At 48.4% G+C, this 72089-nt stretch overlaps 1 protein-coding gene across 3 annotated transcripts; it reads right to left on the reverse strand.

Moving 5' to 3' along the window:
* Positions 1-12762: 12762 nt before the first annotated feature.
* On the reverse strand, positions 12763-36020 carry LOC103636860 (mechanosensitive ion channel protein 2, chloroplastic). 3 transcript variants are annotated; one of them, XM_008659179.3, is made up of 15 exons: positions 35567-36020; positions 35281-35322; positions 31589-31757; positions 31446-31505; positions 30511-30668; positions 29280-29400; positions 29060-29154; positions 28572-28685; positions 26269-26329; positions 23544-23693; positions 23362-23472; positions 23035-23202; positions 22805-22918; positions 14466-14522; positions 12763-13749 (listed from the first exon to the last, which is right to left on the reverse strand). In XM_008659179.3, the coding sequence occupies exons 3-15, from the start codon at positions 31664-31666 to the stop codon at positions 13081-13083; spliced, it is 1956 nt and encodes a 651-aa protein (XP_008657401.1). In that variant the 5' UTR covers positions 31667-31757; positions 35281-35322; positions 35567-36020; the 3' UTR covers positions 12763-13080. The 3 variants fall into 3 exon arrangements, with proteins under 3 accessions (XP_008657401.1, XP_035819926.1, XP_008657405.1); XM_035964033.1 differs by having other exon boundaries at positions 35196-35322; positions 35567-35972; XM_008659183.3 differs by lacking the exon at positions 35281-35322 and having other exon boundaries at positions 35567-36006.
* Between the last annotated feature and the right edge of the window lie 36069 nt (positions 36021-72089).

Consider the following 72089-nt stretch of genomic DNA (forward strand, 5'->3'; position numbering starts at 1 on the left):
ACACTTGAAAAGTAAATAGCAAGAATCAAACTTAATTGAGAATACATGGTTTGCCTTGTTCTTGCAATATTGCTCAAGTACCCAACTTATTTGCACTTTTGTTGCAAAACCAACCATTACCCCTCATAAAGTGTGTCATGTAAATAACAAAGACCACCTTACCTTTCTTAGAGTATAACCTAATCTCTCCTTATTAGGATAGAATCTTTGGCTAACAAAGCATTTTTTAAAGCAACTTCACCACCATAGGCCTTGACTAGAGCATGAGTGAGCTCATTAACCTCCTTCTTGAGGGTTTCATTTTCTACCATGAGAGAGGCATCCTAAGTGAAACCATCACTCATATGAGTTGTAGTTGTGCTGAAGGGTTAGTAGGAGCGACAACAATATAGCCATAGAATGACACATCAAGAATATCATAATTGATCCTATGCTTGTTATGTCAATAAACTCCTTTTGAGCGAGAAGAGAGAAGTGAGCTTCCTTCAACTTCTCCTGAGTATCAATAAGAGCCTCATGAGTAGTCAAATGATCCTCAACAGATTACTCAAGAGCTTTGTGCTTGTTGTGCAATTCTTTGAATTCTTCTATCTTGTTCATGAGAGAATAAGCCTTTTGCAATATCCTTGATTATCACAAACATCCTATTAAACTGCATATGACCATTAATCTTCTTACAACCAATCGCCACTGTCCTTCCTAGGCTTGTTTTCTCTAGTTCAGCTTTTAAACACCACAACATTTTAAAACTACTCTCCAAGTGACAAGGAGTCCATGCTTTGCGTGTTGCATTCCTTCCCATACCTTGCAATATGGCATTTCTATCATAAATTGTTGATGAAGTTGAACATGCAACTTCTTTACCCCAATGCTAGGATTTGTCTTTAAAAACCTCAGTTGCCTTATTTTCTATCCAACCTTTTGTAGCCTCATTCCATAACACCCTGCTAGTGCTAGCATAATTATGTCCTTATAAAATAGAAACATTCTACAACAACAACAAGAAGGATTAGAACCAACCGATAAAGTAGGATTAGAATCATATTCTGGACAACTGATAATGTAGGACAACCAAGTTTGTAAACATTAATAAACAATATAATGGTCACCATGAATGTAGGACAATCAAGAAGCTTCATTACATAAATCTTCCAATCACATTCTGAATCTACACATTTTGCCTTGTACCGACTTATATCACTATGCACTACAATTGTTTCCAATTCCCTTTTGACTTCATATTGTCTTAAGTAGCATAAACTCATCCTTGTCGACAAATGTGGAGCCAACTTTTATATTTGGATTGTCTCGATCATATGTTGTTTGTGCAGCAACTGCATCACCAATCATGGTAGCTCCATCGCTTGGTACAACATTAGGATCAAAATATTCTTGACCTACCTCCTTCCTTTTCTCCTTTGCTTGTTCCACTTTCTCAATCTCCTCTTTTTTAACATTGCTTTCTATAGAGTTTGGTTGCTTCTTAAAATATCTCATTCTTCATCTACGCTAGCTATGTCATATTTTATGAATGACTCTAGCAATCCATTTAGATGAAGAGGTATATCATTGATACCTTTTATGTACTTACTCATAGTGCGAGGACAGGAAGGTGAAAGTGAAATGGTCTAATAAGCCATTTCTATAAGTTTTGGTGATTGAATGTCCAACGCAACGTCATGAACTAACCTAGTTGCTAAGAATATTAGTGCAGGTTCAAATTAGTAAAAATTGAAGAATTCAAGTCCAAATGAGCTAAATGGAGGCATAGAAATGCAACTATGAGTAAAATGGTAAAACTATGAGGTTTGACCACTTAGATAAGTTTCATATGCCTATTACAATGTTTCTAGCACTTGTGTTTGCACTCTAACTCCTTTTGTAGAGAAAAAAACTTTTTGGACTTAGTTTGGGCCTTAACACAAATCCTAGAGAAACTATGAGAAAAAGGTGAGTTTCCTAGGCTTAGTCAATTTGATTATGTGCTAACAATGTTAGAAAACTCACAAGAAAGGCTGAGTCAAAAGGAACAAGTTTTCAAAGAAATGGACTTAAAGGGCTCACTAGACCGATCTAGTGGTGCACTGGACCAGTTTTCCAGAGAGCCCAAACTTGGGCCCTCGGCGGCCTGCCGCACCGGGTCGGGTCCGTGTAGGGCTAGATATTGAGCCAACTCGGCTCAACTCAGCCGAGCTCGAGCTGGCTCGTTATAGTAACGAGCTAGCTTGGCTCGGTTCGTTAAGGAACCAAGCCAGAGAATGAGCTCGACTCGACTCGTTGGCGAGCTTGAGCTGGCTCGTTTAGCTCGCGGGCCACAACAAAAAACAATATACACATATATACAACAATATAATCAATTTCTACCTAGCAATTTAACACTAGAAAAGAGTATTAATGCTCATAATTTCATATATCACATCAATTCAACACCATATTGACATAGTTCACCATATATTAGTTCATTTAATACAACTGTAGGTTTTGTTTTGCTAATAAATACTAGCGAATTCGAGCTAATGAGCTGGCTTCAGCTCGGCTCGAGCTGGCTTCAACTCGGCTCGAGCTGGCTTGTTAATAAACCGAGCTGAGATGCTAGCTCAGCTCGTGAAAAAATTGAAACGAGTCGAGTCGAGTCGAGCCGAGCTAACCACGAGTCAAGCCAAGCTAACCCCGAGTCGAGCGAGCTGACAAGATATGAGTATTTTGTCTAGCCCTAGGTCCATGTGCACTGGATCACCTGTACGGGCGAACCTTGAAGTCTTGGGGATTATTTTTATAATTCACCGGACCATATGTAGTGGGGGCCCGTTGGGTCACTGGACCGCAAAGTAACAACTACTTTCAGACTTCGCATGAGGGCCAACGAGTAGCTGACGTGGTGGATGGTTCGGAGGAGCACCGGACTGATCTAAGACCATCAGAGTTGCAAGGTGCCAGTGAGACTCCCGGGGGAGCCATTCCTGTTCCTAGTCCGGTGGTGCACCGGACCGGTCTGTTGTGCACCGGACCGGTCCGTTGTGCCAGCCAGGAGCGATTTTTTGCAGCTATTTGGAGGAAAGTGCAACAGCTATGGGCTGCCTTGGGGTTATAAATAGGCCCCCATTTTGACCTCTAAGGACACCTAAGCATACCAATTCAAGAGCACATACATCACTCCTATGCATTAGTGAGACTCCTTGAAGCGATTTTAGCGTCGCCTGTTATGAGATTGTATTGTTCTTTTGTTGTGCGTTCGTTTTATGACTTTGTGGGTTGTGCTTTGCTCGTGTGTGTTCTACATCTCCCTTATGTTGTTCTAAGTTGTAACTCATTCATCTTGTGTACAGCTGCAAGATACTCCAACTTGTGGAGATCCTTACAAGTTGATCTTTGGATCACTTGAGAGGGGTTGAGTGTAACCCTTGTCCATTGGTACACCATAATATGGAGTAGGCAAACATTTTAAGCTTGACCGAACCACGGGATAAAAATCATTTGGTTTAAGCGTGCTTGGCCTAAAGCAATCTTGGGATGGGTGATCGACCGGGAAGTTTTCTCGGTGCGCATGAGTGAGGACAAAGTACGCACAAAAGACTCATGTTGGTATGTAGGGATGGTCTATGATCATAAAGGGCTGCCAGCCCGGGGGTGGATGGGGTGTTACATCAAGTTAAATCCACATTCTTGTGAGAGCAATCAAGTGGAAGAATCTCCCCTCCTCTTCATTTTGACTTGATCTAGTTTTGTACTAACATCTAATTAGGATCAAGTTTTGGTTAAGTTTTGATATTTCAGGCATCATCTATTCACTCCCATCTAGGTGACTATTAGAAGAAGGTAACACTGCCGATGTCGAACGCGACTGTGTCATCAATGAGGAGCATGGGGAGGTCGGTGAGCACCTTGCGCACGCGGTAGAGCTAGCCCTTGTGGACCTCCTAGTGCCCCTAGCGCAAAAGCAATGATGTCGGCGAGGCACTCCCAGCGACGCACCTGGTCAACGTCGTCGCATGGTGTTGCATACATCGAGCGCCTTAACGACGCGCTCGTGGAACATGGCGGCACGCCTGTGCAACAAAGATGCAAAACTCCTCCTGGCACAGTATGAAGGCCTCAAGCATGCGGTGGATCCATGCGGCACAGCACCTCCTCGCTTGCCCTCTGGCGATCCTTCTCGTCGCTGGCCAGGAGCGGATCTCGTCTCTATTGCTTGGTCGAACGGGGAACGAGCAGGCCTTAAGAGTTATCGGGTGCACGCTCGCTAGACGCGTGAAGTGGCTCGTTGGCGATGGGGATGTGCGTGTGGTGAGCTGCTTTCATATGAGCTCGCGAGATTAAGGGGTGATTAGTTAAATTAAGGGAGGCGAGTTCGGTACAAAGAAATATAAGGGGGTTTTCAAAGTGTTGACGCGCGACGATGGTGGAACCGTGAAAACTGGTGAGTTATAGTAGTAGAGATTACCGTTTGCCGCCAGAGGATTTTGATTTATAGTAGTAGAGATTATCGTTTGCCGCCAGAGGATTTTGGAGAGGTAAACTCAATTTAGAAGTTCAAAAATTAATGTGTTCCAATGCTGATATGTCTTGGATACGACTTGGATGGCTCTAAATGTATGGTTGCACAAGTTGACATAAATATACGGATATGTTGACAACGAGGTCATAATACCGTTAGTATGTCTCCAGTAGATCGTGCAAAACACTACTTTATGTTATAGAGTGTATTGTTTACATATTTGTCAGAGAGGAAATCTCCCCGGCCGGGTGGCGGATTGCACTCGCCCTAAATCCTAAAGAGAGGAGGGGCCTAAGCGTTTTGCTTGCTACGAGACTGGTGGATCAACACACGAGAGCTCGCGAGGGTTTAGAGTGGTTCGGGCCGCCGGAGCATAATACCCTACTCCACTGTGAGATGTATTGCTTGAGGGCTTGTATGAGCTAGCGAGTCTGAGATTGTGTGTGTGTGTGTAACGTCGCATGCCTCCCCTTTTATAGCTGAAGGGGGCATGCACAAAGGGACTGGGCCCCGACATGTGGGCCCAGGTACATAAAGAATATAGTGCTTGGATCCTTTGATATTTGTTGTCGAGAGAATCTTCTCTGCCCGAGATCTACGTATCCCAGGTGTACCGAGGAGGCTTCTTGCGGAAGAGAGGATGAGTATAGCGTGCTGCTCAGCACAGGTGTACTGTTCACCAGCAGACCCAGCAGGCACGCTGTCCGCTAGATGACCTTGACGCCGCCTGCCAGCGGATGGGACGGGTCGCATTAAATGTTGAGGGGGCACGTCGCCTGTCAGCGCAGTGGCAGGCGGCGTGTCTTTTCTTCAATAAATGCAGGGGCTGCACGACTTCTCGTCAGGTTTGGCCCGGTGGCTTATGCCATGGGCCACAAGCAGCGGGTCTCCACCTGAGCGGGAAGTGGAGGGCAAGGCCCGCACACATGTCAGTACCGGACCCCTGCACACACCAGGGTCCTCCTCGTTCTAGGACCCTGTTGGAGTTTGGACCTACCCGGAGGCTCCGGACTTATATGTATATAGGGGTCCGGTGTCCTTCTATGGGGGTTCGGACTTACTGAGATGTGGTGTCTCTCCTTGCCATGTGGCGCCCTTTGGCCCGCCTCACCCAGTGGGGTCAGGCGTCGTCCTCAGCGTGGCTAGGAGACGTCGCATGGGTGTGGCGTCTTCATGCTGTAGGAGAGGGTACCCTTGATTTAGGGTACCGACAGTGGCCCCCGGTCCCGCCTCAGGGGAGGATGCGAGCCTGCAGGTGGGACCAGAGTCTGATTGGCGGTTGGACCGCTGCTTCCGCGCGTCTGTTGCTGCAATTACTACCGGCCCGCCTATGGCCATGCCAACTCTCGTGCCTATTCCCACGGCTGACTGACCCGTGACCGTCGTACTTGACGGCACTGTTGGGCCATGCGTGGGGCTGCCTCAAGTCGCTGCACTGGTTCTGAAAAATTTACCTTTTCAGAATCCTGTGACAGTCCCGAGAAGACGTGGCATTAGCGCAAGCGGCGGTGCGGTTTCTTTGCACACGGTAACCGGTGCGCCGGTTACATGACATGTGGGCCTGGGCCCCTAAGTTGGACCGCCAGTTGCGGTGGAGCTGAGGGAGCGCACAGCCGTGGAACGGTTGTACGCTTCTTGCGTGGCGGTTCGCCTCTTTGACCGCTGGATACGGCGAAGATGAAGGGGCGCTTAATCGTGGGGCGGTTGCATGCCCCTTACGCGGCGGTTCGCCTTCCTGACCACTGGTTGCCCCAAAATTGAAGAGGCGCGTAAAAGCAGGGCAGTCGCATGCTCCTTCTTAGGGTTAGTTTGCATGACATGTGGGGCCTGCCCCCCCGTGTCATAAGGTGAGATCCTTGGTGCACGCCGGGGGAGACTTCACCCGTGGCGCTTCAGGGGCGCGAGCGGGGAGATCTGCCTTTAAAAAGGGGTCGATCTCCCGGGCAGTAGTCATGCCTCGCTCCTCTTGCGACAACCGCGCCCTTTCGCCTTCCGGGCCTCCAGATGGGGTGCGCCGGTGTTCTCTGGAGGGATCCGCGTCAAGGCCATCTCTTCACTCGTGGTGGTGTCGCCGATCTTGTCTTCTTCCTGCTGCTGTTGGAGGGGTGCAACCCCATGGGAGTTGGCATCCTTCCACCACCATTTGGCTTCAAGGATTTTCATCATGCAGCCCGGCTGCAGTCCCCCGCCGGTGGTCATCCAGAAGGATGACTACCAGCCTTGTGGTGGGGAGAAGCAAACCGGGCTGCGGCCTCCCTCCTGCCCTTAGCTTCAAGGATGTTCATCATCTGTGCTGGGGAGGAGGGTGCGCCGAGTTGGGACCCGCCTCCACGTGGGTAGCGGCCCGCTTCTTCCCTCAGTGTTCGGGGGAGAAGGGCGTTCGCCGTCTGTGGCGCTGTCAGCTGCAGCGTGTCTGGCTCCCCGGCCTGGGTAGCTCTGGTGCCGCCTCCGGCGCCGCCTCCTACCGCTGGGGCGGAGCGTGGCTGCCCATCCACCGCACGGGCGACGGTCGCACCGTGCGCGGGTTGGCCACATCCACGGCTTCTCCTGCGGTACCAGTCGTACTGGGAGGTCGTACAAGACGTCATACACCGTGCGGGTGGGGGCGGCGTTCTTGGATGGTCTTGTCCTCACTCCCGTAGTGAGGACGGGAGCGAATACCTCTTCGTGCGAGCTGGCGCGGCCGCCGTTCGCTGGTATGGTACTGGTGCGCAGGTGGCCGCTGTCGTCGGTGTTGAGGTGGTCGTCGCCGCTGGTGAGGCTCCCCACTGCAGAGGTGGTTGCCTCCACCGGCGAGACTGTTAGTGCCACCTGCTGCCGGACCTCCGGCTCTTTGGCTTTAATGGCTTGTTGTCGTCCCCCGTAGGGAGACGGGGGCGAGGTCCTTCCTGCATCGGCGCACATGCCGGGATGATTGCTGCTGCTGGCGAGTCATCGGTGCAGAGGCGGCCGTCGCCGTTGGTGCTGATGCGGTTGCCTCTGGTGGCGAGCCGCTTGGAGTTTGTTATCCTGTGGCCCTTCTGGTGTGGAGGTAGTTCATTCCTGTAGAAATGGAGCTAGGGTCCCGCTTGTAAGGGAATGTAATGACATTTGCTTGAGAGCAAAATGTAATAACATATGTATGCAGGATTTTAGCCTGGGAAGCCTAGTTGCGCGTCTGAACCTCCTAGATGGTGGCTTCAAGTACTAAGACACCTGCCGCAGGGCGGTGGAGTATGCAGGCTCACGGTACGGGATCAGGTTGAGTGGCTACATGGCTTCCGGACACCCCCAGGAGACAAGTGCATGTTCTTCAAAACCGGACCACCAGTTCGTTGGACGCACAGGACTATAGTTTTAAATACTAGGACACCTGTCATGGAGTGGTGGAGTGTGCAGGGTTTTGGGTACGGGACCAGGCTAACCGGCCACACAGGCTCCCGACCACCCTATGGAACGGGCATCCGTTCCTTAGAACCGGCCCCCAGGCCTTCCCCTATTTTTGTAAAGTAATAGATATTATCTATTAAGCAGTATTTAACACTTATCTGTGTGTTGCTCGATCCTGTTGTTAACTTCCCTTGGTACCTGGCCCCCCCCGCCTGGGGTGCAGGCTCGATGTGTCGAGGCTGGACACCAGCGTGTATAAAAGAGTTGTCAACGGCCTTCGGGAAGCAGCCTCACCGAGACCTGGATCTGTATACAGCTTTAGCTAAAGAGCGTTAGTGATACACCCGTAGACCTCGTCATCTGGCATTTTTCATCCTTTGATACATGCTCGGGATTTGCAGTGTTTTGGCTAGGGGAAGCAAGTTGTGTGTCCGGACCCCCTGGATGGTGGTTCTAGATACTAGGACGCCTGTCACAGAGTGGTGGAACATGCAGGCCCACGGTACGGGACCAGGCTGAGCGGCTACATGGTTCCGGACCACCCCAGGAGACAAGCGTCTCTTCTCTAGTTCTGGACCCCAAGTTGTCGGACCCACAGGACTTATAGCTCTAAGTACTAGGGCGCTCGTCACGGAGTGGAGTGTGCAGGGTTATGGGTACGGAACCAGGCTAACCGGCCGCACAGGCTCCGAACCACCCCATGGAACGAGCACTCGTTCCTCAGAGCCGGCCCCCAGGCTATCGGGTCCCCCTGCTTTCGCATAGAGGTCCTAAACTGCAACCCTGGCTGTTCAATCCAGATGTCATTATGCCTGGTGGGATGGGAGCTGGGCGGGTGGGTTATATAAAACACAATCAGAAACTGCAGGGTGAGACCGTGGAGCAGTAGGATATTGCTATCATAGAGGCATATCTTGAGAGGGTAGTTTTCCTTTATAGCTAATCATGCATGGGTGCGGGCCAATAGGCCGGGTTTATGGGGGCAGACCCCACCGGGTTGGCGTACCCATATGCACTACCTAGTTACAAAAGGGAAAAACTTCGACCCCTCAGACTTGCTCTATAGATAAAACTTACAGAGATATTTTGACACTGGGGGAGGCATTCCTTCGGTCGTAGCTAGACAGTTGCCCTTGGGTCGGGGTACTCCCATTACCATCAAGGGTCCTTCCCAGCTGGGGGAGTGTTACGGAGCCCTAATTTGGTATGGTACTCTTGTAAGATTAGGTCCCGACCCTGGGTTCCCATCTACATTTGACGAAGGAGGCCCCGCCTTTGGCTGTGGTCATTCCTGGATGAACCTGTCAGAAAGCTGGACCCGTGGGGAATCCAGATGGGTTTCCGGAGGAAGGCAGGCTTTAGCTCCGTAGGCCGGGGGACATGGGGTCCCACCGGTGGTCCGCCTAGTCGTCGTCGGAGTGGGAGTCTTTTGCGAAGACGTCCTTCAGGTCCCCCTCGGGTGACTGATACCCGAGGTCCTGTTCAGCCGCAGCCACCTCGCCGTCGTCGACCTTTTTTTTGCCAGGACGGCGGCGAGGTGGGGAGCCGTCTCTGGAAGACTGCTCACGTCGCTCGTTGGCGCATTCGCTGACGCGTTTTGCGAGATCAATGATCTCGCGACACTCCACGGTGTTGTGGCGACCGTTGGGATGTACAGGGCACGAGCCGCCGTTACCCCTTTGTGGTCGTGGGCCGAGTGCCATGCCCGGCCTTCAGCAGCTCTGGCACACTTGTCCGCCAGGGTGAAGAGCATGGGGACAGTCTCCACATCATGTGTGGCCAGTTTCTCCAACATTTTCTTATCACGTACCCCCTGTCGGAAGGTCGTGATGATGGAGGCATCGGAAATATGAGGTATCGTACCTCGCACCTTGGTGAAGCGGGAGATGAACTTCCGGAGGGTCTCCCCTGGCTCCTGCCTCACTGCATGGAGGTGGGCCTCCACACCGTGCTGTTGATAAGCACTGGCAAAGTTCGCCACGAACCGCGCACAGAGCTCTTCCCAGGAGTAGATTGATCCTGGGGCGAGGTTCATGAGCCAAGTCCGGGCAGGTCCAGACAGGGCGACATGAAAATATGTCGCCATTACAGCGGTGTTTCCACCTGTTGCCGTGATGGCGGTGACATATATTTGCAGGAACTCCGATGGGTTCGTTGTCCCATCGTATTTTTCCGGCAGGTGTGGCCGGAACTTGGGCGGCCACGACGCCGTGCGAAGATGGTCTGCAAGGGCGGCGCAGCCCACGCCGGCCAAGGGGACACCCGTTTGGGATCGGGCGCCCACTGGTGTCTGCGGTGCCTCCGCAGCGAAATCTCGGTCGAGGTTGCGACCCTCAATGTTCTCTCGGCGCTCACGCGCCCTTTCCAAAGAGACCCAGGCGTCTTCTCCCGTACGCCTACGGTTGAGCTCCGCCCGGAGGTTGTCGGTCTGTGCACCCCTTACGGAAGGCGAGCGCACAGATGTCGTCGCCTCGCGTTGGCGCCGGGATGACAGAGGCCTCGACCTGGTCGAAGTAGAATGTGCCATGCCGAGCAGCCGGTCGACATCGTCGCGCCACTGCTTCATGGCCCCCGGTGATGTCGTGGAGCTAGGGGGTGGCGTAGCAACTCTCTGGCCGCAGACAGCGCCGTAGGCGCTGCCCTCGACGGAGTTCGGGACACCTGCGCTGGCGTGTGCTGCTGCACGGCGTGCACGGCAGCAGTCCCAGAGTCGGGGCGGTCGGGCACTCGTGGCGCGGAGGATGCAACCTCTTGCTCCATCACAAAATCCTCCGAAGTTTCGGCGCGGTGCTCGATGATTCGCACCATCATGCTGAGCGAGGAAACAAGCAAAAACTTGAAGCTTGGCCCCTACCTGGCGAGACAAATGTCGGAGAGGAAATCTCCCCAGCCGGGTGGCGGATTGCACCCACCCTAAATCCTAAAGAGAGGAGGGGCCTAAGCGTTTTGCTTGCTACGAGACTGGTGGATCAACACACGAGAGCTCGCGAGGGTTTAGAGTGGTTCGGGCCGCCGGAGCGTAATACCTTACTCTACTGTGAGATGTATTGCTTGAGGGCTTGTAAGAGCTAGCGAGTCTGAGATTGCGTGTGTGTAACGTCGCATGCCTCCCCTTTTATAGCTGAAGGGGGGCATGCACAAAGGGACTGGGCCCCGACATGTGGGCCCAGGTACATAAAGAATATAGTGCTTGGATCCTCTGATATCTGTTGTCGAGACAATCTTCTCTGCCCGAGATCTGCGTATCCTAGGCGTACCGAGGAGGCTTCTTGCGGAAGAGAGGATGAGTATAGCGCGCCGCTCAGCACAGGTGTACTGTTCACCAGTAGACCCAGCAGGCGCGCTGTCCGCTGGATGACCTTGACGCCGCCTGCCAGCGGATGGGACGGGTCGCATTAAATGTTGAGGGGGCACGTCGCCTGTCAGCGCAGTGGCAGGCGGCACGTCTTTTCTTCAATAAATGCAGGGGCTGCACGACTTCTCGTCAGGTTCTGCCCGGTGGCTTATGCCATGGGCCACAAGCAGCGGGTCTCCACCTGAGCGGGAAGTGGAGAGCAAAGCCCGCATACGTGTCAGTACCGGACCCCTGCACACACCAGAGTCCTCCTCGTTCTGGGACCCTGCTGGAGTTCGGACCTACCCGGAGGCTCCGGACTTATATGTATATAAGGGTCCGGTGTCTTTCTATGGGGGTCCGGACTTACTGAGATGTGGTGTCTCTCCTCGCTTTCCCTCTGGCGATCCTTCTCGTCGCTGGCCAGGAGCGGATCTCGTCTCTATTGCCTAGTCGAACGGGGGACGAGCAGGCCTTAAGAGTTGTCGGGTGCACGTTCGCTAGACGCGTGAAGTGGCTCGTTGGCGATGAGGATGTGCGTGCGGTGGGTTGCTTTCATATAAGCCCGCGAGATTAAGGGGGCGATTAGTTAAATTAAGGGAGACGAGTTCGGTACAAAGAAATATAAGGGGTTTTTAAAGTGTTGACGCGCGACGACGGTGGAACCGTGAAAACTGGTGAGTTATAGTAGTAGAGATTATTGTTTGCCGCCAGAGGATTTTGATTTATAATAGTAGAGATTATCGTTTGCGGCCAGAGGATTTTGGAGAGGTAAACTCAATTTAGAAGTTTAAAAATCAATGTGTTCCAATGCTGATACGTCTTGGATACGACTTGGATGGCTCTAAATGTATGGTTGCATAAGTTGACATAAATATACAGATATGTTGACAACGAGGTTATAATACCGTTAGTCTGTCTCCAGTAGATCGTGCAAAACACTACTTTATGTTATAAAGTGCACTGTTTATATATTAGAGTTTAAAATATGTGGGATACAAAAACTGCTGGAGACAACCTTATAGCAGTTGAAAGTTGACAATCTCCCTTTCCTTCGCTACTCTACTCACCGCGGTTGTTGTGCTGTCACCCCTTCCCCTTTTCTTCGTTTCATCATCTCTTCATGCTCTCCACATTTAAATAATAAAAAATTAAAATTATACATAAATGATGATTCAAACCATATTTATTAGTTCTAGACCCGCATTCACATCATCTAGCCAGTAGAATGTATGTACCTTTATATTTTATACTCTATATTTAAGCATAAATGAAAACCTACGAGCGTCTCACCTATAAGCTTTTGCGTCATTTTTATTGATGTTATTCTCATCGCAACGATAGGTACATTCAGCGCCGCGCGGTATTCCGTTTCCTTTTCGATAATCGCGGTATTCCGTTTTAGTCGTCTGCAAGATGAGACGCCATCCGGAAGAATTCACCGTCTCCACGACTTAGCGTGTCTTTTGTAAAAAAAAAAAAAGGAAAAGAGACGATGATATTTCAGCTCGCAGCAGATGGCATTGGAAACAAAACTAACGTAAGCCAAACCTGGAAACCGAGATGACAGTTGCAACGGCGCATGCTGAATTGCCGATGCATATGCAAGAAGCCACTTAAATGAGCAATAATATAATCTTTACAAAATGCCTATTGAAGCACTTGCTTCTTTACAAGCCTGTAGCAATACGACTGACAGGTAATGTTCCCTGAATAATCGTCAGTGTGAATTTACCCCTTAAGCATACAACACTGATGTGTGGTGGCATTGTATTTGCACAAGCGCACAAAAAAGGTAGGCTTGGTGACAAATCTTCACAAGGATACAGTTTGAACTCGGATGACCTATCGAGATTCCTCTGAACGGCTTTTTTTCTGGACCTCAAAGTTTTGGGCTTTGGCCTATCTTATCCTTCGGTGATGAAGCCGCCTCTTCGGTGTCCACCTCAGTCTCAGATAGTGATAGATGAGGATTTCCTTCTTCAATAGGCAGTGTCCTCCTGGAACCCTCAAGGGCTACGCCCAGAACAATGTTATCTTCAAAAACTGGTCTAGATTCTTTCTTTGGATTAGCCACCGAGACTGACCCATCTCCTTGCCGCTCAGTGGGCTCTGGTTCCCGTGTCTTCCCTTTACCAGCCTTGGAAGTTGACGTAGCAGGATCTAAAGATGGTGTTACTGGCATCACATTATCACCCTTAATGTTCTTCACCCGAGTATCTTCAGGCACCATTTTTTTCGGTTCCTGCTTTTCAGAGTTGCTTGAACTAGCATTTTCAGGGGAACTGGACTTAATATCTACCGAGCCATTTGTCTTGACTTTCTGCTCCTCACGTGATGATACAGGTCGAGGCCTGGGTTTGTCATCACTGATCCTTGCAGATGTATCAATCAGAAGTGGCCGGCCACGGACTCGACTATACATGTCCTCTCCAAAAGGAATGTTATCGAAGTCTGCATTGCCATATGATTTCTGAACTGTTCGAATTTGGGTAGCAAGCCTTGCTTTGTGATGCCCAACTATTCTAAGAAGGTCCAACATAACAGCTTCCTGTGTAATTTGGAACACAGAAAACCCATGTTAATTATTTTTTAGCATGGTGTGATGCTTCCTAGTTTATATAAAATGCAGCCTAAAATCAAGCTGGAATTCTTCGATTTAAATGGATGTCATGCCAAAATGGCACCCTAAGCTTTTCCAATGAAAATTTGAATAGTTTTACCATGCAAGTCCCAAGCTATTAATGCACAACAGGTCAAAAGCAACCAGATTAGTTCAGAAACCCTTGTTACATAATGAAGGTTCGATGGCAGACGTCAAGTAAAACTACATGTACTGGGGCGAAGATTCAAATATTAGGAGTTTGGGACATGCTAAAGTAGTCATACAGTTCTATGCCCATTTATTTAAAATTTTCTTTTCTTTGAAAGGAATTATGTACGGTTGAATGGCTAGATTTAATTTGCTTTTTTTTCAATCATCCTGGCAACTGCTCAGAACAGTAACACCATAATGGAAGGAAACTCTAAACTGAAATACTCATAGTTCTGGACATAGTGAAATCCAATGGGTGAAAGTGTCAAAATGCTCTACTCTATAAGCACTCCTACTGACCTGAGTAATTTATTTGAAGAACACAAGCTAGAAAACTAGGGTCCAAAGTGACAGACCATATATTTTCAGCAGACACCATAGGCGAATGCCAGCATAATATGTTCCAAGGCTTTCTTGCACAACAAATATCTATCAATGTAAAGGCACATTACCTGGACATTGAGATACTCCTCAAAATGTGATGTCTTTACAAAGCAGGATATGAAAATCTACACACAAAAAACACAACAAAAAGGAATGAACTGAGTTGGTGGCCAATATAAAACTCTAAAGCAATAGAAGGGAAGATAGTCGTATATTCCAAAAAAATGCATAAAAATAGGTAAATATGCATGAAAGCAGGATATTGACACAGGTCAAACGCAAACAAGTGTTCAGCTCAGTGTTTAAAAAAGTGTTATAGGCCCTAGGCAGGCAGACGGGATCTGGCTAGCACCCAGGAATTGCTAAACGTTTATAATTTATACATTTTATGGACAGTCAGATTCATTACATGCTAAATTAAGGAAATTTAGCATATCAAAACAAAAAAAATGTTGTTACCAGTATATGATTAATATCACCATAGTTCATTTTTTCCAAATAGAGGTATTTCTCACCGCGCTCCTTAGGAGTGTGTGGATATGTGTTGTAAAGGTTTCTTTATACCCTTTTTTCTTCTTAATATAACTATACACTCATGCGTGTTTGAGGGGAAAAACTCCTTCCATCTCAATTTGCCCCATTTTCATGCATACATCAAGCCCAAAACATGTCTATGTGGAAAAGGCCTAGACAAAATGCTCAGGTGCTAGGCGAGGCAGTGTAGCACTGCTTAGCACGTAGGCACCATGCCTAGACAAAATACTAGGTGTTAGGCGAGGCGTTGATTTTTTTAGAAATCAGAAGATTTTTATGGTTAACAAAACCAAAAAAATAGGTTGGTGGCTTTACTGCCAGCATTTCATAAAGCAGTCCAACTTAAATATAAGCACAGCGCAGCCTGGATTTCATGCTGAAACTGAGAATGCAAAATATTCTATGAAAAAGCTAATGACCTATTTGGACTAGGAAACAACTTAAACATCAAAACATAAGGATTTCGTGCTGAAATTTTGACAAATTAAATTATTCTCTGAAAATGCAAGACCTTCTTGGTGGATCCAAATCCTTAGGATTCAATTTTAACATGCAATAAACACCAATTATTCATAAAGAAATCCCCCTCATCTAAACAATCCTTAAGTACTGTTTGGATGACACGTTTTAGAGCTAAAACACTGGTAAATCAAATTCCTGTTTTTTCACTTGTAAGCCTGAAAATTTGTTTGGATGAATGGTTACAGCAACAACAACAGTCTTTTGGCCCCAAGCAAGTTAAGGTAAGCTAGAGTTGAAACCCAACAAAGACAACAAGTCAAGGTTCAGGCATATGGATAGTTGGTTTTCATGCACTCTTATTTAGAGCTAAAAACTTGTCTTTTAGCTTATGTGGTATTCTCTTGTTATATAGAACGCTAGATGCTTGACGCCACTTTTGCATAATCTAGCTCAGATTTTTTTTTCTTCTAAGCTGATTGTTTAGTTTCCTTTCCTAACTAATTGATAGCTGATTGGTTAGTTTCCGTTCTTAGCTAATTGATAGCTCATTACATAGTTTTCTTTCTTAGCTAATTGATTTTTGATTGGTAGCTAATTGGTGCTATGATTTGTGACTGAGCTTTTGTAATTGTATATATGTACAGATCATTAGAATACGACTAAGCAGCGGTGTAGTTTGGCAGCGCCAAAAACTTGTTCCTCTAGTGTTCGTGTTGAGTTTTTGTGAGCGTTTGAGTGTTCCAGGGATCATATTTGTCATCTCCGACAAGGCACGCCAACGATTAGGAGTCTACAGCTGGTATCGAGCCGCTATCATTGTTGAGGTCGTGCTTGCAACCATGCAGCGTGGACGAACTACCTCGCCACTGTGACTGTGTCGCGTTAGGAGACAGGGAGTGGCTCTAGCAATAGCGATCGCGGCTTGGTGATCCAACAAGGCATGAGGGAGTAGCAGCTCTCATTCATCGAGCAGGAAGAGCTACCTTGGTCAAAGCGGTCCTCACTGCTATTCCTATTTATCATCTCATTGCTATGCAGTGTCCTAAGTGGGTTATTAAAGCCATTGACAAAAGCAGAAGGGGGTTCTTATGGAAAGGGAGAAAAGATGTAAAAGGGGGTCATTGTATGGTTGGATGGCAACGTGTTTGCAGATCTCATAAGTTTGGTGGGCTCGGTATCCATAACCTGGAGGTGTTGGGTTGGCCATTAAACTTAAGATGGCTTTGGCTCAAGAAAATGCAACCGGATCGTCCATGGGCTGGTTTTGACATACAAGTACATCCCTGCGCAGCTGCTATGTTTACTGCATCGGTATGCTCTGTGGTTGGTGATGGGGCTGCAACCCTGTTCTGGCTTGATCGATGGCTGCAGGGCTATTCGGTGGCAGATCTGGCTCCTAATTTGGCTAAAATGGTGCCTAAGCGTATTTCCAAAACAAGAGAAGTGATGGATGCTCTGCCAAATAATTCATGGGATAATGACATGAGGGGACCTGTCTCATGACGCTTTTTATGAGTTCTTTTTTGCTGGGATTTGTTGCACACCTTTCAGCTCACCCCAGGAGTTAGAGGTCAGTTCATTTGGTCCCCTATGCAGTTGGGTATCTACTCTTCCAAGTCGGCTTACGAGCGTTTCTTTGTGAGATTGATGGAGTTTGAGCCAGCCAAGCAAATATGGAAGATATGGGCACCACCCAGGTGTATATTCTTCGTATGGTTGGCCGCCCTTGACCGTTGCTGGACTGCTGACCGCCTTGCACGCAGGGGCATGGATCATCCAGCGTGCTGTCCTATTTGTGGGCAGGAGAACGAAAGTGTTCAACACCTCTTGGTTGGATGCGTCTTTGCAAGGTAAGTCTGGTTCAATGTGTTTCTTTGTTAGGATTGCAGCAGCTCACACCTGAACCTGGATCTGTAGTTTTCCAAGAATGATGGAGTTTGGCTGTTCCTAAAGTTCCAAAGGAATTTAGAGGAGGTATAAATTCGGTGATTGCATTAGTTGCCTGGTGGTTGTGGAAGCATCGCAATGCATGTGTCTTCGAGGGGGCCTCGCCTTGCGACCACAATATCCTCACGTGCATCAAGGAGGATGTGGGGCTGTGGTGCTCAGCTAGGCCATCAGGGCTTAGAAAGATTTGGCGTTAATCTGTTGGCGGGTCAGGTTTTGTTTGATGTCATGTAATTGCGGATTATAACCTTTCGCCTCTTAAGGAGGTTTGTACTGACCTATTTTTGGTCTTCTTTCTTAATATAATGATGTGCAGCTCTACTGCACGTTCGAGAAAAAGGGAGAGTGGCAGCAACGGGTAGTACCGTTGCTAACCAAGACCAACTACTCATCGGTGGCAGTCATGAAATTGAAGTTGCAGGCGAGTGGCCTATGGATGGCGGTGAACATCGGCCCCACCGACTACATCAACGATCACAATGCTCTGGAGGTCATCGCCCTCGAGGTACCTCCAAAGATGCAAGGGGTGACCACGAGCAAGGCGGCCACCAAGATCACGTGGGACGCACTCAAGAAAACGCACCTCGACATGGACCGAGTGCGCCAAGCAAAGGCAAACACGCTACGACACGAGTTTGACTCACTTCGGTTCAAGGACAGTGAGCCTATTGACGAATTTAGCATGTGCATCATCAACTTGGTCAACCAGCTAGAGGTCCTCGATGTCGGCTACTAGGAGCTAGAGATCGTGTACAAATTCCTAAAGGCAACTCCACCAAGGCACTCGTAGATCATGATGGCAATCGAAACCCATCTCGATCTCGATATACTAACTAAAGAGTTGATCGGGAGGCTCAAGACAGCAAAAGAATGGTACAATCTCTATGGCAGCAGCAGTGGCGGAGCCTTAGCTGGTCTGAACCTAACCGAGGATGAGTTGGCGGCATTGTTTTCAGATCGCCTGGTCGTTTGATCGACCCATTAGTCGCCCCTGATCGAGCCTAATCGTCCCCCTGGTCGACGTGTGTATTTGCAGGACATATATATGTATATATAGACATATAGTCATATATAACACTATATATATTATATAGATATATAGTCTAAACTGAAGTCTGAACTAAACTAAACTGAACTCAAGACAGGAGCTTCAGAGCTTCAGAAGTCTTAACTAAACTGAAGTCTGAACCGAACAAAAAAATGAGATAAGTTCAGACATCAGAGTTCAGTCTTAACTGGAGACTTCAGAGTTCAATCTAAAATGAGAAAAGTCCAGTCTTAACTGGAGACTTCGGAGTTCAGAGTTCAGTCTAAAATGGGAAAAGTTCAGTCTTAACTGGAGAGTTCAGAGTTCAGACATATACCTTCAGATGAGGAGCTCATCTCCAGTCCCTGTGTTTTCTCCCAGCTGGTGTAGAGAGAAGGGAGTTGGAGCCTTGGAGGGAGAGAGAAGGGTGTTGGAGCCTTGGAGGGAGAGAGAAGGGTGAAGAAGGGAGAGGGAAGGGAGCTGGGAAGAGAGAAATGAGAAGGGTGTTTTCTCCCAGACGGTAGGGAAGATGGCAGTCGAGCATGAGACATGAACGTGGTGGCGGGCACAACAGAAACAGTGGCAGCTCGAGGCCACCCCAGAACACCGACGACAACGAAAAGAGAAAGCGGATTGATGCCGACGAATGTAAGTATGTGGCAAAACAGGTCACTGGGCTCACGAATGTCACAAGGAGAGGGACGAGCAAGTCCATGCTTCAAGGCCCAAACTGAAGAAGAGGCGAGCAAGAGGGCACCTTCAAGTACAATGATTTTGCATGTAACCTAGAAGGTCTTCAAAGTCTATTATCTACAAACAAACTAGAAGGATTTGTTGAATATCGATTATATAAATAATTCTAATGTAGTTGTCTTCCCTCAAATCCATCATTGCCAGGAGCTAGAAATGGGCACATCGACCAGATCGAGGGTGAATGCAAAACACGATGGCACTTGCCGAGGAACCAGAGCCTATGTCGCTCGTGACTCTAACGTCCGCCGGTGCCACCATACCGCCTCCCGTGAAGGCGACCCCAACCCCAACGCCGGAGATCCACGTCGATGAGAACTGGTTGTTCGTCCAGCTCAAGAAGGGCGGTGGTGGAAGAACACGTTGGATCCTCGACACTGGCGTGACGAACCACATGACGGGGGATTGCATGGCCTTCTCTGAACTTGACACCAGCGTTTGTGGGATGTTCGATTCGGCGATAGCTCCATGGTCACCATCGAGGGCTGCGGCACTATCCTCTTTAAGGCAAGGTCAGCGAGCACTAGGTGTTGACTAGCATCTACTTCATCCCCTAGTCGTCAGTAAACATCGTCGGCCTGGGTCAGCTTGACGAGGATGGCCAAAGGTCCTAATCGAGAATGACATTCCTAGGATCTGAGACCAGCATTGACGGTTGCTGGTCAAGGTGGAGCGTTCGGCGAGCCGCCACTACGACCTTGACATCAACATCACTCGGCATGTGTGCCTCGCCGCCCGAACTCGAAAGTGGGCTGGCAATGGCATGGTGCATGTACTACTGCCAATCGACCACGTCGACCGGGCTCAGGGAATTGTTGAAGGGTGGCATGGTGCACGTACTACTGCCAATCGACCACGTCGACCAGGTCTTCGAGAGCTGCTTGGTCGAGAAGCAGTGACGACATTCGTTCCCTACAAGGCCAACAAGTACCATGCGCCTCATTTGCTCGACCTAGTGCACGCGGACTTGTGTGGTTCGGTCACCTCAAAGACACTTGGAGGGAAGTTGTTCCTCCTCGTCGACGACAAGAGTCGTTTCATGTTGCTCGTGTTACTGGCGTCAAAGTACCAGGCTGCAACGGCCATCATCCAACTCTAGGTGCATGGCTAGGTGGAGGCGAGACAAAAGATGGGGCGAGACAATAGATGGGCACTCTTTGCACTGACCGCGATGGCAAGTTCACGACACGCACGTTTAGCGACTGCTGCGCCAAGCACGACATCTAGTGTCATCTCATTGTGTAGTACATGCCCCAGCATAAGAACGTGGAAGGGCGCAACCAAAGGGTGTTTGGCATGGCTAGAAGCATGCTAAAGGCCAAGGGGATGGTGGGTTGGTTGTGGGGGGAGGCGGTAGCCACAGCTGTCTTCATACTCAGTGTCGAAGACATCATACGAAGTCTAATATGATGTAAAGCCTCTGGTTCACTTCCTTCGTACTTTTGGTTGTGTGACGCATGTGAAGGTGGTTGGAAAGCACCAGCAAAAGCTAGATGACTAGAGTACACCAATGGTGTTTATTGGATACGAGCTAGGGTCCAAGGCGTATAGGTTCTACAATCCTGACATAAGTTGTGTGATCATCTCACGTGACGCGATGTTTGAAGAAGAAAAGGTGTAGGACTAGAGCAGTGTCGACAGGTCTAGCTACGAGAGTGGAAGGCAGACTTAAAAATATACCTTAAGATTTGAAAGGAAGGCACCTTGAAGGGAGATTTGAAAGGATGAAACATACCCAAAGATCTAGCCTCAAATAGGAGTGCATGAAAAATACTATTCATGTGCCTAAACCTTGACTTGAGTTTCTATTGGGTTCTATTGGATTTCAACTCTAGCCTAGCCCAACTTGCTTGGGACTACAAGACTTTGTTGTTATTGTTGTTGGAGGTTAAGGAATTAAAATGACAAGTATTGGGAGTGTCGTCCATTCTCTCATCCATGCATGCTAGAGGCGACGACGAGCCAATCGATCAAATTCCCAATCATCACCATCACTGTTGAAGCCTCAACTTGCGACACGTAGTCTCAACCTCCACCTGCGCTGCTTCCGCAACAAAGGGTGAAAGGGCATCACGTTGGTGAAGCGACTTAATAGCCATTGGGCACCCTGAAGGGCTCACCAATCGTCCCAAACAATTTGCACCTTGAGAGCTCCAATCTGAATTATTTAGTTCCAAGTCCAATTTGATGTTTTTAATCGTTTGTTGTGCCTATCCATCTTTACAGCTCTCATCTAAAATTTCTTTAGTTCCAAGTACAATTTAATGGCTTAATTGTTTGTTGCATTTGCAATCAAGATCTTGGATGATGTGGGGATCCATCTTGAGAGCTCCGATCTCAAATTTCTCTAGTCCAAGTTCAATTTGATGCTTTAATCACTTATTGCATCTGCGGTCAGGACTCTTAAGATTTGGGTATCAACTCGGGAACAAAAAGAAGTGATGATACAAAGGACTGAAGTTTGTTCGCTTTGGAGTCTCAACATGGCTGCTCTCAGTTACTAGCTATGCTAACCTCCTTCCCTCCCTTGGTACTAATTATTTTGAAGTAGGTGCAGAACAGGGCCTCAATCAACAACTGCAGTAGAGCTCAAGCTCGTTCTGTGTGGCATTTAGTTCATTTAGCTTGGTGGAGCAAGCTCAATTCTGATGGCAAGGCTGTGAAGCCTGTGGCAGAGAGCTTATCTGGGCATCATTAAGTTCAATCCCAGTGCTTCCTAACAGCACTTAGCCAAGTGACATTCTACAAGTAAAAAAAAACGGTCGTATCTTGCATACAGAATATTACGATTGGAAGCTGGTTCCCCGTGTGAAAAATAAACGATCATCAAAACAGGACCTTAAGAAAATAAGACCAACATATGATCCATGTATTCATGTGGTTATGAATATATCTAGATTCTAGAAACTAACTTGGTAGATGACTGAAACATAGCGACCAATGTCAACTCAAGACCATCTAGAAACTAGCAACCCATCCAGCATAAGTTCTAAAAGTACAAACACAATAAAATGGTTCTGAAGCACCAAGTATTTTGCGTAGTTCACTAGCTAAGGTAGGTTTTATTATGTAATATAAACGCAAAAGGACTAAACTTACATAAGCATCGGTGAAAAAAACAATGGTGATAATGGGAGGTCTTTGCCAGACAGCTCAATAAGGCTATGCTTTAGGCTCTAGTAGTTCACTCATTCTCATACCCATATTCAAACTCCACTCTGCGAACAGTGCAGTCTACAGTGCAAAACAGTGCTTTGGTGGCCATATGGGTGAACTGATGGACACGGTCTTAGTATGAGTATAAGTGAATTGTCCATCTGTCCCCATCGGCTTAGGCCTTTGGGTTAAACTAGTTGGCGTATACAACTCAATATGGTATTAAAGCCAGAGGTCTCGAGTTAATCAAATCCTAGTTAGCACAATTAAATAAAATATAATTGTTGCTCTCTCTTATTCCATGTCTAAGACCTAAGAAAGTGTCCACGTAAGAGGAAGTCTTCGAAATATAAGTGAATTGTCCACCTCTCTCCATTAGCCTTTAGGTTAAACTTTTGGATTGGACAGGTTGGTGCATGCAACTCAACACTAAGAATAATGTACCAATGCTGATCACATAGTTCTTAGTGAGGACTGATTGCGCAATAGTACTTCAACTAAAATATGGAACAACTCGATGCAAGCAATTACCATAAGTGCTTGATTTTTTGGATCAATTTTCTCAAAGAATACTCTCCTGTGCAGCTTTTGTTGTTCTATATGCGGATTTTTTGCCAAAACTTTCCTCATGTCAGCAACTATAGTCTGCCAAGAAAAACAAAGATGCAACGCTAAGACAGTTTTAATACACTGGGGAAAAAATCGAACAGCTAAGAGAAGAGGATTATCAATTATGTTAAGTAATTCCTTGTGGTACTTACCCCAATTTTTCCAGCATCCATGTGGCTAATAGCAAGATAGGTCTTAATACGCCAATGGGTCCTCTGAGTGTTATTCCTTAATATAGAAACTGTAAACTTATGGTTAGGAATGTATATCGCTTCTCGATCAACACCTCTAATGAGTGTTGGAGACCACAAACCAACATGCTGAAAATAAAATAGCTTTAAGTTAGAAATGATTCAAAGTATTGACCAAATCTTCCATGGGAAAAAACTGATAGTAAATAGAAATAAAACCTAAGCATGGTACAGATAATATCATAACTAGATGGTGTAGTTTTAGCTCAAAGTTAAATTAAGGCATACCTCAACAATGCCAGAGACATCAACACCATCTATCTTTGCATCGATCCATTCATTGACTACAAATGGGCGTGTTGCATTGATCATGACACTTGAGAGGAAGTTAGTAAAAATCTGCAACAAATTATGATAGATATTAGCACCACAGCACAAATGAATCATATCAGCAACATGCTTTGTAGTACCTCTCGACCAGCAAGTGTAAGCAACACTGTCCCAAACCCTCCAGCAGTTATCCACTTCTGGGTATTGAAACCCAGCAACTCCATAAAGAGAGAAACAGAAGCAATCCAAACACCAGTATAAAGAGCTTTCATGGTAAAATCAAACCCCATCTGCCAGAAACAAACATACATAAGTAGTATTTCAGTTTGAAGAGGAAAAATGGAAAATGTATTAATACTATTCTATGTGATTCAAATATGAGAACAATATCTTAACTTCATTACTTATTTCTAGACTCGGTAAGGTTAGGTAACAAATGGGCCCTTAGAAGTATAGTAAATAGAGAATTTAAGGCTACTGGCAAGAAACTGTTGGACACCAAATTATGTGCTTCCAATAAACCAATCATTCAGCAAAAGTTTCAGTCTCTAATTCTGTATTATTTTACATTATAAACTGAAGACAAGAGTGGGCCAATAACTTTCTGAATGTACTCACATCCATATGTATTTCAGTCTAAAAAAACAGTGCCAACAGCACTACATCTAGGATAAATCCATGAAACTTCTAGGTTCTCCCTTGTCCCTTCAGATGAAATGTGGTATGGTAGGGGTTAGGAAATGTTTATAGGGCAGCAATGTCTAATGCAATAAACTCCGTCTATGATGTCTCAACATAGCAGGTCCCAAACCCTGATAAAGCAGGGTTGTGATAGGCTTAATGAGTCAACGTCGAACTGAGTCATTCAGATGTAGACATTCTAATGGAGATGAAACCCGAAAAAATGGGATGTAACCTTCTTAGCGATGTGTCATATCAGATAATCGGAACACGGGTATGATGTTAAATGGGCAAGGGGTCAGGTCAGCGCTATTAGCCTATTAGATTGTTTTATGTGTTTAAGTGTTATGGGCCTAGAGCCCAACTCATGTAACTTAGAGGTAGGTATATTGAATACTGCAGCCAGCTATCAATGGATTAGGGTTCTCACTCTCCAACATGCTATCCAACCAGAGTTTTCTTTCTCCTCTCCTTCCCTAGCCACCGGCCACCCACCAGGGTCACCGCCCCTCCTCTCCCTTCTCTCCCTCGTCACTTGTCTTCGATAGTTGCTCAGACTCCTTCCTCCCCCAACACTGGCCCCATCCCCGACCTCTAGTTGCCGCCCACCTCCACCAAGTTGGGCGCCACCGACCTAGTCAGCCCCGAACCTAGGCGTCGCCGACCTAGCCACCCCCATCTTGGCATGGGCCTAGCTGCCAGGGCACTGTCGGCCTATGTCTGGCCGCCACAGGCCTAGGCGTGGCCCCTGCCCCAAAAGCCCCATACTGCTCCGCACCCGACGTCGTCACTGCCCAGCGTGGCCCCTGCCTCGAGCGCCCCATACTGCTCCGCACCCGACGTCGTCACTGCCCACTACACCCTGGCTACGGCCCTCATGGCTGTTGTTCGACAGCGTGAACGTGTCGCCTCCCTCGCTTGGGAGCACGAACACACCGCTGCCGATACACTCGCCAGGCAGCTTGCCAAGGCTGAGAGCCATCTGCTTGGCTCTCCCAACCTTGATCCCCCATTGGTGTAACGGTGGTCGACACCCCCTATTGTGTATGAGGTCATCGTCATTGCCAAGCTCCATGTGAATGTGGCAGGTGTTCAGAACATCCGCTCCATGGTCCATGTTCTCCTCGACCCGGCTTCCGCCTATGCGCTCTAACGCGACCTCGTCCTCCTCATGCTGCAGCGCTACATTCTTGACGACCACATCCTCACCAACACGACGTTTGTCACTATCCCCTCCTAGCATCAGATAGAGAGCGTGGTCCTCTACTAAATCCTCAAAACTGTCTGCAGGACGTCATTTGCGAGTGTGGTGGCACTGCCCGCCAAGCTAGGCCTGGGTTGTCATTGATGAGCAATTCCTCAGCAACCACGAGGCTCATGCTCTCCACCTGGATGTCGCCTTCTAGACCTTCGTCCAAGAGGACCTCTCTGTCATCAAGTACTGTTGCCAGATGAAGAGCATAGCAACCTCCCTTTGTGACCTTGCACACCAACCTTTCTCATGATCACCATTGACTAAGATTGTCAGATGATGTCTAGACAGCTTGAAGTGGCAACTAAATATATTGAACGATGAATTACTAATGTATCATCCACATGGAACTTTTGCCTCTCCTCTAGCTCCTCACAGATCAAAAGGTAACCTGCTAATGCACATTGGTAGTGCTTAGCGGCTGGCAATATGATCTTGATGGAGCCTCCAATCTAATGGCTAAGCTTATTGGTTTGTTTAAGTTGCATCTTAATTTTTAGTACAGTATGTGTTACATAAAAAGTAGCTTTGTACTTGGGATCTTGTGTTGCATGTTGTTTCTTTCCAAATATTCACTTGTAACTTCTAGTTATAGCCTCTTGCTCATTCTCTTTGCGAAATGCAGCGATCATAACATGGGTGTTGTTGTCTTTCTTATTGGTTCTCGGTGATGACCTAAACCTCATAAGGCACTAAAAGTTGAGGCAGTAAAGCCAACCATCGAGGACGAAGATTCCTACTGATGGAATTTAGAAGAGAGTGGCCTCAGTGATCCTTGAAAAGTATTCTACATTCCACAATCAGTGAAACACATTCCTATGTTTTTGTGTCTTCCGAAGGGGGAGGACCTTTGTGAATAAAGAGAAACAAATAGCATGGAAAAAAGGTAACAAAGATACCAAGATCTACTTATTACAATATAAGGATCTTACATTTCTTGTATCATTGGGATTGCGCATGTCCATAAGAAACTTTTGTACCTGCTGAATCAAGCTAAAAAGAACAAAAACTATCTTAGTGTTAACAAAACTTAATAAAACAGAACATAATGAAACCAAATCAATCATACAAGAGGACAACATAGATATAGACACATTAAAATTCATACAAATCAAGACAGCAAGGATTACGTGCATGTTTGAGAGTGAAGTATTTTTGCAGCTTCTAGACGATACCATGGTTTTTGGAAATATCGTAGTATTTTATGTCATAAGATGTTTGGTTGCATTTCTGAAAACTATGTTTTCAAAATCATGGTATCCCAGATACCATAGTATTTTTGGAGTATTGGAAACTCCACTCTAACCCAAAGTTTTCATGGCAACTGGCTAGCTTTTGCCTAATACCATGGTTTACAATGTTGTATCCAAACAATACGGCCTTGTTTGGAAGTGTAGTATTTTTGCGGTTTCGAAACAATACTATGGTATTTGATGATAGTGTAGTATTGGTCTATTGGAACTCAAAAGGTGTTTGGTTTGTACAGGCAAAACACAGTTTCAAATACCATGGTTTCCCCAAAACCGTGGTATATTTGGAGTTTTCGAAACTCCACTCAGGACCTCAGTTTTCTTCTCTTTTCTCTACATATACTTTGTTTTTCCAATAGAACCAAACAGATCTCGGTTTTGAGCAATACTGTGGTTTTACTGTGGTAAAGTAATACCGTAGTATTTGTGTCATGTACAATTGTAAACTATGATATCTCAAAACTACAGTATTTCAAAACTGCATTCCCAAACAGGCCCTACTTCTCATAACCATGGTACTTTTGGAGCTGCCAAAACTACGGTATTGTCACGACAATTGCAAAGTATAGTATTGTAAAACCATAGCTTTGAGAAACATTGTTACCAAACAGGCCCTAACACATATCTGCACATCTTCCCATTGTAATACATGAAACACCATTGTACCTTAACTAAGATGGTGTTTGGTTCCCCTAACTAAAGTTTAGTACGTGTCACATTGGATGTTTGAACACCAATTACGAGTATTAAATATAGTCTAATTACGAAATTGATTATATAGATGAAGACTAAACGACAAGACGAATTTATTAAGCTTAATAATTCATGATTAGTAAATGTTTACTGTAGCATCATATGAGCGAACCATGGACTAATTAGGTTTAATGGATTTGTCTTACCGTTTAGTCCTTATTTGTGTAATTAGTTTTGTAATTAGACTATATTTAATACTTCTAACTAGTGTTCAAAGATCCGATGTGACGGAACTAAAATTTAGTCCTTTTAATCCAAATAGACCTTAATAATTCATCTGGATATATTCAACAAAACAAAAAATAATAGTATCACAAATATCACATCCATGATTCCTAGATATACAATGTTGAAATTAACTTAAAATAGATCACAATGCGATACATAATGTTAGCACGGAATGGCACTCACATCTCGGAATACCTTTTGTATGCTTTAAAATTATATAAGTTTTAGCATTCCCCATATCTAAGTAGAAAAAAGTTCCAATACATTACTCATCTATTTGTATTTGTATACCACAAACTGAAGCTAATCTTTGTTTATTCTTGTAATCTCACCAGCTGTATTTCTTTGATATATGCAAAAGAGCCTCTACCGATGGTTAGGTGGTTTGAGTAGCATTCTTCCGGTCCTGGTTCGACTTTCCATCAGATCGAAATTCAGGCTAGGGTTAAAAAATTCTCTCATTTATCCCATGCCAAAGCACAAGACTAAGGCACATCCCTAGTCATGGTCGTTCTCACATGGGCTATGGTGTTGCTGTGTATGTGGGGCAGGGCCGCAGGGGTTTCTCCAGCTCTCCACCAACGTGAAAAGGACAAAAGGTACTCTCCTTAATGCAATGCCTGACCCCCCCCCCCACCAGCGCAGTTCGAGGTTTTTTATTATTTTTTACATACTATCACTAATATTTCAATCACCAATATGTAATTAGTTTATCTAGTTGTGCCAGAACTATGCATTGTCATTCAAGCTACGTAGCCAGCAAACCAACCATTTGTATTTCAAGATGATAGACAAAACTAAAGTTGGGGAGAAAAGAACCGTCCATGGCCAAAATTGTAATTTGTAATCTCCAACATGTGCTTTTGCAGTTACAGTTATCTTGAGTACTACTTGACTGCATAAATGTTGTCATTACCTGTACATAACTTAGATGGGCATGATCGAATTAAAGCTACAACTTACAAAAAACAACTGCAGTTTTTCTGAGGATGTAGCATGTGCACCTTGTGAGAATATATGCAACAGCCAGGACAGTTGATAATGATCTCACAAAAGTTATCAGACGTGTTTTCACAGCTTGACTTGCTGCTGAAGGCAAGACAACTGGATCCAAACCCCTGTAAGACATTGCATGAACAAAGAGAAAGATGAATAAAAGAAAACAAAAGGTAAGAAAAATGTTTAGGGCAACACATGAATCTTGTAGGAACTGTGTGCATAATTTGCTTAGCTGTTTAAACAAAGTTCGAATGCTACATGGTAGCCACTCGTCCCATTTAAACAGACATTTAGCCTGAAAGTTGGCTAATCGATGGGTGACAAACTGTTTAGCGTTTAGCATCCAGATGAATACTGACTGTCTACAGTGCAATTTCAATGGAAATAGGAATAATGTCAATATTACAAACAGGGACATAGCATTGGAGCGATGATATCAAGTGGCTAGAGTTGCCACTTCAGAAAGCATCATGATAATATGGTGAAGCTATACCTGCAGATTAGTGTTGCTCCTGTCCAGAGAAGTAGAGGTTGAAGGTACGACGAAGAAATCAAATATGTAGGACTCTTCTTCCAGTTGCCTCCATGCTGTAAAGGTCCATTATGAACTATTTTAACTACCGTGGCATATGCCCTCAAGAAAAAGCTAGCCTAGTATATGATCATGTAAATGAAAAATAATACAATATGGTTACATGTAGCAGAACACATACATCAAAACGGTTTCTAATATCCCGCATTAGAGGCAAAAAACCCCACAGAGCAAACACAATAATCCCGATTGCAGGGACCACAAGTGAGGTAGCAGGATTTGCAAGTAAAGCATCACATGACCTGTCAACACAAAAAAAAATTACTAAAGATGATATGAAGTACATTCAGATGTAACATATAAATGGATCGTTTTCCAAGTAAATAAAATCAAACATGTTTCACATCTCTACTATTTTAGACTATTTTAATAGTGTACCACACGAACAATGGTACTGTTTCCATACGCGTATTTGCATCTCCTTCGCTACAATTAAAGAGAATTCAAGTATGAACCTAATGAATTTGCATATTCATACTAATGACCTTAAGGAAGACTTGGATCAGAAAGAAATAAGAGATAATTAAAACTGCCCAAGAAGTGTAGCCAACACAAGAGCATGATCAGGCTTAAAATTCAAGCTCCATTATGTTAGCTATCAATGCATATTATCTAAAAAGTGGATAGAATGTTAGACTAATCCATATGTTACTTTAGTAATCAAAACTTCTAAAAGATAACACACTGCCACGGCGTATATGTTGATTGAATGCCCAAACATAAAATTTACTACCATAGTTTATTATCTAACTTCAACAGGTTACTGAAGAGTGAAAACCTCAACACTCACAACAAGAGGTATAGGTAATCACCCTACAAAATGTATTATTTCCGTGCCACCACTTACAATATAATGGATACACCAACCAGTGGTACCGCATACTATAGAGTAGATGACTTTCTCCAATGTCCTGATTAACTGAGTTTGCATTCACACGATAATGGTAGCATCTGATAAAAACTATTGTTTTGCTGTTTGCTCATTACCAAGTCTGTGTATAATAAAAAAACTCGACATGCAGGGGGTATAACAGCCCCCAGGCATTATATTAAGAAGATCTCACGCAGGTCGAGAAAACTCCCAAACCTCTGTCCCACCCATACACAGCGGCACTGTAGCCCATGTGAGAAACGACCGCGACTGTGACCGCGACAGGGTCTTAGACATGTGCTTTGACGTGGGATGGACGAGAGGATTTTTAACCACAGCCTAAAATTCGCTCCCACGGGGAGTCGAACCCAGGACCTGAGGAGTGCTACTCAGACCATCGAACCAACTCAGGTAGAGGCCCTTTCGCAAGTCTGTGTATAATAAGAAAGTTCATAAATAAAGAATTGTACAAGGGAATTACCTAGTTAGTGCTAATGATGTGTTCTTGACAAGAGGAATTTCCTTCAAAGGAATTGGCAAGGCAAAAGATCTAAAGCCCAAAGATCTATATCTGCGAGGTGTATAAAGCATGGGCATGCAGCTACTCTCTAACACATTGCGACCCCAACAGTCTCGCCTCTGCAAGTGCAAAGAAAACCAGAGTTACTCTGTAAGATCAACAGTTAGGAGTCAAAACCAGTGTACTTTTTAACCAGTACACCTTGGACACCAGAGTCCTAAAAAGGGTTCCCCAGCCAGACATGGTGTATTCCAAGTGGTATTTTGTATGGCAAAAAAATACATACATCAATTAGTTATCGTTTCTCAAACTGTCCAAAAATATGATACTAATGATACAGTATGGTGTGTAGTCAATTGTCATAAGAGGTGCAGATAAACTTTAGGTCACAAAACACCTTTACATTCTGCTGCAGCAACATATTGTTTATCTGTATTTCCTAGTGACTAGTGAGTAATGCCTTGTGGTATAGTGTTTGGTTGTATGATTTACATGACTCAAACCAACTACACTCAAATACCTCATTCTTTTGGAGTAGGTCTAACATAGATAAGAAAAATATTTTTTGCAAAACAAAAAAGGTTTAAAAACAATATCTACATGGAGAGTTGTCTATTACAGCTACATTAGAGAAACAGATTAACAGGCAGTAAAGGTTAATTAATTCTTCCTGTCACACATCCACAAACTTGGAAGAAACCATGTCCTCCAGCTAAATTGGTTGTACTGGCCACATTTAAAATTTCAAAAGCAAAAGAGAAGTGAAAAAAACTGATACACAAAAAACTTTGATGTCTTCTGCATGATAAAATAGGCATACTAGTGATTATCCTCTTCCAAAAATTGATCACAAATGAATGTATTGTATGTTAGCTTAGCAATTAAATGGACCATACATCAGCAACTGAAGGAAACGAGGTGGATGGCAAGGGAAGAGAACTCCTCATCTCAGAACTCTGGAAAAAAAAGGGTGGGAATCATAAAATAGTAACAAAAAGGACTATGTATTAACACAAGAAAAGCAAGAAGGAATGTGTACCCTAAATTTGTTCCTTTGGCAAAAGATGTCAGTAGCAGTTACTCTTTGGAACAGCTGAGATGTCAATCCAACTGCCATCTCAACCAAAACTCAAATCCAATGAAATTTACATCCACTGGATGCAGTTTCTTATCAGCCACTGATGTGTAATATGTGCTAGATTGCAACCCTGAAACACAAACAAGGTTAGAACAGGTAATTTTTTGAACTGTTAAATTACTCATTTACATGATATTGTTTAGAGTATAATGTATTTGATTTCTCTTGCAGAGATGGAGCAACAGCGCCACAGAGGCTATGGTGGAGGGCAGATAAGGAACAAAGTGTGTCTTAAAACTGTTAAGAGACTAAGTGTACTCACTAAACTTCAATCATTGAGCAAAGATAGAAGCTGGAGTTTCCAACTTTCCATATGGCTATGTGTTATGGTCGCTAGATCGGTGAGGGATTGGAGAGGGGTATCGATGGGCAGGAACGTCGGCCGAGAGGCCCACGGCCGAGCAAGATGAGGGTTTCTCCCTTCTAATTCTTGCCTACTTTATTTCTCATCAATTGATTACATAAATAGGCCAGCCGGCCGCCCCTATCTAGCTACTGATCCTTATCTCCTTAAAACTCTCCTAAAAACTCTCAACAAACTACTAACTGATAACCTTCCTAGATAATCTCAACTAATCTCCTAAATAATCTCAACTAATCTTCTAATCTTATCTCTAACTATCCTTATCTAATCCCCCTTGGAGGGCCCATAGCTGCTGCTGTCGCAGCCCCTCCGTGGGCCTCCTTAGGCCCTGACACTACACCCCTCCTGGACAAGCAGCTCGTCCTCGAGCTGCCACATAACGGGTGCTCAAAGACCGAGTCTACTTGACCCAAAACCAGACACCTAGAAGACAAGCCTTTTACATCTCGGCTTATCTTATTATTCTGAATCTAATTTTTTACCCCATAAGATAAGGCGGACACCCTCCGCGCATTGGACTTGCACGTGTGCAGCCACCTGGATCCCATGGACGCCATCTGCACGAAAGGGGAGCACATGGACAGACACCTGGAATAGGTCGCAACAATAACCACCGGAGGCGCCCTCGTGTGGTGGCGCTAAATAGTGCGCCCTTGTTGATGACGAGGTGAGTAATTTCCCTACCGCCACTGCCGTAGAGTTGAAGTTCGTCGCCCACGGGACACGTACCATACTCGCACTTGGAGATAGCGGCCCGGTGCCACTGCTGATGGCCGTCCGACAGGGCAAGGTCGCACCCCCGTGTGCCGAGATCAACCGTCACCAAGGCTGCCTCGAGCATCTGCCGGCGCATCTCCCGCACTCTCCGTCGTGCAAGGAAGCCACGAGCAGCAGCTTGTATGCCCACAGCCGCCGACGTCCGGAGCCGTGCGGACAACGCCAGCTGGTGCTGCTCATGTTGCACTGCTGCCTTGATTTGTAGCAGCCCTTGCTCAACCTTCTGGAGCGTGGCTTGCATCTTTGCGAGATCAGCCTTTATGTTGGTCCACAAATCTCCCATCGATGGAGCTGATGATTGCTGAGCCGTGGCTGCCCCTGGTGGCGTCGCCCATGGGGACGGAGACGCCATCAATGAAGATGATGTGACGAAATTTGGCGTTGTCCCTGGAGATGGGCACGCCGGCGTCCAGGATGTGGTGACAAAATTGGCAGGCGATGCTGCCCATGGAGATGGGGACACCGGTTGCCAGGATGGCGTGACGAAGGTGGCATACGACGCAGCCCATGGAGATGGGGACGTTGGTTGCCAGGACGATGTGACGAAGGTGACATGTGGCGCGGTCCATGGAGATGGGGACGCCGGTTGCCAGGATGACGCTGCGAAATTGGCAGCAGAAGCCATTGGATCAGATCGAAACCCAAGCTAGCCGATACCAGATGTTATGGTCGCTAGATCGATGAGGGATTAGAGAGGGGTATCGATGGGCAGGAACGCCGGCCGGGGGCCTCTGCCCACGGCCGAGCAAGAGGATGGTTTCTCCCTTCTAATTCTTGCTTGCTTTATTTCTCATCCATTGATTACATAAATAGGCCGATTGGCCGCCCCTATCTAGCTACTGATCCTTATCTCCTTAAAACTCTCCTAAAAACTCTCAACAAACTACTAACTGATAACCTTCCTAGATAATCTCAACTAATCTCCTAAATAATCTCAACTAATCTTCTAATCTTATCTCTAACTATCCTTATCTAATCCCCCTTGGAGGGCCCATGGCTGCTGCTGTCGCAGCCCCTCCGTGGGCCTCCTTAGGCCCTGACACTATGATTGTTCCATTTTAATGGCAATAGGTAGTCTTGGCCATTTGAAAATAAGACCCTAAGTTCATCAGGTATGATAATTCCAAAGAAAAAAATTAAAAATATAGCAGTGTTTGGGGCAATATAAATAAGTGATGTGTGTATGTTCCCTTCTTTGAAGCTCATTTAACCTATAAAAAAAGGTAAACGCTGTCCTAATTATTTAGCTGATGTTTAGTTTGCTTCAGCTCTTTCCTACAGATCCTTGCAGAATATTTAACCAACGCGCTGAATAGAAAAACTTTGGCTACCTAGACAATGCATTATTATGATTTGATCTGAAGCCATATTGGTCCTCACAATCAGCACTTTATGATTTTAGCTGTGTTCAAATACCAGAACTGCTAGTTTGGTGAACAAACTTGCCTCCCGATAGATGTTATAGTGTTGATCTTCTCTCTAAATTTCTCCGGAGGCATCAAAGCCAGTGAGCCACAAATAGGAAGAGAAATATGAATGGATCCACAACCAAATCTAATGAGCCAGCATAGATAACATAGGGAAAATCACTGGTTGAAATTGGATAATACTTGACCAGCCACCGTTCTCCGACGGAACTAACTACAAACGCAGGTTCCCAAGGGTGAGGGAAAACAACCACAACCAGGCATCATACATAACTGATTGGGTTATGATTACGCACGCTAAGTTCAATATCGGGATGAATCACAAGGTGAAATCTACACGGATGATTAGCCACCAAAACTGCTGAAACGTACGTGAGGCGGCAGAAAACAAAAGGTGTGATGAACCCCCTCACCTAGAAACCGGCGGCGGCAGCGGCGGATCAGGAAGGGTGACGGCGAGTGGTCCTGTAACCGGCCGCTGCGGGGACGTGACAGCGAGGACGCCTAGAGCCCCGACGCGGCCGAGGATCGGTAGATTCAGGAGAGGGATTATGGGTGTAATCAGATCGGATACGGACGGATATCGCTGAAACCATATTTGTTTTCGTATTTTCTTCGGATTTGAATTCTAATACATATAGCTTCGGATTCGAATACAAATACGAATATTCTCGGATGCAAATACGGATAGATGTGTGTCGAATACGGAACTAGTCGGACACGGATAACATCGGTAGCGAATATTTTTGTCGGATACTGAGTAATACATTCCACACATGTCTAGGGGTGGTAATGGGCTCTAGATTTTACACTATAAAATTTAAGGACCGAATCGGATTAGGATCGGGCTCTATTCCTATTCATTTTTGAACTAAAATTAATTAAGGGCCCAAATATATTGTGAAGAAGCATATGAATCGTGATCCATTACCACACCTACACATATCATAGTAGTAGAGTATAGACTAATAAACGGCTCATGAGCAAACACCAGACTGCCATGCTCCGTGCAAAGATTAGCTCGCCTGTTTTGATGCTCCAAATGCGAACAGGGCAGTCCTCCCCACCTGGCAACGAATGAGCATGTTTTTGGTAAAATGAGGTTTTCATGCCCTTGAAATAATTTTGCTAACTTCACGTATATGAACCAACTAATACACAGACAATTTTGTAAATCAGAATTCGAACTAGACAATATGTAATTCAACGTTAATCACTTAATCTATACCCCTTGGTGCGGCATTTCAGAATCCAGAATTCCAGAGGGTTAGCATAGAAATAGTCCTCTTCCTTGGGCTGGCCAGGGATTACCTTTCTACTTTCCGTAGGTCGATGTGCCACCGGTAGCCGCCCACCGCCTTCCGCTGTAGATTGGCCGCCCGTCGCGGCTAGCCGCTAGCCGCTCGCCGCCCGCCGAGCCCGCTGCGCCTGCTGCACCCCACTGCGCGCCGCTTTTCCCGCTGGGTGAATCGATCTGGGGAGCAGGGAAGGGGAAGCCGGGACCCGGGAGGGAGAGGGATAGGCGTGTAGGTCTTTGCCTTCCGCCCGGAGGAGGGGAAGAAGGTGAATAGAAATCAGGATTCAGGGAGAGGGAAAGGAAGAGGAAGGCGAAGGCGATAACGTCTTCCACGCGCGGCGACACAGCAAGAGGGGAGAGGACGAGAGTGACGGGCGGAAGGGCCAGGCCACGCACGTGGACGTGGTGCCTTATCGGCCGCGCCGCAGTGTCTGGTTTGGTTTCTCACTTTCTCCACCGTCTTGTAATACTCTCTTCCTTCCGATGTGGCGCTGTTGTTGTTTTATTCCGCACTGGTGACTTATGTGTAAAGATAAAGATGGTCATGGGTAACCGTGATTCGAATTATATTTACATCATTAGAGTATATATGTGGGTTAAATAATGTACTCATGAATTTGTTATTAGACAAAAATCTTCACCAAATAAGTAAACGGGTATTATAACGTTCCGCCTTCACTCATACCTGTTAACCCGTGGGTATAAAATACCCAATATAAACTTAGCCCAAGCATGAATTTAAACTTTAGTCATCTATCTTTTTTGCTATTTAACAAACTTTTAGGTCATAATGTCATAGAAGGCTTAACGACAATTTAATGAATATGTAATGGAACATGTAATGTGCTATTTAGTACTATTCTAGTGTTACTACTTTATCCAATTACCTTTGGTGTGTTGAATGGATGATTAAATGATGTTAGAAATTTTGTAATGATATTTAGATAGATATACTTGACATTTGAATAATATAATATTTTGATAATATCTAGTGTTACTAGATTATACAATTACCTTTGGTGTGTTGGATTAAATGATGCTAGAAATTTTGTAATGATATTTAGATAGATATACTTGATATTTGAATAATATAATATTTTGATAGATATTTAATTTTATGGGTACAAGTAAGTCATACCCACATAGATATGAGGGTAAATCTATATCCACCAATGTCCTATGGCTCATGAAACACTGCTGCCCCCTCCCCCTTGTCACCTTGGCTGCCTTGAGATGGACGAGGTGTGCAGATTTGGTTCCTTCGGCACATTTGAAGAGATCCGCTCATTGGCTGGCAACAGGTGTCGGTATGGTATCTTTAGATGATTACAGGTAGGTCTGGGCAAAAAGAACCGGAACCGAGGAACCGAACCGAAATAACCGAGAACCGGAACCGAACTAACCGAACCGAAGGAACCGTTATGAAATTCGGTTCTGGTTTTTTGAGAACCGAAATAAATGAGATATTTTCGGTTCTGCGCTCCAAAGAACCGAAAGAACCGAAAAACCCAAAAGTATTAGATTCAATTTGTTACATGTGTTTGTAACTTCAGATGTTGTGTTATCGACTTATGTTGAACCTCTAATCATCCATGTATTATCTATGAAATTATGGTCATTGTGCACTTGTCGTTGTTTGTGGGGAGATGTTGCTGAAATTTCTCACAAAAGTTGTCGTTATTCAGAATTTTAGAGTGGATGTTACAGTTTGGTTAGAACCGAGGAACCGAACCGAAGAACCGAGAACCGAACTAGTCGATTCTGGTTTCTTTATCTTGCTATTTCGGTTCTAGTTTTTGAAGAACCGAATTTCTACAAGAACCGAGGAACCGAACCGAACCGAAGAACCGAATGCCCAGTCCTAATTACAGGTCCTACCACAATAACGTCGTTACAAGCTTCATGTATGTCGTGCTTTTTTATTATCAATTGTATTACACGCTTCGAGTATATATATAAACCATTTTTATTCTACTACTTATTAAGGTTGTAAGGATAGTATGACATTCCGTGTTCTGTCACCATTCCATATTCTGTTATTCTCATTACTTATTCTGTCTTTCCCATTTTCTCCTCCCCGCACAACTCATTCCCATGTTCCGCCACCATAACTTGTCCTGTCATTCTCATTCCTTGTTATGTCTTTCTCATTCCCCTCCCCGCAAAGATCATTCTCATTCTTCCGTTAAGCACACGTCTAACTAAAATAAAAAAAACACAAATGGACCCCGAGGGGATTTGAACCCGCGACCCCTAAAGCAAATGCGAGCAGTAGCTACTGCTACACCACATGTGTGTTTATGTCTACATCTATGACAGGAAAAATATCTACTATATCTCTCACCAAGCCCGCATGCTACCCTTGCACAATACGTAGTAGTAGATAAGTACCACCAAGATTATTGAATTATATTTTTGGATAGAGGGAGTAGTATTTAAAGAAGAGTCTTGCATGCAATTTCTTTTGTTTGAATAATGTTTTCAACTTAAATTTCTTTTTTTGCTTGTGTGGCATTTATTCTCCGTAATATTTTTTCGTGGATCTGACTTGTGAGTCATTTTCATAAACCAACGCCAAGGATGAATCCATGTTTCTAACTTGGAAACCCCGAACAAACACCACTAGCAGGAGGCCCTCGCGTTGGCGTCGCTCATTGACGACGAGAAAAAGCTTGGCGACTGTTAGTTCGACCTCTGGAAGCAGTCCTACTGAAAGGGAAATATGCCTTTGTGACATTTCTATAATTGTTTTGGTGATTAAATGCCCAACACACTATGTTTAGTTCTTATGTGCTAAATAAGTGAGAAGTGCAAATCGAAGAAAATGTATGTATCCGGCCTTAGTAAACTGTTTTTGAGTACTAACATATGCATCGAAGTGCCAGGAAACCTTGCCGAGAAGAAATGATTTGAGTTGGAGAAGAGTTGGCTAAGTCAGCCAATCCAGCGCAGTTTGTGGTGCACCGGACTGTCCGATGGTGCACCGAACAGTATCTGGTGCCCCAGGCTGGCCCAACGACGAACTGACCGCTCTCAGGAAAAGGAGAAAGCGCCGCGGCTCAAAATCACCGGACTGTCCGGTGGTGCACCGGACTGTCCGGTGAGTCACAGCCGCCCGAGCCAACGGTCGCCAGCGTAATCAGCGGGCGACGCGTGGCCCGCGCCAACGGTCGGGTGGGCACATCGGATTGTCCGGTGTGCACCGGACAGTGTCCGGTGCGCCAACGAGACTGCCGGCCCAATGGTCGGATGCGCCAGTTAAGGAAGGAGATCGAGCACCGGACTGCTACAGGACCTGTCCGCTGGTGCACCGGACTGTCCGGTGCACCACTCGACAGAAGGCAAGATTTGCCTTCTAAGTTGATCTCCAACGGTCCTAGCTGCCTTGGGGCTATAAAAGGGACCCCTAGGCGCATGGAGCAGAAGAACAAGCATTCACTAAGCATCCTAAGACTCCTAGACTCTGCCTCCACGCATTTGATCTGTTGTGTTAGTGATTTGAGCTTCGTTTGAGTCGTGAACTCTTTGTGCTGTGTTTCGAGCTCAAGTTTTGGCTTGTGTGCGTGTGTGCTGCGGATTTGAGTCTTGCGTGTGTTGCTCTCCCTCTCTTACTACTGTGCTACTTGTGTGATAATCATTGTAAGGGTGAGAGGCTCCAACTTGTGAAGATTCCTCGCAAACGGGAAGAGTACTCTAAAAGAAAAGGGTGTGGTATTCAAGTTGATCATTGGATCACTTGAAAGGGGTTGGGTGCAACCCTCGTCCATTGGGACACCACAACGTGGAAGTAGGCAAGTGTTACTTGGCCGAACCACGGGATAAATATTGTGTCTCTTGTGCTGCTTTTCTATGTGATCGATTCCATTCCAAGAACTCGCTTTATAACCACTTGGTTTAATTAAACTAACATATCATAAACCAAGTTTGTGTTATTAGTATTGAATTTTATAGGATCACCTATTCACCCCCCCTCTAGGTGCTATCAATTGGTATCAGAGTTGTACTCTTCATCTAAGGGACTAACCGCCCGAAGAGATGGATCATAAGGGTAAGGGGATGGTGGACAACAACAAGGAGAAGGAATCCCTCTTCAATGAGCCAAGAGACGACAAGCCCACTGACTCAGGCTCGAGTCACAAGAAGAGAGACGGCAAGAATAAGAGGCGCATCAAGAAGATCATATACTATGACAGTGACGCCTCCTCTTCTTCAGCAAGGGATGACGACGACGACTCCTCATCCAAAAGAAAGACGGTTAATCAAAACTACTCCTTTGATTATTCCCGCATGCCATACAATTCAAATGCGCATTTACTATGGGAGGTTCGCGATGATCAGGGGAGAAGAGCCAACACAGACCTACAACAGGCTCAAGACCCTGGTCAATAAAATCTGAAGCTATGGGAGTACAAGATGGACGGATCATGATGTCGTCCGACTCATGCTCAAGTCATTTACAGTTATTGACCCCCATCTTGTGAATCTTATTCATGAGAACCCTAGGTACACCAAAATGACGCCCGAGGAAATCCTTCGAAAATTCATGAGCGGGCGCATGATGGTGAAGGAGGCACGATACGTGGACGATGCACTGAACGGTCCACTACCCGTCTACGAGCCACAACCCGTTGCTCTCAAAGCAACCAGCAGCAGGGAGGCGCTACCCAACAAGGTAGCACAAGTGGAGGTTGCCGGGCTCAATGAGGACGAAATGGCGCTCATCATCAAGCGCTTCAAAACCGCCTTGAAAAGACACAAGGAATACCCCAACAAGAATAAAACAAGGGGAAAGCGCTCCTCTTCAAATGCAGTAAGACTGGTCATTTTATCGCTCAATGTCCCGGTAATGAAAATTACCAGGCATAAGAAAAGCATGGGCAGAAGGAGGAGAAGAAGAACTACAGGAAGGCGAAGGGCGAAGCGCACCTTGGAAAGGAATGAGATTCTGACTGCTCTTCATCCGACTCCGACGATGAAGGACTTGCTGCCTCTGCCTTCGACAAATCTTCGCTCTTCCCCAACGAACGCCATACATGCCTTATGGCTAAGGAGAAGAAGGTATGTATTCGGGACACTCCCAAGTATACTTCTTCTAGTGATGAAGAGTCATCTGATGATGAAGTAGACTATACTGATTTGTTTTAGGGATCAGATAGAAATAAAGTAGACAAGATAAATGAACTGATTGATGCCCTTAATTAAAAGGATAGATTGCTAGAAAAGCAAGAATACATTTTGTATGAGGAGCATGATAAATTTGTTAGTGTTCAGAAATCTCTTGCTTTATAAATTAAGAGAAATGAAATGCTATCCTCTGAGTTGTCTACTTGTCATGAATCTATCTCTAGTTTAAAGAATTCAAATGATGAATTAAAGGCTAAGCTAGAGGAAGTAAATGTGTCGGGGACCATAATTAGGGGTACCCTCAAGACGTCTAATTCTCAGCTGGTAACCCCCATCAGCATAAAGCTGCAGAGGCCTGATGGGTGCGATTAAGTCAGGGATCAGTCCATACGAGCGACTCGATCACGCCTCGCCCGAGCCTAGCCTCGGGCAAGGGCAGCCGACCCCGAGGGGTTTCTGCCTCGCCCGAGGCCCCCCCCCCCTTTTTATGGCGGACACATCTCCGGCTCGACCGAGGCCTTGCCTTCGCTAAGAAGCAGCCCTGACTAAATCGCCGCGCCGACCGACCGTGTCGCAGGAGCATTTAACGCAAAGGTGGCCTGACACCTTTATCCTGACACGCGCCCTCCGGCAGAGCCGAAGTGACCGCCGTCACTTCGCCGCCCCGCTGACTGGTCTGACAGAAGGACAGCGCCGCCTGCGCCACTCCGACCGCAGTGCCACTTGACAGAGTGAGACTGACAGGCAGTCAGGCCTTGCCAAAGGCGCCATAGGAAGCTCCGCCCGACCCAGGGCTCGGACTCGGGCTAAAGCCCCGGAAGACGGCGAACTCCGCTCCGCCCGACCCAGGGCTCGGACACGGGCTAAGGCCCCGGAAGACGGCGAACTCCGCTCCGCCCGACCCAGGGCTCGGACTCGGGCTAAAGCCCCGGAAGACGGCGAACTCCGCTCCGTCCGACCCAGGGCTCGGACACGGGCTAAGGCCCCGGAAGACGGCGAACTCCGCACCGCCCGACCCAGGGCTCGGACTCAGGCTAAGGCCCAGAAGACGACGAACTCCGCTTTGCCCGACCCCAGGGCTCGGACTCCGCCCTGGCCTCTGCCGAACAACCTCCGCCTCGCCCGACCCAGGAGCTCGGGCTCAGCCTCGGCCATGGAAGACAGACTCGACCTCGGCTTCGGAGGAGCCTCCACGTCGCCCGACCTAAGGCACAGGCCCGCCACGTCCACAGGAAGCGCCATCATCACTCTACCCCGAGCCGACTCGGGCCACAGAGAACAAGACCGGTGTCCCATCTGGCTAGCTCCGCCAGATAGGCAATGATGGCGCCCCGCTAGCTCTGTGACGACGGCGGCTCTCAGCTCCCTTACGGAAGCAGGGGGACGTCAGCAAGGACTCAACCGCTCCGACAGCTGTCCCTCCGCCAGGCTCCATTGCTCCTCCGACAGCCATGACATCACACCAGCAGGGTGCCAAGATCTCTCCGGCTGCCACATTGGCATGTACTTAGGGCGCTAGCTCTCCCCCGCTAGACACGTAGCACTCTGCTACACCCACATTGTACACCTGGATCCTCTCCTTACGCCTATAAAAGGAAGGACCAGGGCCTTCTTAGAAAAGGTTGGCCGCGCGGGGACGAGGACGGGGCAGGCGCTCTCTTGGGGCCGCTCGCTTCCCTCACCCGCGTGGACGCTTGTAACCCCCTAATGCAAGCGCACCCGACCTAGGCGCGGGACGAACCCGAAGGCCGCGGGATTTCCACCTCTCTCACGCCCGTCTCCGGCCACCTCGCTTCCCCCCTTCGCGCTCGCCCACGCGCTCGACCCATCTGGGTTGGGGCACGCGGCACACTCACTCGTCGGCCTTAGGGACCCCCCGGTCTCGAGACGCCGACAGTTGGCGCGCCAGGTAGGGGCACGCTGCGTGTTGATGAGCAGTTTCCCGTCAAGCTCCAGATGGGCAGTCTCCAACAACCTCTCCAACCCGGGACGGTGCTCCGTTTCGGGAGTCTGGAGTTCATGTCCCTCAACGGCAGCTACGACATGATACTCCTTCCACCGCCGCGTGACGACGACAATGGCGGCCGACAACCCGCCCGCCGACGGCGGAATCGACGACATCTTCCCCGCATGGTGGAAGAACGACATTCGAGCTCGCCCCGTCCTCTCCCCCGCCAACGGAGGAGGAGGCGGGGCAACCAAGGCCAAGCGGGAGGCCACGCTTCGTCGGCTGTCGAGCGAATCGACGTCCCCAGCGCCCCAACGGGGGGCGCGTCGGGCGTCGACTTCGCGGTTGAGACGAAGGCGAGAGCCGTCCCCCCGCGACACGCCAATCCCGAGCAAGTGGACGACGCCAGCGCGCTCGCGGAGGGCCTGCAGGACGTCGCCCTCGTACCTAAGACGACGGCGCAATCAGTCCCCGACGTGACTATGTCGCTCCTCGTCGATCAAAAGGTACTGACTGATTCCCATCCTACGTCATTTCGACTCGGCCTCAACCCGCCTAGCGACCTCGCTTTGGCGGGCGCTCTCGTTGAGGCGAGTGCAACCCCTCTGGGTTTCGTATGCGGTCGCCTTGGGACCGATTGACGGACGTCTCGACCTACGGCCCCTCTGGGTCCGAGGAAGATGACGATCCCATCATCTGTCAGGATTTCTCTGGGTTTGGCAACCCTAGTGCCATGCGGGACTTTATGACCGCATGGGACTACTGCCTCTCCGACTGTTCCGGCGGTAGCCGCAGCCTTGACGACGAGGACTGCGGCCCGAGCCGCGAATGTTTCCACGTCGAGCTAGGGGATCCCTCCAAAGGCAACCACCTCGGCATGCCGGAGGACGGTGATCTCCCTAGGCTGGTGCCTCGCGCCGACATCCCGCGGGAGCTAGCTGTGGTCCCCGTTCCGGCGGGGGGTCACGACCCACAGCTCGAGCAAGTCCGCGGGGCGTAGGCCAGGCTCGACGAGGGAGCAGGAGCGCTCGAGTCGATCCGCCGGGATGTCGGGCAGGTATGGGCGGGCCAGCCCCCGGCCGGAGAAATACGTCACCTGCCCCAGGGTTTCCAGCACCGCGTCGCCAACGACGTCAGGGTCAGGCCGCCACCCGCATCCAGCGAGGTCGGTCAGAACCTGGCAGCCGCGGCGATGCTCCTCCGCGCGATGCCGGAGCCGTCAACCACCGAGGGTCGGCGAATCCAGGGAGAGCTCAAGAATCTTCTGGAGGGCGCTGCGGCCCGACGGACCGAGAGCTCTGCCTCCCGAAGGCAGGGATACCCCTCGGAACCTCATGCCGCGACTTCCCGATTCATGCGGGAAGCCTCGGTCTACACCGGGCGCACGCGCAACAACGCGCCTGCGGCCCCGGGCCACCTCGGCAACGAGCACCATCGTCGCGACCGTCGGGCTCACCTCGACGAAAGGGTGCGCCGAGGCTACCACCCCAGGCGTGGGGGACGCTACGACAGCGGGGAGGATCGGAGTCCCTCGCCCGAACCACCCGGTCCGCAGGCCTTCAGTCGGGCCATCCGACGGGCGCCGTTCCCGGCCCGGTTCCGACCCCCGACTACTATTACGAAGTACTCGGGGGAAACGAGACCGGAACTGTGTCTCGCAGACTACCGCCTGGCCTGCCAACTGGGCGGAACGGACGACGACAACCTCATCATCCGCAACCTCCCCCTGTTCCTCTCCGACACTGCTCGCGCCTGGTTGGAGCACCTGCCTCCGGGGCAGATCTCCAACTGGGATGATTTGGTCCAAGCCTTCGCCGGCAATTTCCAGGGCACGTACGTGCGCCCCGGGAATTCCTGGGACCTCCGAAGCTGCCGGCAACAGCCGGGAGAGTCTCTTCGGGACTACATCCGGCGATTCTCGAAGCAGCGCACCGAGCTGCCCAACATCACCGACTCAGATGTCATCGGCGCGTTCCTTGCCGGCACCACCTACCGCGACCTGGTGAGCAAGTTGGGTCGCAAGACCCCCACCAGGGCGAGCGAGCTGATGGACATCGCCACCAAGTTCGCCTCTGGCCAGGAGGCGGTCGAGGCCATTTTCCGAAAGGACAAGCAGCCCCAGGGCCGCCCGTCGGAAGAGGCCCCCCGAGACATCTACTCCGCGCGGCGCCAAGAAGAAAGGCAAGAAGAAGTCGCAAGCGAAACGCGACGCCGCCGACGCGGACCTTGTCACCGCTGCCGAGTACAAGAACCCTCGGAAGCCCCCCGGAGGTGCTAACCTCTTCGACAAGATGCTCAAGGAGCCGTGCCCCTACCATCAGGGGTCCGTCAAGCACACCCTCGAGGAGTGCGTCATGCTTCGGCGCCACTTCCACAAGGCTGGGCCACCCGCAGAGGGTGGCAGGGCCCGCGACGATGACAGAAGGGAAGACCACCAAGCAGGAGAGTTCCCTGAGGTCCGCGACTGCTTCATGATCTACGGAGGGCATGCGGCGAATGCCTCGGCTCGGCATCGCAAGCAAGAGCGCCGGGGGGTCTACTCGGTGAAGGTGGCGGCGCCAGTCTACCTGGACTGGTCCGACAAGCCCATCACCTTCGACCAAGCTGACCACCCCGACCACGTGCCGAGCCCGGGGAAATACCCGCTCGTCGTCGACCCCATCGTCGGCGACGTCAGGCTCACCAAGGTCCTGATGGATGGGGGCAGCTGCCTCAACATCATCTACGCCGAGACCCTCAGGCTCCTGCGCGTCGATCTGTCCTCCGTCCGAGCGGGCGCTGCGCCCTTCCACGAGATCATTCCTGGGAAGCGCGTCCAGCCCCTCGGACGGCTCGACCTTCCCGTCTGCTTCAGAATGCCCTCCAACTTCCGGAGGGAGATTTTGACGTTCGAGGTGGTCGGGTTCTGAGGAACCTACCACGCGGTGCTGGGGAGGCCATGCTACGCGAAGTTCATGGCCGTCCCCAACTACACCTACTTGAAGCTCAAGATGCCGGGCCCCAACGGGGTCATCACCGTCGGCCCCACGTACAAACACGCGTTCGAATGCGACGTGGAGTGCGTGGAGTACGCCGAGGCCCTCGCCGAGTCCGAGGCCCTCCTCGCCGACATGGAGAACCTCTCCAAAGAGGTGCCGGACGTGAAGCGACATGCCGGCAACTTCGAGCCAGCGGAGACGGTTAAGGCCGTCCCTCTCAACCCCAGTGGCGACACCTCCAAGCAGATCCGGATCGGTTCCGGGCTCGACCCCAAATAGGAAGCAGTGCTCGTCGACTTTCTCCGCGCAAACGCTGACGTCTTTGCGTGGAGTCCCTCGGACATGCCCGGCATACCGAGGGATGTCGCCGAGCACTCGCTGGATATTCGGGCCGGTGCCCGACCCGTTAGGCAGCCTCTGCGCCGATTCGACGAGGAGAAGCGCAGAGTGATAGGCGAGGAGATCCACAAGCTAATGGCAGCAGGGTTCATCAAAGAGGTATTCCATCCCGAATGGCTTGCCAACCCTGTGCTTGTGAGAAAGAAAGGGGGGAAATGGCGGATGTGTGTAGACTACACTGGTCTCAACAAAGCATGTCCGAAGGTTCCCTACCCTCTACCTCGCATCGATCAAATCGTGGATTCCACTGCTAGGTGCGAAACCCTGTCCTTCCTCGATGCCTACTCAGGGTATCACCAAATACGGATGAAAGAGTCCGACCAGCTCGCGACTTCTTTCATCACGCCCTTCGGCATGTACTGCTATGTCACCATGCCGTTCGGTTTGAGGAATGCGGGCGCGACGTACCAGCGGTGCATGAACCATGTGTTCGGCGAACACATCGGTCGCACAGTCGAGGCCTACGTCGATGACATCGTAGTCAAGACAAGGAAGGCTTCCAACCTCCTCTCCGACCTTGAAGTAACATTCCGGTGTCTCAAGGCAAAAGGCGTCAAGCTCAATCCCGAGAAGTGTGTCTTCGGGTGCCCCGAGGCATGCTCTTGGGGTTCATCGTCTCCGAGCAGGGCATCGAAGCCAACCCGGAGAAGATCGCAGCCATCACCAACATGGGGCCTATCAAGGACTTAAAAGGTGTACAGAGGGTCATGGGATGTCTCGCGGCCCTGAGCCGGTTCATCTCACGCCTCGGCGAAAGAGGTCTGCCTCTGTACCGCCTGTTAAGGAAGGCCGAGTGCTTCACTTGGACCCCTGAGGCCGAGGAAGCCCTCGGGGACCTGAAGGCGCTCCTCACCAAGGCGCCTATCTTGGTACCCCCAGCTGATGGAGAAGCCCTCTTGGTCTACGTCGCCGCGACCACTTAGGTGGTTAGCGCCGCGATTGTGGTCGAGAGGCAAGAAGAGGGGCATGCATTGCCCGTTCAGAGGCCAGTTTACTTCGTCAGCGAGGTACTGTCCGAAACCAAGATCCGCTACCCACAAGTACAGAAGCTGCTGTACACAGTGATCCTGACGAGGCGGAAGTTGCGACACTACTTCGAGTCTCACCCGGTAACTGTGGTGTCATCCTTCCCCCTGGGGGAGATCATCCAGTGCCGAGAGGCCTCGGGCAGGATCGCAAAGTGGGCGGTGGAAATCATGGGCGAGACCATCTCGTTCGCGCCCCGGAAGGCCATCAAGTCCCAGGTATTGGCGGACTTCGTAGCCGAATGGGTCGACACCCAGCTGCCGACGGCTCCGATCCAACCGGAGCTCTAGACCATGTTTTTCGACGGGTCGCTGATGAAGACGGGAGCCGGCGCGGGCCTGCTCTTCATCTCGCCCCTCGGGAAACACCTACGCTACGTGCTACGCCTCCATTTCCTGGCGTCCAACAACATGGCTGAGTACGAAGCTCTGATCAACGGATTGCGAATCGCCATCGAGCTAGGGGTCCGACGCCTCGACGCTCGCGGCGACTCGCAGCTCGTCATCGACCAAGTCATGAAGAACTCCCACTGCCGCGACCCGAAGATGGAGGCCTACTGCGATGAGGTTCGGCGCCTGGAAGACAAGTTCTACGGGCTCGAGCTTAACCACATCGCTCGGCGCTACAATGAGACTGCGGACGAGCTGGCAAAAATAGCCTCGGGGCGAACAACGGTTCCCCCGGACGTCTTCTCCCGGGATCTGCATCAGCCCTCCGTCAAGATCAACGACACGCCCGAGCCCGAGGCACCCTCGGTCCAGCCCGAGGCACCCTCGGTCCAGCCCGAGGCGTCCTCGGTTCAGCCCGAGGTACCCTCGGCTTCCGAGGGCGAGGCGCTGCACATCGAGGAGGAGCGGAGCGGGGCCACGCCTGATCGAGATTGACAGACCCCGTACCTGCAATATCTCCGCCAAGGGGAGCTGCCCCTCGACCGAGCCGAGGCTCGACGGATAGCGCGGCGTGCCAAGTCGTTCGTCCTGCTGGGCGATGGGAAGGAGCTCTACCGCCGCAGTCCTTCGGGCATCCTCCAGCGATGCATTTCCATCGCCGAAGGTCAGGAACTCCTGCAAGAGATACACTCGGGGGCTTGCGGCCATCATGCAGCGCCCCGAGCCCTCGTCGGGAATGCTTTCCGGCAAGGCTTCTACTGGCCAACGGCGGTGGCCGACGCTACTAGAATTGTCCGCACCTGCGAAGGGTGTCAATTCTATGCGAAGCAGACCCACCTGCCCGCTCAGGCCCTGCAGACGATACCCATCACCTGGCCCTTTGCTGTGTGGGGTCTGGACCTCGTCGGTCCCTTGCAGAAGGCGCCCGGGGGCTACACGCACCTGCTGGTCGCCATCGACAAGTTCTCCAAGTGGATCGAGGTCCGACCCCTGAACACCATCAGGTCCGAGCAGGCGGTGGCGTTCTTCACCAACATCATCCATCGCTTCGGGATCCCCAACTCCATCATCACCGACAACGGCACCCAGTTCACCGGCAGAAAATTCTTGGATTTTTGCGAGGATCACCACATCCGGGTGGACTGGGCCGCCGTGGCTCATCCCATGTCGAATGGGCAAGTAGAGCGTGTCAACGGCATGATTCTACAAGGGCTCAAGCCTCGGATTTACAATGACCTCAACAAGTTCGGCAAGCGATGGATAAAGGAACTCCCCTCGGTGGTCTGGAGCCTGAGGACAACGCCGAGCCGAGCCACGGGCTTCACGCCGTTCTTCCTGGTCTACGGGGCCGAGGCCGTCTTGCCCACTGACCTGGAATACGGCTCCCCGAGGACGAGGGCCTACGACGATCAAAGCAACCAAGCTAGCCGAGAAGACTCGCTGGACCAGCTGGAAGAGGCTCGGGACAGGGCCTTACTACACTCGGCGCGGTATCAGCAATCCCTACGACGCTACCACGCCCGAGGGGTCCGACCCCGAGACCTCCAGGTGGGCGACCTGGTGCTTTGGCTGCGGCAAGACACCCGAGGGAGGCACAAGCTCACGCCCCCCTGGGAAGGGCCATTCGTCATCGCCAAAGTTCTGAAGCCCGGAACGTACAAGCTGGCCAACAGTCAAGGCGAGGTCTACGACAACGCTTGGAACATCCAACAGCTACGTCGCTTCTACCCTTAAGATGTTTCCAAGTTGTTCATATACCTCGCACCCACGCAAAGTTTAGTCAACAAGGAAGGGTCGGCCTCGCCTCGGCAAAGCCCGACCCTCCCTCGGGGGCTAAAAGGGGGGAAACCCCCTCTGCGTCAAAATTTTCCTCGAAAAAAGATCTCTTTTACCAGAATATCTTTTGTGCTTTTTGACTACTTCGAAAAGTGGGTCCTGGAAACGACGGAGTACACGTAAGCAGCCAAGGCTGACCGAGCCGAGGGACTCCTACGCCTCCGGGATACGGATACCTCACTCATCACCTTCTGCGATAAGTAACTCGCGTTCGGATAAAGTGGCTCCACGGATCAAATAAGTCTTTACGTTCGGAAGCCCTTCTGCCGAAGCGATCCTTCGAGCCTTCTCGACCGAGTCGGTGACAGGGCCTCATGGACGGGTGAAAGTACGCGTAAGCGGCAAGGCCGACCGAGCCGAGGGACTCCCACGCCTCCGGGATACGGATACCTCACTCATCACCTTCCGCGAGAAGCAACTCTCGCTCGCACAAACATCCCTGTTACCGACAAAAAGTCCAGATACTCGAAACAAGAGGAAAAGAGACGCAGCTTTACAACGCAGCGAGGGTGTGTGTTCTGGCCTCGGCGGCCGCACAAGGCACACGCTACAAAACAATCTGATCCTGCAGGCTCGGGTCTTGACGCTGGAAGGGGGCAGCAACACCCTCGGCATCGACGACACCTTCGGCGAGGCCCGACCTAGCCTCGGACGGCGACGCGGTCCGAGGTTCTCCGCTCCGAATGATGACGTCATCACCACGCCCGGGCAATCGCTGCCAGGGACTTCTCCGGGAATCCGGCCCGAGCAGGCGGCTCGGCTGGTTACCCCTGGGGCCTCGGCCAACCATCTTCCAAGGGCGCCAGCCCGGTCCGAGGCCTCGGCTGATCAACTCCGACGTCGGTCCCGCCAACGGACAACCCGGCTAGGCTCCGGCCAACCAGGTTTCATTTTCGAGCCGACTCCGCCTCTGTTCATACTGATATCGCTACCCCTGGCCTCGGCTCGTCGAAGAGCGGCCGAGGGGTCTCTTTAACTAAGCTAGAGGAGCCTCGGACAGCAAGGCCGACCGAGCCGAGGGACTCCTACGCCTCCGGGATACGGATACCTCACTCGTCACCTTGACACGGGGCGACTCATGCTTGGTGAACCGATTCAGATAATCAACAGACGAGTCTTAGTGCTCAAAAATGAGGAAAAAACACGGCTCCGTGCCGACGTTACATACATGTTCAGGCCCCGAAAGCCGTAATGAACAAAAACACTGGCATTCGAAGTGCCATTACAAACGGAACTCCGGTTCCCCCCTCCGCGGGTACGAACAACCCCACTCCATGGGGGAAGGCCTGCAGAACAACGGAAGACCGACGAACGGCGCGCCGTCACCTGCTCCAGCAGCGGCGACGACGACGACTTCTGCTCCGGGGGGCCGAACAGCGGCGGCACTGACCTTAGGGCGGATGCTGCTGCCAGGAGGCCCCCGCCCATGCCAAAACTCGTGAGGCAAGGACGGGCAGAAGGCCGTAGAGTTGGAGGCCGGTCCGTGGCCAGCCTTGGCTATCACGCCGGCGGAAGAACCTCTTCCGGCTGCCGTGGCAGACGCCGGCGCCGCGAGCGGCCCCGAAGCCACTCGCGTCCGAAAGCCAGGCACGCTGCAGATGCCAGCGCCATGGACGACAACCGCTCCTCCCTCCGATCACTGAGTGAAGGAGCGGGCCGCCGCCCACGCGGGGGCCGACCTCAACTCGGCACACTCCCCTCCCCAGCCCTGGTGATGAAAATCCTTGAGGCTGAGGGAGGGGCAGAGGCCGCAGCCTGGCTCGCTTTCCCCCACCATCAAGCTGGAGGTCACCATCTTGGGTGATCGCCGGTGGAGGGGTGCGGCCGGGCTGCATGATGAAAATCCTTGAAGCCGAACGATGGCTGAAAGGTACCAACTCCCACGGAGTTGCGTTCCTCCAACGATGAGGCGAAAAGACGACGGGTTCCCCCCATCCGGGGGCTTGGAAGGTGAAAAGGCGCGACGCATAAGGGAGCGAGGAGACATGGTCGCCTTACGAAAGGGGTCGCCCTCCTTTTAAAGGCAACTCTCCCTACGCGCGCCCCCAACCGTCACGGGCGGAGTCTTCTCCGACACGCTCCAAAGCCCTCCCCTGCGGCGCGGGGGCTGGACCCCGCATGTCATGCAGACCGGCTCCGAGCAGAAGAAGCCAAACCGCCGCGCGTGGTGCACGCAGCCGCCCAGCGGTTACAAGTGACCCTCCACTTTTGCCCAGACCAACGGGCGAAAGGGGCGGGCAGCCATGCAGGCGGCATGCAACCACGCCAAGTGGACGCACTTCTCCAACTCCCGACACACCAGCATGGAGGCCCAGGCCCACGCGTCGCGCAACTGGCGCGCCGGGTGCTGCATGCAAGCAATTGCACCGCCTGCGCCACCGCCGCGCCTCTTTGATTGCGGAACCAATACCGCGACTCGAGGCGACCCAGCGCGCGACCCAGCAGCGCCGGCCTGACGCGGCGGCCAGCGCGGCCAAAAGTGGGCCGGCAGTAATGACAGTGGCAGGCGCACGGGAGCAGCGGTCACGTCGTCAGCCAAGCTCACGTCCCATCCGAGGGCAGCAAGAGAACCCCCTCTCACAGTGTGAAGACAACGCGCCCGTGATCCGTTCCTCGAACGGCTCGCGCACGCGCAACGGCCGCCCCGCCAACTACTCGCCCCGTCGCATTAACTCCGCGACTGGACATGCGACACTTCTGGCAGGAGCAACAGGCGACGCTTCGCCTTCGCCGAAACAACCGCGCCGAAAAAGGTACGCCGTATCGTTCGGTTTCGTATCCTTTTCCTTGTTTTCCTCTTTTCTCTATCTCTTGCGATAGGGACCGGGAAAGGGGGATACCCCGAAAGGGATCCTTCCCCATGAAGGAACCAGGCTCCGAGCCTCCTTACTGATCAGAGGTTCGAAGGCTGGCCCCCCGAAGGGTTCAACAGCCGCCTCAGATCGCGTGGGCCCGACACCCACTACTTGTCAGAGGTTCGAAGGCCGGCCCCCCGAAGGGTTCCACGGCCGCCTCAGGCTACTCGGGCTCCACGCCCATTACTGATCAGGGGTTCGAAGGCTGGCCCCCGAAGGGTTCACAGTCGCCTCAGACGCCGAGCAAGGGATGACTAGGGGTACGTTCGATACATAACCAAGGCTCGAGCTGCGCTCCCGAGGTACCCTAGGACATTTCCGAGACCAGCGGGAACGATCTTGTAACGGAATCCCATCGGAGGGAGGCATCGAGCCCTCGGACCCCGTCGCCAGGGGACCGGGTCCGGTAGATCACCCGCAGGTACTTTTGGGCGTGCCTCTGGGCACCTAGCCGACCCCAACGAACGGGGCACGGACGTCCACTCGGATTACCCGCTTGCAGCTCACTGGAGACACCATGTTCGGTGCCCATCGAGGGTAACATGGCGCTCTCCCCCCTCCTCCTTGCGGAAAGGCGACGTAGGGGCGTATGTAAAAAAGCCGAGTCTGTCCCTGATCGCCCTCTCGCTCTGTGCAGAGGCTCGGGGGCTGCTCTCGCAAACCCGGCTCCGGCCAAACCGTTGACAGCGTCAACATACCAGCCCGAGAACTTGGGCCCCGACCATGCACCCGGGCTACGGCCTGCTCGCATGAGGGAACAACCAGACCAACCGAAGCATTACACAAGGCATTAAGACCTCGAAGGAGTGAAACCACTCCTCCGAGGCCTCGGGGGCTACACCCGGCGGGTGCGCTCGCGCGCACCCACCGGAACAAAATGCAACCGAGAAAGGCTGGTCCCCTTGCAAAAAAGTGCGACAAAAGCGTCCAAGTGAGTGCTAACACTCCCTTCGAGGCTCGGGGGCTACTGTCGGGGACCATAATTAGGGGTACCCTCAAGACGCCTAATTCTCAGCTGGTAACCCCCATCAGCATAAAGCTGCAGAGGCCTGATGGGTGCGATTAAGTCAGGGATCAGTCCATACGAGCGACTCGATCACGCCTCGCCCGAGCCTAGCCTCGGGCAAGGGCAGCCGACCCCGAGGGGTTTCCGCCTCGCCCGAGGCCCCCCCCCCTTTTTACGGCGGACACATCTCCGGCTCGCCCGAGGCCTTGCCTTCGCTAAGAAGCAGCCCTGACTAAATCGCCGCGCCGACCGACCGAGTCGCAGGAGCATTTAACGCAAAGGTGGCCTGACACCTTTATCCTGACACGCGCCCTCCGGCAGAGCCGAAGTGACCGCCGTCACTTCGCCGCCCCGCTGACTGGTCTGACAGAAGGACAGCGCCGCCTGCGCCACTCCGACCGCAGTGCCACTTGACAGAGTGAGACTGACAGGCAGTCAGGCCTTGCCAAAGGCGCCATAGGAAGCTCCGCCCGACCCAGGGCTCGGACTCGGGCTAAAGCCCCGGAAGACGGCGAACTCCGCTCCGCCCGACCCAGGGCTCGGACACGGGCTAAGGCCCCGGAAGACGGCGAACTCCGCTCCGCCCGACCCAGGGCTCGGACTCGGGCTAAAGCCCCGGAAGACGGCGAACTCCGCTCCGTCCGACCCAGGGCTCGGACACGGGCTAAGGCCCCGGAAGACGGCGAACTCCGCACCGCCCGACCCAGGGCTCGGACTCAGGCTAAGGCCCAGAAGACGACGAACTCCGCTTTGCCCGACCCCAGGGCTCGGACTCCGCCCTGGCCTCTGCCGAACAACCTCCGCCTCGCCCGACCCAGGAGCTCGGGCTCAGCCTCGGCCATGGAAGACAGACTCGACCTCGGCTTCGGAGGAGCCTCCACGTCGCCCGACCTAAGGCACAGGCCCGCCACGTCCACAGGAAGCACCATCATCACTCTACCCCGAGCCGACTCGGGCCACAGAGAACAAGACCGGTGTCCCATCTGGCTAGCTCCGCCAGATAGGCAATGATGGCGCCCCGCTAGCTCTGTGACGACGGCGGCTCTCAGCTCCCTTACGGAAGCAGGGGGACGTCAGCAAGGACTCAACCGCTCCGACAGCTGTCCCTCCACCAGGCTCCATTGCTCCTCCGACAGCCACGACATCACACCAGCAGGGTGCCAAGATCTCTCCGGCTGCCACATTGGCATGTACTTAGGGCGCTAGCTCTCCCCCGCTAGACATGTAGCACTCTGCTACACCCCCATTGTACACCTGGATCCTCTCCTTACGACTATAAAAGGAAGGACCAGGGCCTTCTTAGAAAAGGTTGGCCGCGCGGGGACGAGGACGGGGCAGGCGCTCTCTTGGGGCCGCTCGCTTCCCTCACCCGCGTGGACGCTTGTAACCCCCTACTGCAAGCGCACCCGACCTGGGCGCGGGACGAACACGAAGGCCGCGGGATTTCCACCTCTCTCACGCCCGTCTCCGGCCACCTCGCTTCCCCCCTTCGCGCTCGCCCACGCGCTCGACCCATCTGGGTTGGGGCACGCGGCACACTCACTCGTCGGCCTTAGGGACCCCCCGGTCTCGAGACGCCGACAAAATGCAACTAGTTCATATGTGGAACATGTAGTTATTTGCAATCGGTGTAAAGATGTTAAATTTGATGAACATGCTGCCACTATTGCCAAATTAAATAATGAGGTTGCAAGTCTTATTGATCAACTTAAGACTTGCAAAGATGATTATGATAAGCTAAAATTTGCTAGGGATGCCTACACTATTGGTAGACACCCCTCAATTAAGGATGGACTTGGTTTTTGAAAGGAAACCGAGAACTTAACAAGCCATAGGACTTCCGTTCTCAACAAGGAGAAAGGGAAGGCCCCGATGGCTAGTAGTTCTCAAAAGAACCATGCCTATATTTATGATAGGAAATTCACTAGTCATGCTTATAATGATAGATGCTATGATCGCATTGTTTCTCATGATGCTACATTTAATTCTCATGCTATGTTCGCATCTAGTTCCACTTTTGTTCATGGTAGAAGAAGGCCTAGACGTAATCATGTTGTGTCTCATGCGCCTAGGAAAACTTGCAATGGTCCTACTACTGTCTATCATGCTTGCAATGCTTCCTTTGTACTTTTATGCAAAAATGCAAAAGTGGTTGCTAAGAAGTTGGGATCCAAATGCAAGGGACACAAAACTTGCATATGGGTTCCAAAAACTATTGTGACTAACCTTGTAGGACCCAACAAGAGTTGGGTACCTAAGACCCAAGCTTAAATTCCTTGCAGGTTTATGCATCCAGGGGCTCAAGCTGGATTATCGACAGCAGATGCACAAACCACATGACGGGGGAGAAGAAGATGTTCACCTCCTACGTCAAGAACAAGGATTCTCAAGACATAATTATCTTTGGAGATGGGAACCAAGGCAAGGTTAAAGGATTGGGCAAGATTGCTATCATGAACGAGCACTCGATTTCAAATGTATTTCTAGTAGAGTCGCTCGAGTATAATCTACTGTTTGTAAGTCAATTGTGTCACATGGGCTACAATTGTTTATTTACTGAAAGAGAAATAGGCTTACACCTTTTCCTAAATTGATTTTGGTGGTTGAATTGCCCAATACAAATAATTGGACTAACTAGTTTGCTCTAGTCTATAAGTTTTACAGGTGCCAAAGGTTCACAACAAGCCAATAAAAAGACCAAAGATGAGTTCAAATAAAGAGAGCTAAAGACATCCCAAAGGCACCCTGGTCTGGCGCACCGGACTGTCCGGTGTGCCACCGGACAGTGTCCGGTGCACCAGGGAACTTGACGCTGAACTCACTACCTTCGGGAAAATGGGAGGCCGCTCCGCTATAATTCACTGGACTGTCCGGTGAAGCACCGGACAGTGTCCGGTGTGCCAGCGGAGCAACGGCTACTTCGCGCCAACGGTCGACTGCAACCGCATTAAATGCGCTACAGTGCGCGCTAGAGTCAGAGCACGCGCAGAAGGGGCACCGGATAGTCTACAGGACCTGTCCGGTGCACCACCGAACAGCCCAGAGGCCCCACCAGTCAGAGCTCCAACGGTCAGAACCCAACGGCCGGTTGACGTGGCTGGCGCACCGGACTGTCCGGTGCGCCATGCGACAGACAGCCTCCCAACGGCCACTTTTGATGGTTGGGGCTATAAATACCCCAACCACCCCACCATTCATTGCATCCAAGTTTTCCAACTTCCTACACCTTACAAGAGCTATAGCATTCAATACAAGACACACCAAAGAGATCAAATCCTCTCCCAAGTCCATAGTTCATTCCAAATCAAATAGTGACTAGTGAGAGAGTGACTTGTGTCCATTTGAGCTCTTGCGCTTGGATTGCTTCTTTTTCTCATTCTTTCTTGTGATCAACTCAATTGTAACCGAGGCAAGAGACACCAATTGTGTGGTGATCCTTGTGGGGACTTTGTGTCCCGTTTGATTGAGAAGAGAAGCTCACTCGGTCTAAGTGACCGTTTGAGAGAGGGAAAGGGTTGAAAGAGACCCGATCTTTGTGACCACCTCAATGGGGAGTAGGTTTGCAAGAATCGAACCTCGGTAAAACAAATCATCGTGTCTCACTCTTTATTTGCTCACGATTTGTTTTCCGCCCTCTCTCTCGGACTCGTTTATATTTCTAACGCTAACACAGCTTGTAGTGGTGCTTAAGTTTGTAAATTTCAGATTCGCCCTATTCACCCCCCCTCTAGGCGACTTTCAATTGGTATCGGAGCCCGGTGCTTCATTAGAGCTTAACCGCTCGAAGTGATGTCGGGAGATCACGCCAAGAAGATGGTGATCGGTGGAGAGAAGTCTGCTACAAGCCACGGGAAGGCTCCATCAAGGGAGTCCACCAACAACAACAAGGATGGATCCCCTTCACGCATTCGATCGCACAAGAGTGGCAAGAAGAAGAAGAAAATGAAGAAAGTGGTCTACTACGAGACCGACTCTTCCTTGCCCTCTACATCCGGATCCGACGCCGCGTCCGTTACTTCTAAGCGCCAAGAGCGCAAGAAGTATAGTAAGATCCCCCTACGCTATCCTCGCATTCATAAGCATACTCCATTACTTTCCGTCCCATTAGGCAAACCACCGACGTTTGACGGTGAAGATTATTCTAGGTGGAGTGATATGATGAGATATCACCTAACCTCACTCCACAAAAGCATATGGGATGTTGTTGAGTTTGGTGTACATGTATCATCCATAGGGGATGAGGATTATGATGAGGACAAGGTGGCCCAAATCGTGCACTTCAACTCCCAAGCCACCACTATACTCCTCACCTCTCTAAGTCGAGAGGAGTATAACAAGGTGCAAGGATTGAAGAGTGCCAAGGAGATTTGGGACGTACTCAAGACCACGCACGATGGAGACGAGGTGACCAAGATCACCAAGCGAGAGACGATCGAGGGGGAGCTTGGTCGCTTCCGGCTTCACCAAGGGGAGGAGCCATAAGAAATGTACAACCGGCTCAAGACCTTGGTGAACCAAGTGCGCAACCTCGGGAGCAAAAAATGGGATGACCATGAAATGGTCAAGGTTATTCTTAGATCACTCGTTTTTCTTAACCCTACGCAAGTTCAATTAATACGTGGTGATCCTAGATATACACTAATGTCTCCCGAGGAAGTAATAGGAAAATTTGTGAGCTTTGAATTGATGATCAAAGGCTCAAAGAAAATCATTGAGCAAGATGGCCACTCCACGCCCGAAGCACAACCGGTCGCATTCAAGGCGATGGAGGAGAGGAAGGAAGAGTCTACATCAAGTAGACTACCCATCGATGCCTCCAAGCTCGACAACGAGGAAATGGCGCTCATCATCAAGAGCTTCCGCCAAATCCTCAAGCAAAGGAGGGGGAAATACTACAAATCCCGCTCCAAGAAAGTGTGCTACAAGTGTGGTAAGCCCGGTCATTTTATTGCAAAATGTCCATTATCTAGTGATAGTGACAGGGGTGACGTCAAGAAGGGAAAGAGGAGAGAAAAGAAGAGGTACCACAAGAAGAGGGGCGGCGATGACCATGTGTACCGCGAATGGGATTCCGACGAGACCTCCACCGACTCCTCCTCCGACGAGGACGCCACCAACATCGCCGTCACCAAAGGACTCCTCTTCCCCAACGTCGGCCACAAGTGCCTCATGGCAAAGGACGGCAAAAGGAAGAAGGAAAAATCAAGATCCTCCACTAAATATGCATCCTCTAGTGATGAAGATAATTCTAGTGAAAATGAGGAGGATAACTTGCACACCCTTTTTGCCAACCTAAACATGCAACAAAAAGAAAAGTTGAATGAATTAATTAGTGCTATCATGAGAAGGATGAACTCTTGGACTCCCAAGAGGACTTCCTAATTAAGGAAAATAAGAAGCATGTTAAGGTTAAAAATGCTTATGCTCTATAGGTAGAAAAATGTGAAAAATTATCTAGTGAGCTAAGCACGTGCCATGATATTATTGCCAACCTTAAAAATGAAAATGCTAGATTAATTCCTAAGGTTGATTCAAATGTTTGTGATGATTCAATTTCCAATCTTAGAAATGATAATGTTAATTTGCTTGCTAAGATTGAAAAATTGAATGATTCACTTGCTAGCCTTAGAGATGAAAATGAAAATTTGATTGCTAAGGCTAAAGACTTAGATGTTTGCAATGTCACCATTTCCAATCTTAGAAGTGAAAATGACATTTTACATGCTAAGATTGTTGAACTAAAATCTTGCAAACCCTCTACATCTACCATTGAGCATGTTTCCATTTGCACTAGATGTAGAGGCATTAATGTTGATGCTATTTGTTGGGGGCCTTCGGCTTCCGAAGGTCCTCAAAAACATGATTTAACAATGTTTCTAGAGTATAATGTGTGAACAGGTATCTTCGGACTCGAATCGGTACCACAGTGGGAGAAGCCCAAAGAATACGAAGGTTGACACAGCGCCGAAGCTGTGAGCAGGAAAGCTTCGGCGTGATAGCAGAAAAGGAAACTGACTTAAAGATGAAAAGGCTATTGAGACCTCGGTGGATTACTATAGAATTACTACCAAATGTAAAGGGCATGGGTGTAATTTTACATGGGCTGTGTCCCGTGCCTATAAATAGGTGAACAGTGCCCCCGTACTATTCACGCTGACTGGGCATTTACTTTTGCGTCACGCTTGTACTTTTACCTTCTTTCGAGCCGAAGGTACATTTGTAATTTGATATCATTTCTATCTTTCTATAATAATAAGATAGAAATGAGTTGATAATTATACATAATTGTTTACGTTATCCTTTATATTACATATGATTCCTTCTTCATTATGGTATGTTGTGTTGATGAAGGTATGTCCTTCATAACCTTCGTCCGAAAATCATTATATCCCAAGGGAAATAATGCTTCGAAGGACGAAGGACTTTAACGTTTAACATTTTCTGTGTTGCCTTGTTCTTAACTCATAGCATTTGAGAACAAGTCCCCAACATTGGCGCCCACCTCCGGTGAACTCACTTCCACTCTTTGAGTTTTGAACACCTTCGGCAATCATAAACCTTTGCTATGGCGCCGAAGAAAGCTTCAGCAACTGGGGCTGCAGCTCTGCAACCGCTGGACCCCAATCAGGAGACTCTCTCCCTTCGGGAGGCCCGAAGCCAGAAGAGGAAGGCTGTCAGCCCGACACCGCAAGAGGATGAGCTAGACCAAGAAATCAGAGGCATGGAGATGCTTCATCAACAGGTGCAGAGGAAGAAGGAAAAGATGGCCAGGCTAGCTGCACTGCAAAGGCAGATAGACGAAGCCTCTGAAGAAGTTCGTCATCTTACTCAGGATGAGCAGAACCGAAGGCCTCAGCACAAAGACCTTCATCAGGAGGATTTCTTCAACGAAGATGACTGGTATGAGAATTTCCACCATGGAAATTTTGCTTTTGATGATGCTTCTCCTCTGTCCGCTGAGCTGCAGGCTACACCTTGGCCTCCGTCCTACAAGCCGCCCCAGCTTCCCATATTCGACGGCCATTCAGACCCGAAGCAGTTTTTGATGAGCTACGAAGCAACAGTATCTTCGTATGGTGGCAATACTGCAGTCATGGCAAAATCTTTTGTTATGGCTGTTAGGAGTGTTGCTCAAACCTGGTATTCCTCCCTTCGACCAGGAACGATCACTTCATGGCAAAAGCTGAAGGACATGTTGTTAACCAGCTTCCAAGGGTTTCAGACGAAGCCGGTCACTGCTCAAGCTCTATTCCAGTGCACCCAGGATCATGAAGAACACCTTCAGGCATATGTCCGGAGGTTCTTGCGTTTGAGGGCACAGGCGCCAACAGTGCCCAACGAAATTGTCATTGAGGCCATGATCAAGGGACTTCGGCCAGGACCTTCAGCTCAGTACTTTGCTAGGAAGCCTCCTCAAACTTTGGAGAAGCTGCTCCAGAAGATGGACGAGTATATTCGGGCCGACAATGATTTTCGTCAAAGAAGGGAGGAGGCTTTCAGGTTTTCCGAAATGACCAGGGGCTTCGGAGGAAGATTTTATCCGAGGCACGTCAGGTCAATTCACAACTCTACTCAAAATGATGATAAGGGGAGTCAGCAGCAAAGGCCACAGTGCTCCTCACAGGCTTCGGGGCAACAGCAAAGCTCCTTCCGGCCGCCAGCTCCAAGAGGCAGAGGCGCCAGGGGCTTCGGCGGAAGATTTGGAGATCAACCAAGGAGAACATTTTGCTTGTTCTCTGGTGAAAACAAGGGCCATACCACCAGGATGTGCCATGTTACCATCCAGAAGCAAAAGGAGATAGCCGAAGCTGCAGCACAACAGGGTCAGCCGAAGCAGATCATGCACACTGCTTCGTATCATTCGCCTTATATCCCAGAATATGTAGGCAACCACCCTGCAGTTTCTGTTGCTTCGGCGAGTCAACCTCAAGCTTCCTGGCAACAGCCTCCGCCTCCACCAACGCTGCAACAAGGCCAGCAGCCAGAAGGGGGCCAATATGACCAACACCAAAGGGACTTCAGAGAACAGTCCGAAGCTCGCACAGTCAATAGCACTGTGCCAGAGTCGAAGCACATTTATTGACAAATATCCTACCTTGATAGTAGTCTTTTCCATTCAGTTTTATTTTCTGTGTAATAAAGGACACTTTTTAAATCTCATGTAATAGTTTTGTTGTCTGCCACAAGGAAAATATATCTTCTCTACAGGCTTAAGATGTTGAAGCTTAAAGATTTGTGATAGCAAGAAGGACCTTCGAATTATTAAAAATTTATTTTAAAAGGCACGTCATGAATTCTTCGAAGCAACAAAAAGTCGTTCCAAGGAACGCAGAGTAAGTTTGCTGAAGTTACAAAAAGCCGTTCCAAAGAGAGCGCAGTGTAAGTTTTCTGCTCAAAAGTCGTTCCAAAGGGAATGCAGAGCTTACAGCGAAAAATAAACGCTGATACCGCCTAAGTAAAAGGCGAAGCGCGAAAAGTCAACGCGAATACCGCCGAAAGTAAAAGGCGAAGAAGCTCCTAAGGGAGGCTTACAGCGAAAAATAAACGCTGATTCCGCTGAAGTAAAAGGCGAAGAAGCTCCTAAGGGAGGCTTATAGCGAAAAATAAACGCTGATTCCGCTGAAGTAAAAGGCGAAGAAGCTCCTAAGGGAGGCTTACAGCGAAAAGTCAACGCTGATTTAAATAGATTATGTGTTTTATTGCGGGGATGTGCGTGTATCTTCGGAATAAATACCATTTTACATAGCATAACATCATCACATCATTTCGCATAGCATAAGCATCATACATCATGCTGCATATGGCACAATATCGACCTTCGGAAGAATGCTTTGAAAAAGGGAAAATCATGCTAAGTCACAAAGAGATACAATATTGATCTTCGGAGTGTAGCTTCGGAAAATATATTCACGAAGCTTGGATATTCTTCATCAGAACACTATGGATATCGTTGTGATAAATGAAAATTCTTCTTCACGAAGCATGAAAAGAAGGGAAGGTGTTTTTTTCGTCAAACACTAAAAAACGGTACGTATGTAAAATTTCATGCATCGTAAAGAATTGAACCATAAAAACAAGTATATTACATACATGGTTACAAGATATTACACATATTACATTTCAGATGTTTTTACAATAGCACCTAGTCTTCCCTAAGTACTACTTCCGCAGCTACGTTCAGGAGTTGATTGACAACTTGATCCATGATAACTTCAGCCATCTTTTTAATTTCATCGTCTTCTTTCGGGTGAGGGCCCGGAGACGCTTTAGTAGGATCTGAGGGAGGACAGGATACGGCTACATTGCTATTACAAATTGCGAACGAAGTTTAAAATCAAAAATTACAACACAATAAAAACCATTAGTTAATACCTATTTGCCCTTCGGGCTCTGCGCTTTTCTCAACAGCCTCTGCTACTTTTCTAGCGTCATGGATGCCTTTTTCGCTTTTTTGGATAATTTCTCGGGCCATTTCTCGACCACCATTGTCCCAGATATCGGTGAAAAATTTTCCACCAACCATGCTAGCTTCCGCTGAAGGATCTTTTGCATCTTCGAAGGACAAGGTAGCTTCGGATTGCGCTAAAATCTTTATATGCTCGCAGCCCTTTCTCTCCAAAATGGTGGCAATCCCCCTGGCACCCGAAAAAGCGCATATGTCTCTGCGGCTATTTAAAATTTCCTCAAAGGCCTCAGCTTCGTGATTAATCCATTCGATGGCACCTTCGGGGTTGCCTCTTGTAAAGTTTTCTTCGCTCGAGAATGCGCCAACGCTGGCGAAGCTAGCTTTCATTTTCTTAACACACTCCATAGATTTGTCATAGCATCTTTTCTTGGACGAACGAAGCTCTTCGACAGTTCCTTCTAAATGATTTGCCCATTGGTCGCTAAGTTCTCGCTTCGTTTCTTCAAGTATGCGTTCTTCTTTAGCTCGGGCTAATTGCTTCCGAAGATCGTCAATCTCGTGCTTTTGAGCTGCAGCTTGTGCTTTAGAGGCAGCTTCGTCCTCCTTTATTTTATCCACCAATGTAACTAGAATTTTGTCCTTTTTCAAGGCTTCGTTTCTTAGTTTGATAACCTCTGTTCGAAGGTTGTTGAAAGCAATTTCATAGCTCTCGTCTTCGGCATTCTTTTGCGCTCTCAGCGCGTTGCTTAGTATTAAACCCTATATGTAAAACAGTTAGTATAAGAATAAAAGAATAAGATTTCAAATCATAAAGTTTCCAAATGCGCAGATCTCGTACCTTCAGGCTATTATACGCAAGGCTGTCCGCAAGATCGTCCTTTGTCATCGCGCACAGGCCAGCCTCCAGCTTCGGAAACCCCATGCTTCGGGCCATTTCCCGGCAGACGAGTAATTCCTTGTTATCCGGGAGGCAGTATAGGAAATCTTCTTCATTTGTACCATTGAACACTAGTGCCCCCTTCGGATATTTCAATTCTTTGGCATAGTGATTAGCTTCAAAAACTTCTTCTTCTGATAACTTTTTCCCCGAAGCATGTCGAACAATATAATCAAGGACTTTGGGGGATGCTTCGGGGGCAACAGTACTGATTTCTTCAACAAGAATTGGCTCCGTCATTTTTTCCTCCTCGGTTTCCAAGGATTTTACCTTTGTGGGCTCTGAAGGCCCAGCTTCAGTCTCAGTTTGTTGCTTTGGAGCTTTAGTATCAAAGATTTCAGTTTCCGCTTCGGAAGTTTCAACAGTCTTCTTCGGAGTCGTGCTTGAGGACTTAATTGTCTCCAGTACATCTAGCACATTGACCATTCTTTTTCTCTTCGGGGTCATTGCCGGGCCCTTTTGGTTTTTTATTGTCTCAACACTTGCTGAAGGACTTAAAATTTCCAATATTTTTGTTCCTTCAGTTCTCGGTTTTTCTGCTTTCTCTGCTGAGGGTGCTTCAGCTTTTTCTTCGATCTTCGGCACTAAAGTTGGTTCTTTAATTTCGGTGGCCGAAGAGGTTTCACCGGCGAACTCAGGCACTGTTGGGGGCCTTCGGCTTACGAAGGTCCTGAAAAACAGGATTTAACAATATTTCTGGAGTTTATTGTGTGAACAGGCATCTTCGGACTCAAGTCGGTATCACAGCAGACCAGAATAATACGAAGGTTGATACAGCGCCGAAGGTGTGAGCAGGAAAGCTTCGGCATGATAGCAACAAAATGAAACCGACTTAAAGATGAAAAGGCTATTCAGACCTCGATAGATTACAATAGAATTATTATCAAATGTAAAGGGCATGAATGTAATTTTGCATAGACTGTGTCCTGTGCCTATAAATAGGTGAACAGTACCCCCGTACTGTTCACACTGATTTGGCATCCACTTTTGCGTCGCGCTTGTACTTTCATCTCCTTCAAGTTGAAGGTGCATTTGTAATTCAACGTTATTTCTGTTTATACATGATAATAATATATAATTATTTATGTTGTTCATTATATTCTTTACAATTCATCCTTCGTCATTATATAATGTATTTATGAAGGTATGCCCTTCATAACCTTCGTCCGAAAATCATTATATCCTGAGAGGAATAATGCTTCGAAGGACGAAGGACTTTACCGATTAACATTTTCTATGTTGCCTTGTTCTTGACTCATAGCATTTGAGAACAAGTCCCCAACAGGCACTGTAGCTGGTTCAATGTAGCGTGGCCGGTGTGTGAGAACCTTTACCCTTTGTCTCTTCGGCGCTGGCTCGCTGGGAGCGGCTGAAGTAGTTTTCTGTGCAGAAGTTGCGCTTTTTCTTTTTTGGCCCCGCGCTGGATAGTGGTAGTCGGGGTACACGAACCCAATTGCGTCAAACACTCGGTTCAGTCTTTTCTTTTTCCGGCCTCCGAAGGCTGCTGACAATGCAGTATCTTCGGCCTTTGAATAAACCCCAAGTAGTTCATCACTTAAATTTTCAATGCTTTTTAGCCAGTCATCATCTGGCTCAACGAATTTATCTCCGAACTTGAAAGCATACTTCAGCCTGATAAGTCTACCTTCGTCAGCCTCCTTTATGGTCTCTTGCGGCATTTCCCATTTTTCCGCGAGCGGCCATACTCTGAAGGCAATATGCTCTTGGACCAAATCCCTCGTTCCAATAAAAGAGCAAATAACTCCGAAGGCTCTCTGGCATTCTTCGGCAGCTTCATTCATTTCAACCTTCGGCCTCCGTAGGCCGAAGCGTTGCCAAATAGGGCGCATAATTATACCTTTAATATCTTCCCGTGTTTTCAGGTCATTCTTCACATAAAACCATTCTGTCATCTAGTCGCCGGGCCATCTCTTCTGAAAGGTTGGCACGGGACAGCTTGACCCAGACCGAGAGACGAAACTGTAGCAGCCGAAATTATTGTGATACTGCTCCTTACCCCAGGGTTTTGTCTCGTATAACAATTCGTGTATGTTGCAGAAACTTTTCGCATCAGGTTCCAGACCTTGGCTTCTCACGGCCCACACGAAGATATTCATCCTTATGATTGCTTCGGGGGTAAGTTGGTGAAGATAGATTTCAAATATTTTCAGCACCTCTACGACAAAGTTGCTCAGGGGAAATCGTAGTCCAGCTTTCAAAAAGCTTCGGAATACTACGACTTCATTTTCCTCAGGGGTCGGACAAGTCTTCTCTCCTTCGTCGGCCCTCACAACGGACAAGTCCCAGAAATATCTTCCCCTCATGTTGACAAGATGATTTTCTTTGATACTTGATTTGCCGAAAACCGCATGGCTTGGTCGCCAAGGGCGATCTTCGGAGTCTTCACCACCACTATTCGCATCATAACTATCGCTGTCATCAGTATCTTTAGATAAACCTTCTAAAATCTCTTTGGTGATCTTTTCTGTATTGGTTTTCGACATTGCTTCAAGAAACCCCAGGTTTTTCTCTTCAGAGAGACTCAGCTTCATCTCGATAGCAGCCTTTTTATCTTCAGACATCTTCGAAAATGCTAAAAAACTGTTTTCAAAGCCGAAGCTTAAAAACTTAAAAAGCTAAGCAAGTGTTGGTGCGCAAGAGCTAAAAATCGAGTAAGCAAGAGCAGATGGCAAGAAAGCGTACCAACTGAGCTCGTGGTATGCTCTTATTTATACGCCCAGTGCATTGAAAATTGGAAGACCCCGCTTGTCAGTGAATGTTGCTATTCTAGCAAAGGGAAGGTGTTTTTTCGGACCTTCGGCTTAAGGCCTTCGTCCATGTCGCAATCTAAATTTATCATTCTAACAAATTAATATTGCGAGGGGCTACTGTTGGGGGCCTTCGGCTTCCGAAGGTCCTCAAAAACATGATTTAACAATGTTTCTAGAGTATAATGTGTGAATAGGTATCTTCGGACTCGAATCGGTACCACAGTGGGAGAAGCCCAAAGAATACGAAGGTTGACACAGCGCCGAAGCTGTGAGCAGGAAAGCTTCGGCGTGATAGCAGAAAAGGAAACCGACTTAAAGATGAAAAGGCTATTCAGACCTCGGTGGATTACTATAGAATTACTACCAAATGTAAAGGGCATGGGTGTAATTTTACATGGGCTGTGTCTCGTGCCTATAAATAGGTGAACAGTGCCCCCGTACTGTTCACGCTGACTGGGCATTTACTTTTGCGTCACGCTTGTACTTTTACCTTCTTTCGAGCCGAAGGTACATTTGTAATTTGATATCATTTCTATCTTTCTATAATAATAAGATAGAAATGAGTTGATAATTATACATAATTGTTTACGTTATCCTTTATATTACATATCATTCCTTCTTCATTATGGTATGTTGTGTTGATGAAGGTATGTCCTTCATAACCTTCGTCCGAAAATCATTATATCCCAAGGGAAATAATGCTTCGAAGGACGAAGGACTTTAACGTTTAACATTTTCTGTGTTGCCTTGTTCTTAACTCATAGCATTTGAGAACAAGTCCCCAACACTATTCATGATCACCTAGCTTTAATTAAGAAACAAAATGATCACATAGCTCAACTTAATGCCAAAATTAATGAGCATGACTTAGAAAATGAAAATTTTAAATTTGCTAGAAGCATGCTCTATAGTGGGAGACGCCCTCGCATCAAGGATGACATTGGCTTCCAAAAGGGAGACAATGTCAAACTTAATGCCCCTCCTAAAAGATTATCTAACTTTGTTAAGGGCAAGGCTCCCATGCCTCAGGATAACGAGGGTTACATTTTGTACCCTGCCGGTTATCCCGAGCACAAGATTAGGAGAATTCACTCTAGGAAGTCTCACTCTGGCCCTAATCATGCTTTTATGTATAAGGGTGAGACATCTAGCTCTAGGCAATCAACCCGTGCTAAATTGCCTAAGAAGAAAACTCCTATTGCATCAAATGATTCTAACATTTCATTTAAAACTTTTGATGCATCTTATGTTTTGACTAACAAATCCGGCAAAGTAGTTGCCAAGTATGTTGGGGGCAAACACAAGGGATCAAAGACTTGTGTTTGGGTACCCAAAGTTCTTGTATCTAATGTCAAAGGACCCAAAACTGTTTGGGTACCTAAAATCAAGAACTAAATTTATTTTGTAGGTTTATGCATCCAGGGGCTTAAGTTGGATCATCGATAGCGGGTGCACAAACCACATGACAGGGGAGAAGAAGATGTTCTCCTCCTACGAGAAAAACTAAGATCCCCAACGAGCTATCACATTCGGGGATGGAAACCAAGGTTTGGTCAAAGGATTGGGTAAAATTGCTATATCACCTGACCATTCCATTTCCAATGTTTTTCTTGTAGATTCTTTAGATTATAACTTGCTTTTAGTTTCGCAATTATGTAAAATGGGCTACAATTGTCTTTTTACGGATATAGGTGTTACTGTCTTTAGAAGAAGTGATGATTCAGTGGCATTTAAGGAAGTGTTAGAGGGTCAGCTATACTTAGTAGATTTTGATAGAGCTGAACTCGACACTTGCTTAATTGCTAAGACTAACATGGGTTGGCTCTGGCATCGCCGACTAGCACACGTTGGAATGAAGAATCTTCACAAGCTTCTAAAGGGTGAACACATTTTGGGACTAACAAATGTTTATTTTGAGAAAGACATGATTTGTAGCGCATGTCAGGCAGGGAAGCAAGTTGGTGTTCATCATCCACACAAGAACATCATGACGACTCACAGGCCACTCGAGCTCCTACACATGGACCTATTCGGCCCGATTGCTTACATAAGCATCGACGGGAGTAAGTACTGTCTAGTTATTGTGGATGACTATTCTCGCTTCACTTGGGTGTTCTTTTTACAGGAAAAATCTCATACCCAAGAGACCTTAAAGGGATTCGTGAGACGGGCTCAAAATGAGTTCGGCTTAAGGATCAAAAAGATTAGAAGCGACAACAGGACGGAGTTCAAGAACTCTAAAATTGAAGGCTTCATTGAGGAGGAGGGCATCAAGCATGAGTTCTATTCTCCCTACACACCACAACAAAATGGTATAGTGGAGAGGAAGAATCGAACTCTATTGGACATGGCAAGAACCATGCTTGATGAGTACAAGACTTCAGATCGGTTTTGGGCCGAGGCGGTCAACACCGCTTGCTACGCCATCAACCGGTTATATCTACACCGAATCCTCAAGAAGACGTCATACGAACTCCTAACCGGTAAAAAGCCCAATGTTTCATATTTTAGAGTCTTTGGTAGCAAATGCTTTATTCTTGTTAAAAGAGGTAGAAAATCCAAATTTGCTCCTAAGGCTGTAGAAGGCTTTTTACTAGGATATGATTCAAACACAAGGGCATATAGAGTCTTTAACAAGTCCTCTGGGCTAGTTGAAGTTTCTTGTGACATTGTGTTTGATGAGACTAATGACTCTCAAGTAGAGCAAGTTGATCTTGATGAGCTAGATGATGAAGAGGTTCCGTGCGTCGCGCTAAGGAACATGTCCATTGGGGATGTGTGTCCTAAGGAATCCGAAGAACCTCAAAATGCACAAGATCAACCATCTTCCTCCATGCAAGCATCTCCACCAACTCATGATGAGGATGAGGCTCAAGATGATGAAGGAAAAGATCAAGAGGATGAGCTACCTCAAGAGGAGAGCAATGATCAAGGGGGAGATGCCTGTGATCAAGATGAGGAAGATGAACAAGTTCCAAGGCCGCCACACCCAAGAGTCCACAAAGCAATCCAACGAGATCACCCCGTGAACACCATCCTCGGCGATATCCAAAAGGGGGTAACTACTCGATCTCGTGTTGCTCATTTTTGTGAACATTACTCTTTTGTTTCCTCTATTGAGCCACACAGGGTAGAGGAAGCACTTCAAGATTCGGATTGGGTGGTGGCGATGCAAGAGGAGCTCAACAACTTCACTAGGAATGAGGTATGGCACTTAGTTCCACGTCCTGAACAAAATGTTGTAGGAACCAAGTGGGTTTTCCGCAACAAGCAAGATGAGCATGGTGTGGTGACAAGGAACAAAGACCGACTTGTGGCCAAGGGATATTCACAAGTTGAAGGTTTGGATTTCGGTGAAACCTATGCACCCATAGCTAGGCTTGAGTCAATTCGCATTTTACTTGCCTATGCTACTTACCATGGCTTCAAGCTTTACCAAATGGACGTGAAAAGTGCCTTCCTCAACGGACCAATCAAAGAAGAGGTCTATGTTGAGCAACCTCCCGGCTTTGAAGATAGTGAGTACCCTAACTATGTATATAAACTCTCTAAGGCGCTTTATGGGCTCAAGCAAGCCCCAAGAGCATGGTATGAATGCCTAAGAGATTTCCTTATCACTAATGGCTTCAAAGTCGGAAAAGCCGATCCTACACTCTTTACTAAAACACTTGAAAATGATTTGTTCGTATGCCAAATTTATGTTGATGATATCATATTTGGGTCTACTAACGAATCTACTTGTGAAGAGTTTAGTAGGATCATGACACAAAAATTCAAGATGTCTATGATGGGGGAGTTGAAGTACTTCTTAGGATTTCAAGTGAAGCAACTCCAAGAGGGCACCTTCATTAGCCAAACAAAGTACACTCAAGACATTCTAAACAAGTTTGGGATGAAGGATGCCAAGCCCATCAAGACACCCATGGGAACCAATGGACATCTCGACCTCGACACGGGAGGTAAATCCGTAGATCAAAAGGTATACCGGTCGATGATAGGATCTTTACTCTATTTATGTGCTTCACGACCGGATATTATGCTTTCCGTATGCATGTGTGCAAGATTCCAAGCCGACCCTAAGGAAGCTCACCTTACGGCCGTAAAACGAATCTTGAGATATTTAGTTTATACTTCTAAGTTTGGGCTTTGGTATCCTAGGGGATCAACATTTGATTTAATTGGTTATTCGGATGCCGATTGGGCGGGGTGTAAAATTAATAGAAAGAGCACATCGGGGACTTGCCAGTTCTTGGGAAGGTCTCTGGTGTCTTGGGCTTCAAAGAAGCAAAATTCCGTAGCTCTTTCTACCGCCGAAGCCGAGTATATTGCCGCATGCCATTGTTGCGCGCAATTGCTTTGGATGAGGCAAACCCTTAGGGACTATGGTTATAAATTAACCAAAGTTCCTCTTCTATGTGATAATGAGGGTGCAATCCGCATGGCGGATAATCCCGTTGAACATAGCCGCACTAAACACATAGCCATTCGGTATCATTTTCTAAGGGATCACCAACAAAAGGGGGATATCGAGATTGCATATATTAACACCAAAGAACAATTAGCCGATATCTTTACCAAGCCACTAGATGAACAAACTTTTAACAAACTTAGGCATGAGCTAAATATTCTTGATTCTCGGAATTTCTTTTGATGTTTTGCATACATAGCTCATTAATATACCTATGATCATGTCTCTCTTATATGCTATGACTAATGTGTTTTCAAGTGTATTTCAAACCAAGTCATAGGTTGAAAGGGAATTGGAGTCTTCGGCGAAGACAAAGGCTTCCACTCCACTCCATCAGATTACTCATCCTTCGCCGTCGCTCCGAGCAACTCTCCAACTTTGGTATAATCTTCACTCATATTGTGTTCGCCAAAGGGGGAGAAATTAGTTACAAAGGGCTTATATTTCACTCAAGTATCCGTTTTTGGCGATTCATGCCAAAGGGGGAGAAAGTATTAGCCCAAAGCAAAAAGACCGCACCACCACCTATTTTAAAAATTTTGAGTTAAGAAAAGATTTTTCAAATGTGATTTTTCAATCGGTGTCTTATTTTTGATAGAATTTCATATTGGTACAACCCTTTCAAAACTAATATCTAAAACCCTCTTGAACACTAAGAGGAGGATTTGATTGAGGGGGAGTTTTGTTTAGTCAAAGGAAAAGCATTTGAAGCAGGGGGAGAAAATTTCAAATCTTGAAAATGCTTCTCAAAATCTTATTCAATTACCTTTGACTATTTGCAAAAGGACTTTTAAAAGAATCTACAAAAGAATTTGCAAAAACAAAACATGTGGTGCAAGCGTGGTCCAAAATGTTAAAAATAAATAAAGAAACAATCCATGCATATCTTATGAGAATATTTATTGGTTCAATTCTAAGTAACCTTTGCACTTACATTCTGCAAACTAGTTCAATTATGCATTTCTATATTTGCTTTGGTTTGTGTTGGCATCAATCACCAAAAAGGGGGAGATTGAAAGGGAAATAGGCTTACACCTTTTCCTAAATTGATTTTGGTGGTTGAATTGCCCAACACAAATAATTGGACTAACTAGTTTGCTCTAGTCTATAAGTTTTACAGGTGCCAAAGGTTCACAACAAGCCAATAAAAAGACCAAAGATGGGTTCAAATAAAGAGAGCTAAAGACATCCCAAAGGCACCCTGGTCTGGCGCACCGGACTGTCCGGTGCACCACCGGACAGTGTCCGGTGCACCAGGGAACTTGACACTGAACTCGCTACCTTCGGGAAAATGGGAGGCCGCTCCGCTATAATTCACTGGACTGTCCGGTGTGCCAGCGGAGCAACAACTACTTCGCGCCAACGGTCGACTGCGACCGCATTAAATGCGCTAC

Source organism: Zea mays, chromosome 1, assembly GCF_902167145.1.
Source record: "Zea mays cultivar B73 chromosome 1, Zm-B73-REFERENCE-NAM-5.0, whole genome shotgun sequence".
NCBI lineage: Eukaryota > Viridiplantae > Streptophyta > Magnoliopsida > Poales > Poaceae > Zea > Zea mays.

What these genes read in the sequence shown, in the direction of transcription:
- LOC103636860 (XM_008659179.3), bottom strand. Translation starts at nt 31,666, where the DNA reads ATGGCAGTTGGATTGACATCTCAGCTGTTCCAAAGAGTAACTGCTACT. An exon ending in ATATTAGAAACCGTTTTGAT is followed by an intron (nt 29,155 to 29,279) that starts GTATGTGTTCTG and finishes GGACCTTTACAG; the next exon opens with CATGGAGGCAACTGGAAGAA. An exon ending in TTACACTTGCTGGTCGAGAG is followed by an intron (nt 23,473 to 23,543) that starts GTACTACAAAGC and finishes AATTTGTTGCAG; the next exon opens with ATTTTTACTAACTTCCTCTC.